The sequence below is a fragment of the Aegilops tauschii genome, chromosome 1 (genome assembly GCF_002575655.3).
Source record: "Aegilops tauschii subsp. strangulata cultivar AL8/78 chromosome 1, Aet v6.0, whole genome shotgun sequence".
NCBI classification, from domain to species: Eukaryota; Viridiplantae; Streptophyta; class Magnoliopsida; order Poales; family Poaceae; genus Aegilops; species Aegilops tauschii.
In genome coordinates this window covers 432,643,183-432,715,271 of record NC_053035.3, presented here as the reverse complement: position 1 = coordinate 432,715,271, position 72,089 = coordinate 432,643,183, and positions in this window count along the sequence as shown.

Here is a 72,089-nt window from a genome sequence, read left to right as displayed (position 1 = left end):
GTTCCCTTTCTTTACCGTGTTTCCTAGCAACAAAGTCACTCTTATCATAACGTTGATTCTTTGATTGTGGGTTATCAAGATCAACAGCAGGTTGAATTTCTATATCGTTGTCATTGCTAGGTTGAGCATCAACATGAACATCATCATTAACATTTTCACTAGGTTCATATTCATTACCAGATTGTGTTTCAGCATCAGAAATAGAAATATCATTTGGATTCTCAGGTGTTTCAACAATAGGTTCACTAGAAGCATGCAAAGTCCTATCATTTTTCTTTTTCTTCTTATTAAAAGGACTAGGTGCATCAATATTATTTCTCTGAGAGTCCTGCTCAATTCTCTTAGGATGGCCTTCAGGATACAAAGGTTCCTGAGTCATTTTACCAGTTCTAGTAGCCACTCTAACAACATAGTCATTATTCTTATTATTTAATTCATTGAGCAAAACATTCTGAGCTTTAAGTACTTGTTCTACTTGAGTGGTAACCATAGAAGCATGTTTACTAATGAGTTTAAGTTCACCTTTAACATTAGCCATATAATTACTCAAGTGTTCAAGCATATTTGAATTGTATTTGAATTGTCTACCAAAATAAGCATTGAAGTTTTCTTGCTTAACCATAAAGTTATCAAACTCATCCAAGCATTGGCTAGCAATTTTAGTAGGAGGGATTTCAGCTTTATCATATCTATAGAGAGAATTTACCTTTACTACCTGTGTCGGGTTATCAAGACCATGTCTTTCTTCAATAGGTGATGGATTAAGATCATATGTTTCTTCAACAGGCGGTAAATTAAGACCATGTATTTCTTCAATAGGAGGTAAATTCTTAACGTCTTCAGCTTTAATACCTTTTTCTTTCATAGATTTCTTTGCCTCTTGCATATCTTCAGGACTGAGAAATAGAACACCTCTTTTCTTCGGAGTTGGTTTAGGAATAGGCTCAGGAATTGGCTCAGGAAGTGTCCAATTATTCTCGTTGGTCAACATATTATTCAATAGAATTTCAGCTTCATCCGGTGTTCTTTCCCTGAAAACAGAACCAGCACAAGTATCCAGGTGGTCTCTGGAAGCATCGGTTAGTGCATTATAAAAGATATCAAGTATTTCATTTTTCTTAAGAGGATGATTAGGCAAAGCATTAAGTAATTGGAGAAGCCTCCCCCAAGCTTGTGGGAGACTCTCTTCTTCAATTTGCACAAAATTATATATTTCCCTTAAAGCAGCTTGTTTCTTATGAGCAGGGAAATATTTAGCAGAGAAGTAATAAATCATATCCTGGGGACTATGCACACAACCAGGATCAAGAGAATTAAACCATATCTTAGCATCACCCTTTAATGAGAACGGAAATATTTTAAGGATATAAAAGTAGCGAGTTCTCTCATCATTAGTGAACAGGGTGGCTATATCATTCAATTTAGTAAGATGTGCCACAACAGTTTCAGATTCATAGCCATAGAAAGGATCAGACTCAACCAAAGTAATTATATCAGGATCAACAGAGAATTCATAATCCTTATCAGTAACACAGATAGGTGAAGCAGCAAAAGCATGGTCAGGTTTCATTCTAGCATTAAGAGATTGCTGCTTCAATTTAGCTCATAACTTCTTAAGATCATATCTATCTTTGCAAGCAAAAAATAGCTTTAGCAATTTCTTCATCCATAGCATAGCCCTCAGGCACAACAGGTAATTCATATTTATTAGGGGTAGAGTCTTCATCATCACTATCATTGATATTATCAGTTTCAATAATTTCATTCTCTCTTGCCCTAGCAAGTTGTTCATCAAGAAATTCACCAAGTGGCACAGTAGTATCAAGCATAGAAGTAGTTTCATCATAAGTATCATGCATAGCAGAAGTGGCATCATCAATAACATGCGACATATCAGAACGAATAGCAGAAGCAGGTTTAGGTGTCGCAAGCTTACTCAAAACAGAAGGTGAATCAAGTGCAGATCTAGATGGCAGTTCCTTACCTCCCCTCGTAGTTGAGGGATAAATTGTTGTTTTAGCGTATTTCAAGTTCTTCATAGTGACCAGCAGATATAAATCCCAAGTGACTCAAAGAATAGAGCTATGCTCCCCGGCAATGGCACTAGAAAATAGTCTTGATAACCCACAAGTATAGGGGATCGCAACAGTTTTCAAGGGTAGAGTATTCAACCCAAATTTATTGATTCGACACAAGGGGAGCCAAAGAATATTCTCAAGTATTAGCAACTGAGTTGTCAATTCAGCCACACCTGGATAACTTAATATCTTCAGTAAAGTATTTAGTAGCAAAGTAGTATGATAGTAGTGGTAACGGTAACAAACGTAACAGTAGCAAAAGTAATATAGGGTGACACAGAACTAGCTCCAATTCATCAATATAATGTAGGCATGTATTCCGAATATAGTCATACGTGCTTATGGAAAAGAACTTGCATGACATCTTTTGTCCTACCCTCACGTGGCAGCGGGGTCCTAGCGGAAACTAAGGGATATTAAGGCCTCCTTTTAATAGAGTACCGGACCAAAGCATTAACACATAGTGAATACATGAACTCCTGAAACTATGGTCATCACAGGGAGTGGTCCCAATTATTGTCACTTCAGGGTTGCCGGATCATAACACATAGTAGGTGACTATAGACTTGCAAGATAGGATCAAGAACTCACATATATTCATGAAAACATAATAGGTTCAGATCTGAAATCATGGCACTCGGGCCCTAGTGACAAGCATTAAGCATAGCAAAGCCATAGCAACATCAATCTCAGAACATAGTGGATACTAGGGATCAAACCCTAACAAAACTAACTCGATTACATGATAGATCTCATCCAACCCATCACCGTCCAGCAAGCCTACAATGGAATTACTCACGCACGGCAGTGAGCATCACGAAATTGGTGATGGAGGATGGTTGATGATGACGACGGCGATGGATTCCCCTCTCCGGAGCCCCGAACGGACTCCAGATCAGCCCTCCCGAGAGGTTTTAGGGCTTGGCGGCGGCTCCGTATCGTAAAACGCGATGAATCCTTCTCTCTAATTTTTTTCTCCCCGAACACGAATATATGGAGTTGGAGTTGAGGTCGGTGGATAGACAGGTGCATTGGATAGTAATGGATAGTAGGGAAGAAAACAGGGCATGAAATAATTAACATTTATGTTGTCTAAGCAAACAGAATAGAAGGACATAATTTCACATATATGATGACTAATTAAACAGGATAGCATGACACAATTTCACATGTATGATGGCTAACTAAACAGGATAGAATGACATACTTCAAAATATGATGACTATGTAAACAGGATGACATGATATAACTATACGATGTGTCTATTAAAGTGGTTGGCATGCCATAAATCATAAACATGCCGTCGATGGAAACATGATGGCATGATATAATTCACGGATAGAATGACATAATTTAAAATATGGTGACTATGTAAACAGGATGAGATGATCTAACTATATTATGTCTTTAGAAAATGGGTTGGCATGCTATAATTCAGATACATGCTGTCTATGTAAACATCATGGCATGACATAATTCAAATATATGATTTATATACTAAGGAAGTGAGCAGAGGGCAATCGCATATATGATGTGTCATCTAAGGAGATGGCATTCAATATTGTGTATATGATGTAAAAACTAAGCATTGCAATACAACATATGCATTACATGAGTAATATAACCCTGCCAAGTTTGAGCATACACCTCAGGGGGATAATAGGACTGGTCATCTGCCTCTGAATCCTCCTCTGAAGAGCTATCTGTAACCAGCAAGATATCTGCTTCGGCAGGTAGCATTGTCTGCTCTGAAGACCTTGTTTTCACTCCAGATTTCTCCATCACCAATTCAAATGGCTGATGCACAGGAAGAGCACTTGAATATACAAACATTGTCGACAAAAGCAATGAGAAATACAAAAAAAAGGACGGCTTGATATAATTCACATATATGACGCTTGCCTAAACAGCATGGCATTGCATAATTCACATACATAATGCCTTGCAACAAGATAACATTGCATAATTCACATATATAATGTCCTGCAACAAGATGGCATTGCATAATTCACATATATGGTAATTAGACACTAAACAGGTGGCATTCACACAAAGCATGTCTAAACTAAGCAATTGACATAGCAATGCAAGATACCATACGCACGATATGAGCAACATAACCCTGCCAAGTTAGGGCATGCACCTCGGGGGGGGGGGAATATGACTGGTCATCTGTCTCTGAATCCTCCTCTAAGGAGCTATCGGTAACCAGCAAGACATGCGCTTCGTCATATAGCATTGTCTGCTCTGAAGACCTTGTTTCCACTCCAGATTTTTCCATGACCGTGCCGAATGGCTGATGCACAGGAAGAGTAATTGAATGTACTAAAATTGTTGACAAATTTAAAACATAATAAAAAATGATGGCATGATATAATTCACATATAAGATGACTGGCTAACCAGGGTGGCATTGCAAAATTCACATATATGATGCCTGGCTAGACAAGATGGCATTGCATGATTCACATATACGATAAAGAAACTAAACAGATGGCATTGACACAAAGCATGTCTAAACTAAGCAGATGACATCTTTAATGTATACAGTAAGCAATGCAAGGTACCATATGCATGATATTACCAACATCAGCATGCCAAGTTAGAGCGAAGACCTCATGGGGTAAATAGGAGTGGTCTTCTCCTTCTGAATCCCCCTCAGAACAGTTATCTTCCTCTTGATTACGATCCGAAATGGGTGGAGGGGGGCTGCCTTTGCGCCCACCATGGAACGACGTCTGCATGAAATTTTATTGCCATGCAAGGCTCGTCTCGTTTGCTCTACATGATCAGTTCCATTGTGTACAATAACTGGCATGCATAGGAATAAAAGATAGTGAGATTATGTAAGGAGTGCATGCACAAATCCAGAGTGATGGTAGCAAACTGTGGATAGACCCAAAACCAATGATAGCAGGCAGATAATAGCTTTAGTTAAAAAATACAGATAATGGCTCCTTTAATGTTTGTTTGCACCCAACATGAAACTCATAGTAGACACCGGAGATTAACCAGATAGTAGACAGATAGTACTGATTGCTGCCCCAATATGTACCCCACAACCATTTAAAAACTCAAGTTTTAGTATTAGTTTGGACCTGACTCGGAGTCTAATAGGTGAACACGACGATAATGTAGCATGTCATCATATTAAGCGACGCATAACGTAAGCAGACACTGAAGAGTGCGACCTCTCTTGCGGACCCGTGTAGTCCTCAAGGTCATCTGCTCAGTTGATGATGGTAATGCAGTTGCCGTGGCTGCCGGCGGCGGGGAAGAAGATCTGAGGCGGCGAAAGACAGTCTGGAGAGCGGATCCCTGCTGTGGTGAACCCTTCCGTCGTTGGAGCAGCTGAGCTGGGGTGGAACACAGCGCCGCAGGAGCAGGACAAACCACACAAGGTTTTCTTTGACACATATCTGTAACAGAAGTAATTGAGTAAGGGCTTGTTTGAATTTGAGGATTCTAACAATGCAGGGATAGGAAATAGATAGGAATGCACATGCAAAACAGAGAAATTAAAAACACAGGATTTTTGCCAATCTGGGTGTTTGATTCACAACAATTGGAAGATCACAGGATGCAAAAAAGCATGGTGAGATTAAGTCAAACCAGAAGAAAATGTACGGTTATAATTCTATTATGCTACTACCTCTTAGTCTTGTGCTTGATGAATGGGAATATGAAAAGGAGGAGAAGTGGAAATTAGAATTCCTACGGTTTTTCTTTCAAAGAGACACTAAAGGAACAAATCCTACAGTTTTCCTTTGCTCCATTCCTTTGCACCAAATTCATGAAAAGTAGTACCATAAGAAACTTTCCAATTCTGATGTTTTTCATTCACTTTTCCTTTCAAGCACTGGCGATTCTAGTAGGCAGGCCTGAGCAAGGAAAATCCTACACTAAAAAAATGTTTTTGTGCTACTTCTATTACTTTGGACCCAGGCCACTGCCATACTAGCTCAACTCCCAGGCCCATCGACAAATGCACAGCTCAAACGCGCAGAGATAAATAATGATGGCATTCAAGAGAGTCCATCACGGATAGCTAAGTTGCCTGGTACCTCACTGCTTGTCATATAGTAGGATAAAATAATCGTATTTCCCAGTACTGCGAGTGCTCAGTGGACAATATATATAACATGTAGAGTAAAAAAGAGATGCAACAAGTGTAGAACGTCTTTGGCGAAGCCATGTCGATCTCAGCGTGATTGGGTTGGCCGGTGAGGATGCTCCGGCTGACTTGGCTGTCGGAGGAGGGGAAGAAGATCTTGGGCATCTGGAGATGGAGCCCGAGGTACTGCTCCGCTGTGATGGAGGGTTTCGTCGTTGGAGCAGCTCCAGTGAGTTGTACGACGCCGAGGCTGAAGCAGGACAAGAGAGACAACGAACAACGTTAACCTGAGTGGAATTCTAATAGCATCTCCAATACATGACATAAAATACATAACCACAAAGTGCTAGATGTAAAATACATCAGCCGCTCATCTCTGAACTTAACTGTCGAAACTGAATTTAACTGTCGAAACTGAACTTAACTGTCGAAACTGAACTTAACTGTCGAAACTGAATTTTGCTGTCGAAACTGAATTTTGCTGTCGAAACTGAATGCACTAGCAAGGTGAGGCTACACGTCGGTCGACTAACTTTTCATCTCTGGTCAGTCGATTTTGCAGCCATTGGATACGAAATCAAGGGCCTGCGGTTGATCTTCAACCTCCACCCCCCTGAGCCGCCAGCCACCACCAACCAAACAGCAGCCCCCCGCCGCCCGCGGCCGGCGGTGCGCCGCCCCGCCCGCCCCAAAAACACTCCCCACCACCGGTCCGCCGCCGCCCCGGCCATCCCTCTAGGCCCCCGCCCCGTGCCGAGCTTTTTCTCCGGCGATCCCCACGCCACCACCCCGCCAACGCCCCGCCACCGCCGGTGACCACCGCCCCCATCCTGAACCCTAAGATAGATAGTGGGGTACCTCTCCGGCGAGGCCCCCTCCCCGCTGCGGCTGGTTCTTCCTTCACCCCGGCGAGCCCCCCCCCCCTGAAAATCGACTGACCCAAAAGTCGATTCAGTCGACTAAAGTGTAGCTAAATCGGAGCAGCATCGCAAGCAAGAGCAAGAGCGAGAGCAGCAGCGCGAGCAAGAGCAATAGCAAGAGCAGACCAGGCAGGGGACCGAGAGCAAGAGCAGAGCAGCAGCACGAGCAAGAGCTAAAGCAGCAGCAGCTCCTACTGATGTGGACATCGCCGCCGAGGGAGCGAAGCCGTGGAGGAAGTGGCCGGCGACGCCGCCATGGATGGAGCCGCGCCGTGTCGGCTCGGGACCGAACGCCGGCAGCACCGTGAGATCGAATCAAGAAGAAAATGCGGCGATTAGTGTACAACCTCTTTGGTGGCGCCGATTAGGCCACATCTTCATCCGAGGAAACGGTGATGATGATGCTCTTCCGGTGGTGCAGGTGAAGACGGCGGTGTGGGAATGGAGGTGGCGCGAAAGACGAGGGGAACATCAGCGCAGCTCCTTGGAGGTGGAGGACGGGGTTGCTGAACCGGCGGGACGATGAGATCGACGACGGATCCTCACCCGGTACGGTGGATGAGGGACGTCGAGGTGTTGTTGTGGATGACGTCGTCGGGGAAGAGGCTCCGGCTGGGTGCCGGACGGAGCAGGGTGTGGGGTTTCGTCGCAGGTTTTCGCGGCCTCGATGTACGAATGGGTGGGCGGATGGGATGGCAGTGGGGAACCATGGCTTAGAGACGCGCTTGTCCGAACTGTGGGGTAAGTTACGAAAGTACCCCCACCAATTTGAGGCGGTTCTTTTGGTTCAGGGGTACCACGGGCATTTCGCCTGTCGGGATTTCACAGGAGGTGGGAGTTTTCGCGCGCGTTGTAATTTCGGAATAGCAAGGCGCGGGTTGAGATGGAGGGAGTTGTCGGAGCACAACGAGACAAAGATATATCTTAAATATTTCGGGCTAACAAGGCGCGGGTTGAAGAGGCGGGAGTTTCGCAGCACGATAGATAGAGACGCTAGCTTCAATTTTCGGCATAACAAGGCGCGGCTTGAAATTTCGGAAGAACAAGCTTAACTTGTACCCAAAAAAAGACAATTTGCACCTCAACACGCACAACACACACACAAACACCATTTAGACTAGAGTAAGGTACACGTGCATTGCACGCATGAGATTTGGCAACCAAATTATGAATAAATACCACATTATAGCATGCAAGCTTTGAGTCATATATGCATGATGTAGATGTTCGTTTAATTCTTCTAGTTCATTTCATTCAAAATCATCTAGTTTTTATAAGAAAGCTAATCTATTTTAAGATTCATGGAATTGTGCGTCGTAAGACATAAATTAAAAACAAATAATGGCAAATCATGTAGAAAAACATTTGGGCAATTCTGATACGGAAGATTCTAGAACAAATAAGAAGTGCTTGTGTTTTGATGTTTGTGCATTATGCTTAAGTTCAACCATGGAGTCTTCTAGATTATACATGTGGCGAAATCTGGTGGAATCTAGATGATATCCAACGGCTAGTAGTGCTCAAATTTGCCATCTTTGGACCATCGGATTCGCCTCATCCAACGACCATCTTTCAAAGTTAAAGTTACCCGCACACAATATAAAAAATATATAAAATATAATATATATATAGGGGTATAGATATAGATATGTGATGCGAAAGCCGCCCATCATCTCCAATTAGAATAGTGTGTCCATGCACGGATGCGACGTGGCCAAATGATGTCTGCCATCGGTATCTCAAATTCAAATCAGTCTGACCTTGTTCAATGTGTATACATTACAACATGCTCGTTTCCAAACCACACCGCGTAGATCTCCGTTATATTCATGCATGCATGGGTTTCAAACATCAGGATCTCTTATTCAAATATTTGAATTCAAATTTACATTGATTATGACCTCACCTATTCTTTTACACCCACACAGTAGTCTTCTCTTTATAATTGTACCACTAACTTTCTCTCGTGCATGCATGCACACACACTACCAGTCGGCATTATCCATCGCACGCATGCAATCTTTTTCTTCAGGTCGGTCTCCCATGAAGGCACACACCCACACACATCCCCCTCTCCATCATATTAGGCATTCTTTATCTCTCACGCGTGCATGCGCAACGATCGATGTTCCTCTATGTATGTGTGTATATAGCTAGGTCTTTCATAGTTTTCCACACAAACCGATCAATCGATATATCCAGTGAGGTCTCACCCTCTTTCCCACGTCCACATCGATCAATCTATACCTCTCTATATAGGATTAACATATATAGCTAATACACCCACATTAATTATATATCCAACGTCCCCCTCTCATCATCCATGCCTTCCGCTTCATCTCTCAGACGCGTGCACAATGGCGAAGACAGGGGCAGTAAGGGCCCTGCCCCCCTCCCCCCCTAACATCACTATATATCGAGGCTAATATAAATGTGATCATTAGACAATTGCTGCTAAAAATGGTTTAAGTTCATGAATTGACCCTCCTCGTAAAGGATTAGCAATGCTTGGATCCCTAGCTCATTTATTTTTCATGGCTCCGCCACTGCGCGCAACAGCGCACGTGTTCGCCCCCTCTCTCTAAATATCGATCTCGCACTTGTGCATTCCTTCATAGTCTCCCTCCACTCGGCCCCTCGCACCATCTTCTAGCCCCCCACCGGATTTTGCCACATGTACAGTCTAACAGACTCCATGGTTGAACTTAAGCATAATGCACAAACCTCAAAACAACAGTGGTTCTCTTTTGTTCTAGAATCTTCTGTATCATAACTGCCCACATTTCTTTTCTAGTTGAATTGCCATTATTTGTTTTTAATTTATGCTTTACAACCAACAATTCCATGAATCATAAAATAGATTAAGGGCTTCTTTGATTCAAAGGATTCTCAAAGGAATTTTGGAGGATTCTAATCATTAGGAATTTTTCCTATCTTGGTTGTTTGATTCATAGGATTGTAAACCATAGGAATTTTTCCATATGATTCATTTGCACTAGATTTCATAGGAAACATCCCATCCACTCAAACCTCTTTGAAAGAATTCTGCGTTTTTTCTATGCACAATCAAACACTCGTACAATCCTGTAGGATTCAAGACGACATTCCACTATAATCCCATGTTTTTCCTATTCCCGCGTTCTTAGCTTTTTTATAAAAACTAATTGATTTTGAATGAGATGAACTATAAGAATTAAACGAAGGGCTACATCAGGCATATATGACTCACAGCTTACATGCTATAGTGTGATATTTATTCATAATTTGGTTGCAAAATCTGATGCGTGCAATGCACGTGTACCTTACTAGTACTTCGAGTATGTGCAAAACACATAAATTAGAATACCAATGGCACGCTACACAGTGTCTCTCTTACAGTTCATGAAGCCACGTGGCACATGTGGAGGCATTGTCGCGACCTCCTTGCGTGGATTGATCACAGTGACGTGCTGCTGGTTCCAGAAGAATGTACTCGTCCTCCCTGAGCCATACTGGCGGTACATGCACGAAGCGAAGATGTGCACGCACGCCACGCACGCACTCATTCCCTCACACGCACACGCGGGTACACGGGCGGACGCAATTTTGTACCAAGATCCACCCCATGTGATAATTTGACGCGTGTAAAGTCGTTCACTTCATTGATGGTCAATTAATACAGCGCATGCAAATTGAGTGGACGTGAGGGCGGAAGAAAGACATTATTACTCCACTGCGCGCATGCGAGTAGTTAAATCGTGGGTTGCTAGTAGTACTTCCATTGGTCTCCTTCGTATTTTGTGCCAATTTTTTACTGTAACATAATATTTACGCATTTGAGCAGTGTAGTACTTGAAATTTATGTTCCGCTAAACTCATCGGGAGCCGTTTCGGGCCTCGAAACCAAAACCATCAATTAATCTTTACCTTGTTCCCATCACATTCAAAAGCCTGCTCACACCTACTAGTACGTACCAAACCTGAATGTGTTCCCACTATGCAGGTATTAGTACTAGTGCTAGTACTTAGGTTATAAAAAGGGGAACTACCTAACCAAAAATTACTCTACCTTTCCTCCTCATAAGTGCTTCTTCTTCGTCCGTCGTTGCCATGGCCGGTGAGCAGAGCTCTAGGTCGAGAACTACTCGTAACAAGGGAGCGGCAACCAAGGCTGCAGAAAAAAAGAGAGAGGGCTCGCCGCCACACAGAGACCTCAAAAGATCTCTCACGGGCAGGCGATGGCTCCCAGGAGCGCCCTAGCCGCGGAGGCGAACATGCCGAGCCGGCGGAGCTGGAGTTGTTATCCCTCAACGGCATGCCCAATCAGCTCAATAAGCAGAAGGAGTTCATCCAAGGCTTGATGGAGTTGCTGAAGGAGAGCCTCGATGACATGCCTGCTGAGCTCAATCAGCAGGGGGAGTTGACCGCCGGCTTGGTGATGCTGCTGAAGAAGAGCATTGCCTCGGAGAAGAAGGCAACCGGCGAAATCCTATGACTTCAGGAGGACAAGGCGAAGCTCTGCGACGAGAATGACCTGTTGAAGGAGAAGAACGCCGGCTGGAAGAAGCTGCATGAGAATAGTAGTTCCTCGATGAAGATGCTACAGGCCCTCGTCATGGAACAGAAGGAGGAGTTGGCGAAGCTCCGCATCAAGCACCCGGCTGCTGTCAAGGTACGTAATGCGGGCATGGAACAGATGATGAAGGCTCGCGTCGAGAAATCCCGCGTCATGGACAGAATGAAGAAGATGGCGGAGGAGACGCGCAAGGAGATGGAGGTCGTGGAGGCGATGAAGAAGCAGTTACGACTCCGCGGCAAATTAGATCATTTGGGGTGATAATCTTCCTTCTTCTTTTGCTCCTGTGTTTCATCTTTTGCTTCGGGTGTTTCGCCGCATGTGTCACGTTCTCTGCGAGGCATGAATAGAACAATGGTTTTTTTAGGGAAAGAATAGAACAATGCTAACAATGAGATGACTAGCAAATTAGATCATTTTTTATCGCCATATGGCACTGGGCTGCCGTGTTTCGTGCTCCTCCGTCGCAGTACTACTCCAGTGGAAAACTTGAGTATACCGCACGGTTCTTTGCTCCTCCTCGATCAGGTCGTCGGCGCATTTATACGAGCAGTCAAATCACAAGGCCCCGCCTTCCAGCAGTAATGAGCCGTCAAATCACAAAGGCCCTCGCCTCTCGTGAAACCGACCAAGCTAGACCGCCCCGCCCTCTAGCCTTTTAAAAAATGTATACTTTTGTACAGCAGTAGTATCGATGGATTGCGCCATGGAGCAAAACTTGAAATTAAAAAAAAGGTGGTACATATAGAGAGCGCTCGTCACCAAATTATGCATATAATACTATTAAAAAGGCTAGTCACAATAATGGTGTCCAGCACAACCCACCCCTCAAATAAAACTAAGAGGGTGCTTGGATACGTTTTAGTCCCATGACTAAAAGTAGTGGGACTAAAACATGCTAGCCTCACCCATGCTTGGATCCAAATACTAAAAAGGCTAAAATCAAGTTAATGAGCATTTATTATCCTCCAAACCCTCCAATCCATAACTCGCCTGTGTTAAAGGAGAGGAGTTAAATGCGTAGAGAGAGGACTAATCGTTCTTATATTATGGGACACAGGGAGTACTAGTATTTATTGCTTTGCCAAGGAGTGACCTCTTCCAATGAAATGGTGTTGCTAAGTTTGCTTCATTTAATTAGCTATAGACTCAAAATTGTCTTTTCACCTAGGTACACGCGCTTAGTACCGTTTCTTCCTTGGGTCACCAAACTAGTCTCTCTCTTCTTGATTAACTTGCCACATCAGACTTTATGCCTATGTGGCAAGCTTAAGCACCTATAGGAGCAAGTAAAAGTAAGTACAATAGTGCACTTTACATGGCATTTTTGCATATGTGGAGGAAAGAGAGGCAAGGAAAAGTGGAGAAGTGGGCTCTCATGCAAGATCCAGCCTCTACTACATGGTGGAGCATTGGGAGAGGCACCTGTATGGAGGTGGTCAGGAATCGGGAGACTCACGCCGGTCATAGCGCCGCAGTTAAAATGATAATGGCAAGTCAAATCACGGGGCCCCACCTGTCCAGCAGTAACTCGCTGTCAAATCACACAACCCTACATTTGCAGCAGCCTACTCCCTCATCTTCTCGCGTCTTTGTCGAACCGACTAGGCGGAACTGCCCCGCTGCCTACCGCGCAGGAAAACCCCGCCCTCGACTTTTAAATAGTATACAGTATACTAATTTTGTATCCACGGACTGCGCCCGCGTCATGGAGCAAAGCGTCTAGAAAATGGCGGTACACATGTATGAAGTATACAGCACGATTGTCGCGTTCGCGTCGCACCCCAGACGGTCGGTCGGTCTGGCACGCTGCTCTCCGAATGGAACGCGCGTCATATTGCGTTTGCACACACATGTGGGATGGCAATTGAGAACCGACCATAGGCACACTCCCCGGCCCCGCAAGTCGGGTGACTTAATAGAAGAGGGAGACGAGCGATAGTACTAGAGAAGTGTTGTACTACATTGGTGCCTGGATGATCCGTGCAAGACACGGAAGATCAGTTCGTCCATGCATGTGACCAGACTCCAGCAGACACGCCTGGATTGGCTATCGTGTACATATCGTGCAGGCTGTGTTGTACATGGCTGTAGTTGTGGTGAGAAATCTGAAAAAAGGTTTCTTGTCATCTCGCAAAATTAGGTGTCATGTGCTTCGGATCACTATGAGGGTTAAACAGCGACAACTGAGTTGGGCTAGTCATTGGGGGCACATGCACGAACAGTGACTACTCGGCTGCCATCTAGGACAAGCCGGCTATGTTAATTAGGACATCTATCGACGGACCCCTTTACTACGAGTTTATCTTTAATTTGAGCTTTGTTCCTCGTCTAGTTTGTCCGTGGGGATTCATGTTGTCTCCTTTGGGCAGTGAGGTTATGATTTCTTGTCATGTGGCATTTTTTTGTGTTATATGTTATAATCCGGCGCTTCAGATCAAAATGACGACAACTGGGCCTCCGGGCCACGTGCATGAAGACTTCTCGACAGTCATTGACGAGGTCAAGCCGGCTTCGGTAGACAAAAGAAAACTAGTACTACTCCACTATATATGCAGGAGCCTCCGCGCTTGCTTGCTAGTGTTGCTCTCTTCACACTGTCTCGGCCTCTCCAGATCTAAACACGACAGCGGTGGCCACACTCTCTCTCTCTACTCACCGCTGGTCACAGATCCAGCCGGATCCTCTCCGCCAGGGAAGGTGAGAAGGTGCAACGTTCATGCGGTCGTCCTTCGCGACGGCTCTTACCCACTGCTGGGCGCGTACCGATTAGCCTGCCTTACCGTTCTCTCCCAAGCACCGCTGGCGAGGGAGGGCCTCCGACCCCTTCTTCATCGCTGCCGTAGTGTGGGCAGATCCGGCCTCCCGCCGCCCACCTAGCGACATCCCGTCGACCATCAGGTATAACTTCCTTCGAAACTGGCCTTGCTCTACTTCCCGAGCTCCTGAAGTCGCTGCATTTGTATCTTTTACTATTTCTCAGGCCCCCTCGTAGATAGGATCGATCGGCTGTTCGAAAACCACCTAATTTTTTTACGTTTAAGAGGTAAAACTAGTTCATGCACTCGAATCTAGTACTACTTGGTTCAAACAAGGAAGAAAGGGGTGGGGTGGGGGAGGATTTGCTACCTGAATCTAGGACTTGATCGAAAGAGGCAATAATGGGGGCGAAAAGTAGCAGAGACTGGCTATCCAACTGGTATCTAGGTCTAATAGGGAAATAAAGGGAAACGCAGTACAAACTCAATATAAACCCGATCTATTGGTTGAAAAAGGAAAGAAAGTGGGGACTGGGGGACAAGTCAACAGAGTAAGTCCAGCACTAGATTTGCTAGCCTCACACAGTATAAGGTGGCTATACCGAACAAAAATGGGACCAACCCAGATATCCTGTTCTGATGTTTGTTGCCCCGAGCCACTCTTATATAATGCCACTGGTAAAATGTAGCAGTCGCACTGTTAAAAGTAAGGACACGTTAAACCAATGTTGTTTTCAATGTAATGCCTCCAGTAATATGAATCAATGGCACTTCTTTACATGTCCTGCTAAAATTTCGCATTAAGATAAGTTGGTTCTTTTCGTTAGAAATGCAACTGTCCTAGTCCGCCTACTCTCCCGTGCCCAAAGTAATGTCGTATTTAACGGTTGTCATAGTTAATCTTAATGCCCACACTAATATCTAGCAATGCCAGTGCTTTAGAAATTGCTACTGTCCTTGTAGGATTGCCATTCAGATAAGGAACATGCTTCTTTTCATTTGATGCATGTTTCATCACTTGTTAGTCACCCTCCTTTCCACCTTTTTTGTGCAAACAGAGATATACATTTCACGCTCGATCTCAGTTGAACTGCACAAATGATATCCAAATTATAGTTGAGCATTCTAGGAGCTTCACAACCAACCTTGATGTTGCTCAATTTTATTGCAACTAATGAAGAAGAAGCTCTGTGGGTTTCGTTTTCTGATGGAAATGGAACCGGGGCTGGAGCCCTTTTCTTCAAAAAATTTGAAGAAGAAGCTGCTAGCTCACGGGACATTGCTTCATTTTAGGTGAACTGCACCAAAAGGTCCCATGAATTGAATCATCCATGTTGGTGACTGAAAGAGCCAGCTTCAGCATCCCAGTCTAAGCACCCCCGGCCTCCATCCTTGCGATGCACGGTACACCTCATTTGCCACCTGCTTGACCCTAGTGTCACTGATAAAATGAAGTAAAAATACAGTTAAAATAGAGCGAGTGTCATCTCTATCATTTCATTTCCAATGTAGATAAAGAAAGTGCTTCTCTTTGTTAATGTATGTTTCATCAACTAGTCCCATTGTTAATGTTTAAGCGTTTCTGCAAACTGGGGTGCTTAATTTTAGTTGATATGTACAAAAATAGAGATTTGAATGTCTCAAGGCGCCTCCTTGTACTACCGCTGTACATTGATGTTCATCACTGGCAGAAGGTGTATCTAGGAGACTTGGGACGATGTCCAGTATGAGGCGTACCGTATGAGGCGTCGCAGAGCCCATCTCGCCCTCGCAGCATGGCATACTATGATACTATCGCAATATTTTCTTCTATTTATTTTGTGTGTTTCATCAACTAGTGCCACTATAATGTAATCACGCTTTTTCATTATCTGTGCAAACAGGGTTATTCAGCTGCATTTGGTGGAACTGCACAAATGTACGTATGGAACCGGCATATATGCAGAGTGCGAGGTGTGCCAAGTAAAAATTACCGACACCAACCATGTTGCATGCACGCATTGGCATCCACCACCACCAGTGGGATGTGTGGCGCTCTCTGTGGACGGATCTTTCTCGGCAGCAAATCATCTAACCAAATACTAGTAGCTTATATTGGCAGTTTTCTAGGGAGTACTCTTTTCTGAAAGAAGCACCAATCTATTTTTGTTTATTTGTACACTATGTCACAACTTTGACCCAAAGGTCCAGAGCTATTTTAGGGTGATTGGCGTAGTACTCGGAGACTGATTGTAAGCATGATTTTCATTAGATGTCACACTGATTGTAAGCATGAGCAGGTGGAAGATTAGGTTAGTGCGAAGCTTACCTTAAACCCTACCGCCGCCGTTGAAACGAGGCGAGCGTCGAGGGAACCGTGGAGAACGGCGGGGAAGTGACGTCGCACCATCCGGCCTCCTCTTGCGGTGGGAGAACGAATACTCCTGTGGCTCTGGCTGGCTCTGCACCCTCACGAAGGGCACACCATACTCGATCGATTCGTTATCCTCTGGGTGCTCGACCTTCGACCTGTACGCCCACCACCTCCGCCTGATTGTCGCCTCGGGCGAATCTGTCTGCTTCATCACCCAGAGGAAATACTTGATGAACTCGGAGGACTGCGGCGTGACTGCCACCGAGGAGTACATGTACATCGCCGCCCTCATCGCCGCCGTCTCGCTCTTTTGCATACATTGCCACATGGCCCGCACCGTCCTCGAAATCTCCCACTCATTGTCAAACCAACTAAGGATCTCCTTCAACCTGGCTAACTTTGCCTGGTCACCGCCGGCGGTCTGTCTGATTCGCTGCTGCATCCTCTCCATAGATGTCCTTCTGAGTGGTCCGGTGCTAGCTTTGGAAGATGGGAGGAGAGACGGTGGTCTTGCAATAGAGAAGAGGGAGAGGCGAGACGGTGGTTTTGGAATGGAGAGGAGAGGAGGTGGTTTTGCAATGGAGAAGATCAGAAGAGGGAGAGGCGAGACGGTGGTTTTCGAATGGAGATGATGGAGAGGAGAGGAGGTGGTTTTGCAATGGTGAAGATCAGAAGAGGGAGAGGCGAGACGGTGGTTTTGGAATGGAGATGATGGAGAGGAGAGGAGGTGGTTTTGCAATGGAGAAGAGGGAGAGGAGCGTGCGGCAGCGAATTAGGATTGGACGAGAGGGCCGGCGCGCTGTGACTGGATCAAAATCAAAATCAATTTACCCTTCAATTAAGAAAGCGACCCCACATTAACTAGTCTCCCTTTTATTCTGGGTCATAATTGACCATGATTTTCGCACATAAAATATATGTTATACGTTGCAAAAGTAATATAATTTGAAAGTACATTCAGATACGAACCAAACGATACAATTTTTGGTGACATGCATTCACATTTTGCTTGTCAAATACAATACGTGGTCAAACTTTGACCCAAAATACGCAAAACAACAAAAAAATACTTCCAAGACCAGCGCCGCTCTTCCGCTCTTCTCCTCTTAAACCACCGCTGCTCCTCTCCTGTTCCAATCTAAATGCAGCGTCGCTCCTCTCCTCTTCCATTTCAAAACCACCGCCCCTCCTCTCCTGTTCCAGTCCAAAACCAGCGTCGCTCCTCTCCCGTTCTAATCCAAAACCAGCGCTGCTCCTCTCCTCTTCCATTCAAAAACCACCGCCGGCGAGTGAAGGTGTTGTGGAGAAGTAGATCGATGGAGGAGTACAACCGATACGTGAGGATCGCAGACGGCGACCCTGTGAAGCTAGCTAGGATGTTGGAGATACAGTCTTGGTTTGACAACAAGGACCAACTAGCGGCGACGGCGACATCCATGGCCAAATATCTGCAAGAGAGCGAAAAGGCGGCGATACTCCCGGAGGGAGTCGCGCCGGAGTACATAGAGCTGCTCCTCTGGGCCATGGAGCAAATAGATTCACCGAATCCGATCGTGAGGGAGCGGTGGTGGGAGTATCGATCCCAGATGGAGTATCCACCAGAGATTGAAGGATCGAGCATCTACAGGGTGCCGTTTGTGAGGGTGTCCTGCCAGAGCGAGCCGGTGGAGTCTTCATCGACCGAACCCAACTGCAAGAGGAGAAAAGCAGTTGGCCCGACGACGCTTCCCCGCCATCGTCTCCCTCGCCGTTCACATCGTCTCACGGGGCGGCTGTCTGCCGCCGAGGAATAGGAGGGGGCTGCCCCCCCCAGCCCAATAGTCAGGCAGGTTGTGAATTGTCAGGAGGAGCTTAGGGTTGTTAGTATTTGCAGGTTGTGAATTGTGTTTTGTGTTGTGTATTTTGATAGTACTTTCAGATATGAATGTCTTTTGAATTTCAGAATTGCAGTATTGAGCATATGAAGTATTTTATGAATTATAGAGATCAATTTTTAGCACTTAAAAAATGTAGTCTCATAGGAGTATAAAAGTGCGGACAATGTGATTCTCAGAGAAGAAACTGCAAGTTTCAGTTTCAGATAAGAAACTGCAAGTTCAGTTTCAGATAAGAAACTGCAACTTTCAGAGGCAGAGCATTTATATTAACACGGCCTTTTCAAAAAGGGTTAACATCATGTTGGAAGTTTTATTCATGGTCGAAAATGGAACTACCAGCCAGTTAACATCATGCTGATCAACATTCATGCATAGCACATCTTCATATGATGCACAGTCAAAATGCCCACACAATGTCGAGTGTGCGAAACACAGAGAAAACGAGGGGCGAAGTTTTGGCAAGTGTTGGACGTGGTTTTGGGCTACCCCGTCTAGGCTTTCATTTTTAACATGCGTAGCCCACGACCTCGGATGGGAGGTCCATAGGCCTGTTTGTATTTTCTTAGGGCCGTCATGTATCGACCGGCCTATGGACCTCCCATCCGAGGTTTTATTTCTGGCAGCCCAATTTATGTATTTTTTTGAAGAAAACGCAGAGGTCTGTTCTATTTTTCTATATAAGAATAGGAACGCCAGGTCCAACTTATGTTTCCCTTCTAACTATATTATATATATTTAAATTATTTTATATGTTATTATATATTATTTTTATTGTCATCATATATTTAACAGATACTTACATATGTAAGAAAACAATATCCCACATCTTATTAACTTATAAAAATAATTTCTTAACAAATAAAATCCTGGATTGTTTTGGCACGAAAATCCTAGTGATTGTGTACAAAAGCTTGGTAAGATTTAAGGACGAATGTAATAATATCACTTATTATTTAAATATATTTATAACAAAATGCTCGGTCCCTTTTTATTTTTTGATAACATTGCTGGCCCAACCCAACATTATAATTAGAATCAACCCAGAAAAATCGTGTATTTCGAGAAAGTGCAAATGGCCTGTAATTTTTAGGAAATAAAATAAATGGGCCGCATGGACGCTACATTATTTGTTCACCCAACCCAGCTAATGGCTGTAATTCAAAAAAGAAGATCAAATTGACTGTAAATTCTACCGCGCAAAAAAAAGACTGTGAATTCTGAAAAAATGGGTTGAATACGTGCCACATTTTTGGAGGCTGAAATGTGGGTCAATAGGTCGAAGCCAACGCAAGTCGTTGTCAATTTAGTCAACAAATGATTCTGACATGTTAGCCGTTGGATTTACATCCAACGACCGGCATCCATCTTCAATCTCTCGTCTTCTTCCTCCAGCGCCGCCGGGACCACCTCCCGCCTCCTGCTGCTAGCAGCTCTACTTAGCACGCTTCGCTATGAAGCGCTACTCCACCGTTGGCCAGGCCATCCCTCCACCCCTCCACACCTCCTATTCTTCTCCACCGACTGCCGAACCACACCGCACTAGAACCAGTTAACCCTCGTACACCTCTCCCTCTGCGACTCTACTCCCGCGTCTTCCCATCTCCGGCTCGTCGCTATCCGGGGCCTCGCCGTCGTCCACCACCTTGGATGCGCTCGGCGCGGCGTGGTCAACGTGGTCAACGAACGACACCATCGGAAGTAGACTGTGCGTGGAAAGGCTGACAGCTGGGTCCACGGCCGCACACAAGGAAATGCCTCCTTATTACACGCAAAATAATGATTCCTCCACCTGACATCTGGGACCCACCGGAAGGGCCTCTATATTTCGTGAAAATAACGTGCCCCCCGCTGACATGTCGGACCCACCAGCTATCTTCGCATGCAAGGAAGTGCCTCCTTATTACGCACAAAAAAATGAATACTCCCCCTGCCAGCTGGAACCCAGCATAGTGGGAGGCTGACTTGTGGGCCTACCAAGTTGACGGGGACGGAGGGCTTTGTCAACTTAGTCAATATGAACGATTCTAGCTCCTGTTACCGTACGATGTTCATCCACGTCCGTAGTGCTTCTTCAACCTCTGGTCTTCTTGCTCCAGCCGCCCAAACCAGCGCCGGTCGTGCCGCGTGCTCCTGCCTCCCGTGGCCGGTTGTGATGCGGCAGAGGCCTCACCGCCCCCTACTACTCCCACCGCTGGCCAGGCCATCCCTCTACTCACCCACACCCCCTGTTATTCTGCGGCGATAACAGCCTCACACCGCAGCCGAACCAGTGAACCCTCGTACTCCTCTTCGCATGGGCATCCACTGTTGCGTCTTCCCCGGCTCCGAGTCGTCCCCTTCCTAGTCCTCGCCGTCGTCCACCGCCGTGGTGCTCTCGGCACGGCGTGGTCAACGTGGTCAAGGAACGACTTCCATCGGACGTGGACTGTACGTGGAGAGGGTGACAGCTGGGTCCACGGCCGCAGCAAGGAAGTGCCTCCTTATTACGCACAAAATAATGATTCCTCCACCTGACAGCGGGAACCCACCAGACGGGCCACCGTATTTCACGAAAAAAACATTTCCCCCTGACTGCTGGGACCCACTAGCTACATCTTCGCACGCAAGAAAGTGCCTGACAGTCGGGACCCACCTGGTCGAAGCGTACGTAGCGTTGTCATTCTGGTCGCGAACGTGTATGTACATATATACTGGTGGATGTAGAGGCGCATATGTGTCATAGTAGAGGCGCGTACATGTCATACTAGAGGCGCGCACGTAGCATGTACACGTACGTACAGCGGCCAGGGTGCAAGAAAGAAAATACGGCCACGTATGTGTACATACGGGAGGGGTCTCGAACGCCTACTCGCCCATACGTACGGCCAGGGCTCGTGTACATGGCTGGGTCGGAACGGAGAAACAGCATCGTCGTCGTGTTCATGGGGAGGCAACGGAATGCGTTGTGTTCATCGGGAGGCAACGGAATGCGTCGTGTTCATCGGGAGGCAACAGAACGTGTGGGAGCCAACCGGCTGGGTTGGAACGGAATGCGTGGTCGTGTTCATCGGGAGGGCTTGGACGGAACAGGCGATGGAAATGAGGCCTGGCGTACCGCAAAACGGCGGAAACGGTCCTCCTACGTTCGGAACGGGGTCCTGTTGATCGGGAGGGGTGTGGCGTACTGCAAAACGGAGGAAACGGACCTCCTACGGTCGAAACGGGGGTCCTGTTGATCGGGAGGGGTGTGGCGTACCGCAAAACGGACGAAACGGACCTCCTACGGTCGAAACGGTGGTCCTGTTTATCGGGGGGTGTGGCGTACCGCAAAACGGAGGAAACGGACCTCCTACGGTCGGAACGGGGGTCCTGTTGATCGGGAGGGGTGTGGCGTACCGCAAAACGGACGAAATGGACCTCCTACGGTCGAAACGGGGGTCCTGTTCATCGGGAGGGGTGTGGCATACCGCAAAACGGGACTCCACGGGATACTGTTCATCTCCACCGTCGACCTCCTCCAGCCTCCACGAGCTCCTATTCATCCAGCCTCCACCGCGCGCTACTCCACCGGCTACTGTGCAACCACCCCTCAACGGGCACCCCTCCACCGTCTACTGTTCATCCAGCCCTCCACACCACGGGGTCCTGTTCAACCACCCCTCCATGGGCACCCCTCCACCGTCTACTGTTTATCCAGCCCTCCACCACACCACGGGGTCCTGTTCATCCAGAGGCAACGCCACCGCTCACTGTTCATCCAACACCCCCCCCCCCCCCCGCAACGCTCACTGCTCACCCAATCGATCGGCTTCAGTTAGCAGCAGCAGCGAAGGAATCGCTCGATCGGGTTCAGTTAACAGCCATCGATCGATCGCTCGTGTTCATTAACGCGTAGCCTGCAGTGCAATCGCTCGGGTTCAGTTAGAGCCCAACGCCTCGCTCGGGTTCAGTTAGAGCCAACGCCTCGCACACACGCGCGTACGTGTACGAGAGAAACGCGCATCGCTCGGCCTCGACCTCCCACCGTAACGGGGAACTCCCCAAAATTTTCCTCCCCCTCGCTTCTGCCACGGTTTTTTCCGTCATGGACGGCCCAAAGAATGTCATGCAGCTGCGTCTCCGGCCCGCCCAGGACGAAAAGCCCATTTTCTGTCATGATTTTTTGTCACAGAAGTAGGAGCCCACCACATCTATGATGATACCGGGTTTTGTCAAAATTATCGTCATAGAAGTGTCATATGTATGACAGAAAAAAATTTCGTTCGGCCCAAAATGTCATGGATGTGTCTTTTTTTGGTAGTGCGGCCTCGAGTAACTTGGCTAGCTCTTCTCCCATGGCTTGTCGCTTTGGCTCAGAGAAACGTCGGAGAGTCTGCTTGACGGGCTTGAACCCCTTTAGAATGTTAAGGCTATGTTCGGCCAGCCTGCGTGGGATTCCTGGCATGTCTGAAGGATGCCAGGTGAATATGTCCCAATTCTCGCGCAAGAACTCCCGTAGTGCGGCGTCTATTGTGGGGTTCAGCTGTGCCCCGATGGATGCTGTTTTTGTAGGGTTCGTTGGATGGACCTGGAATTTGACTATTTCATCTGTTGGTTTAAAGGAGGTGGACTTGGGTCTTTTGTCGAGTATCACATCCTCTCTGTCCACTATGGAGCGCAGCGCAGTTAGTTCTTTGGCCGCAAGGGCTTCGGATAACGCCTCGAGGGCTAGTGCGGCGGTTTTATTCTCGGCGCGGAGTGCTATGTCCGGATCACTAGCTAGAGTGATGCTTCCATTGGGCCCGGGCATTTTGAGCTTCATGTACACGTAATGGGGTATAGCTTGGAAGATCGTGAATGCCTCCCGCCCTAAAAGGGCGTGGTATCCGCTACTGAACGGGGCCACTTGGAATGTGATTTCTTCGGACCTATAATTCATCGGCGTGCCGAATACCACATCTAATGTGATTTTTTCCGCACATCGTGCCTCCCGACTAGGGATAATTCCTCTGAAGGTCGTGCTGCTTTGCTCAATGCGGCTCTTGTCTATTTCCATTTTGTTAAGGGTCTCCTCGTAGATGAGGTTTAATCCGCTGCCACCGTCCATGAGCACTTTAGTAAGCCGGAAGCCGTCCACAATTGGACTAAGGACCAAAGCGGCTGGTGCTCGGGCTGTTCGGAATTGAGGTTTGTCACTCGCATTGAAGGTTATAGCCGTGTCGTTACATGGGTTTATTGTTGCGATGTGGCAGGCTTCGGCAAGGCTGCGGAGTGCTCGCTTACGCCTATTATTTGGGGCGAAGGTCTCGAAGACTGTCAATACTGTATTGTTATTTTCCACGGGATGGTGCTCTGTGGTATTGTTGATGAGGAGATCCTCACCGCTCTTGGCCACCTGCCGGAGTATCCAACATGCTCTAAGGCTGTGTGTTGGCATTGTATCCGGTGTACTGTGAATTTTGCATGGCCCATTGAGCCATCCCTCCAATATAGTTCCACGCCCTGTGGTGGGCTTTGGTTTCTTTGTAATTGGATTGGGTGACTTACGAGAGTACACCCTTTTAGTTCGGACGGGGGGTCTAGTGAGAGCCGGGGGATCCCAGAATTTTGCTTGGGTTTTCCAGGCGCTTTCCATCGCACAGTACTTATGTACTATGGCCGCCAAGTCATTGAAGTGTGCTATGTCACGGCGACTTATGGCGTTGAGGATTCCCTTGTCCGTGCAATTTTTGCAAAAGAATGAAATTGCGTCTTACTCGCAATAGTCCTTGACCTTGTTCATTACAAGGAGGAATCTGGCCCAATAGTGATGTACTGTCTCTTGGGGCTCTTGTCTAATGTGGGAAAGATCACTTATGTTTGGGTGGGTGGGTAGATTTAGGTCCAAACCCTGACCCAATCTGAGACCCAGGGGCGGAGGAGTTTCCGAGTTTGGCAGCTCGGGCTCCAGGATGTTGCCCAATAGTTCTGGCCCAATGTCTGATTCTAAGTTCGGAGCTTGGTCCATGTCCTCCCGTATACGGGTATCCGGCTCGGAGAGCTCGGGAATCCGGACATAGTTTTTCCTCAAAATAGAGGAAGAATCGCTACATTGCTCCTCCACCACCGCTATCTGATGGGTGACCGGCGGAGAGTTAATCTCCCTTTGGTCGGGTTTAAGACCGATCCGATCATAGTCCGTAGCGACTCCCAGGGCGGCGATGCGATCCAAGAGCTCGTTCAAGGAAGAGAGCTCCATTGGATCCATCTGCTCGATGAATTCCGAGCCAACGTGGAGGCTGTTTTTGATGACCCGAGAAGTCATCGTCGGCGCGGCGGCCGAACGGGCGTTCATGACGAAGCCGCCTAGTCGGAGAGTTTGGCCTACAGCCAGGGCTCCCCCAGAGGTAATGTTGTCTTTGACAACAAGACGAGCCATCAAGCCTTATCGTGACGGCACAGTGGAACTCTCAATGAAAGCACCAATGTCGGTGTCAAAACCGGCGGATCTCGGGTAGGGGGTCCCGAACTGTGCATCTAAGGCGGATGGTAATAGGAGGCGGGGGACACGATGTTTACCCAGGTTCGGGCCCTCTCGATGGAGGTAATACCCTACTTCCTGCTTGATTGATCTTGATGATATGAGTATTACAAGAGTTGATCTACCACGAGATCGTAGAGGCTAAACCCTAGAAGCTAGCCTATGAATATGATTGTTCTTGTCCTACGGACTAAACCCTCCGGTTTATATAGATACCGGAGGGGGCTAGGGTTACACAGAGTCGGTTACAAGGGAGGAGATCTACATATCCGAACTGCCAAGCTTGCCTTCCACGCCAATGAGAGTCCCATCCGGACACGGGATGAAGTCTTCAATCTTGTATCCTCATAGTCCAAGAGTCCGGCCAAAGTACATAGTCCGGCTGTCCGAGGACCCCCTAATCCAGGACTCCCTCAGCTGTCACATATATTTTTCTTGATGTGCATCACATCAAGATTATGCCACAGATCCAAATCTTTCCAATACTCCAAGTCCCACAAAGTGGACCTGCGGGTAAACAATAATCTCTCTTCTGCCCTGCCACGCTTCCTTTTCCCGCTACCATTATCAGGATGGTTTCCTGGTGTAATATGCCTGACCTTCTCTAATTCCACTTGCAACTCATCGGCGGTGAGCCTCTTTGGCGCATCACGGTTTTCATGCTTTGCATTGAACACATGTCTTCGGTATTTTCTAGGATGCGGCTTGTCCTTGGCAAGGAAACGGCGGTGTCCAATGTAACAGATCTTGCTAAGTATTGCATATGATAGCAGATTCCTGTCACAGCAAACACATGCATTGTAACCATGTGTCGTTCGCCCTGACATAGTGCCCAAAGCCGGATAATCATGGATGCACCAAATTATAACAACACGCAGAAAGAAATCAGTTGGTGGGCTGCTATATAGGTCTTGAGTGAGAACACCCCTCCATAGCTGTTGAAGTTCCTCCACAAGAGGCTCCATGAACAAATCAAAATCCTTTCCAGGACTTTTTGGACCTAGGATGAGCAAGGCCATCATGTAGTCTGATTCTTTGGTGCAGACATTTGGAGGCATGTTGTAAGGGATAACAAGCACTTGCCACATGCTATATGTGGCGCTCTGGTGGCCAAATGGGTTAAATCCATCTAAAGCTAAGCCAAGTCTAATGTTTCTCGGGTCAGCAGCAAATGTTTTGTGCTTCTGATTGAAGCTTTTCCACTCACTACCATGAGATGGATGGCTCATTACATTCTGATCTCTGAAATCCTGGTTCCTAGAATGCCACAGTACATCCTCCCTTGTTTCAGCATCATGAAACAACCTCTGCAATCTTGGTGTAATTGGAAAATGTCTCAGAACATTATGAGGAATCCTCTTCACAGCATCGCCATCTTTCCATCTTGATGATTTGCATTTCGGGCATTCACTTAAGTTGGCATAATCCTTCCAGAACAGAACACAATTATTCTTACAAACATGGATCATATCATATCCAATTCCAACTACACGAAGGAAATTCTTCATTTTACTGTAGGTGTGTGGCAGCTCAGACGCATCTCGGAAAGCTTTGCGGAAAGCAGCCAACATCGCATCGAATGATTTGTTGGTCATCCGCTCAGATGTCTTAACCTAAAGAAAGGTGACCATAGCTGAGAATACTGACAGCTTATTTCCTGGGGTGACAGCCACGACATTGTTCCAACATGCGGGCCCACCATTTTTCTTCTGCAGGTGAAAGTTAACGGAATGCACGAGCATTTCGTAGCATTGTCTCAATGTTGGTCAAACTCACTGGCTCCGCCACCACCACCTCCTCCTCCTCCTCTTCCACCTGAGCATCAGGCAGATCAAGATGGTGATCTGCTGCTTCCACGTAGTCAATAACATTGACGTTCACAGCTTCACCATGATGAATGCACCTAGTATATGTGACCGACATCCCATACAAGTGTAGATAATTTTGCACAGTTGACTGGGCTCTTGTAACTGAATTCATACAACTGCTACACGAGCAGAGCACATCTGATTTCGGACCACCGTACTCAGCTCTGAAAAAGTTCATGACGTTTTCAACCCCCTCGACATATGCAGCGGAGAATCTTCGAGCAGAAGTTATCCAAGTCATGTCCTTCTGTTAGACATACAAATTAGTTCTTCTACTAGATATTACATGAGAAACATATATGTTTTTTTATGAAGTCCAGAAGAAAATACCTAGGTCGATGTCTAAAGCTATGGCAAGATATTTGGACGAGCAGATCTAAGTAATGAAATATATGTAAAGCTAATTCAGCAAACAGATTTGAGTGCTAAATTATGGCAGGCTCTTTCAGCAGTCAATGAGGCCGAGCACACAGCCATCGAACTATCGAAGGCCATCACAGCAACAAAGATCGAGTATAAAACGGTGTAGAGCTATTTCACCTAACAGATTGGCTACTAGACCATGGCAATCTACGTCACAATAAATATAGGGCAGGATATTTTAGCAACTAATCGGCCTTGGCATGCCATCTCAGCTAAGCAGATTGAGTGCAGAACAGGGCAAGGAAGCTTCTTAAGCAGAGCATATTGACTGTAAACTACTTCGGCAAACAGTGAGATTAACAGCGTCTATCAGCTAACATTCAGCGCTACACCGACATGCACGAGGCCTCAGTCTAGAATGCGCGTACCGTGGGAGAAGCTGACCGCCGTGTGTCTCCACACGAACGTCGCCAGTGGTGACGGCGCTGACCGCCGTGCGCCTCCACAAGAACGTCGCCAGCGGTGGCGGCGCGGCTAGAGGACGACAGTCTACGAGAGCGTACTGTGGGAGCGAGAGGATCGCCGTGCATCCCCTCGATGAACGACGGCGCCGACGTATCGGCGTGGCGGGGAGGGAGGCTTTGGCGGAGCAAATGGAGTGGAGGGGGACGGGGGGAGGGGTGTTTGGGGAATATTATTGGCTAGTTGGCCGAAGGGCGGTTGCTTCGCGCGATCCATCGAAAAAACTTGTTGCTTCGCGCGATCCATCGATACTACTACTAGTAATCCGGTAATCCCCACTAAAACGGCGCGGCCGGGTCTTTTCCCGCACGATATGCTGGGAGGTTGGCTTAGTTGGGTTTTTTAGGACGAGTAATGCTACACCTACGTAGTCCCAGTTATGTAATTAACATAATGTGAAATTTGTGAGCTGTTGATTGTAGATTGGGGGAGGGAGGGGCCCACCACCATGAAAATCAGGGGAGGAGAGAGAGAGGCAATTTACGTTAACCCTTTCGTAGGTTCCCGTAGATGTAGAAAAATATGAAATGCGTGAATGTGCATTTGCAGATAAGGCCTTCCCTCGTTCATCCTTTTCTCCCACAAGATCTTGATCTTCCGTGCAACGCACGGGCATCTTGCTAGTACTCCTACAATATACTATATTATTGTGAAAGTTCATATACACCGGCCGAGATTAATGCAAACACAGCCGATTTTCATTACATTTCGAACTTTTATAGGATAGAAAAATAAAAGAAACCCGACCCTAAACCTATTCTACGGCGGCGACCGATGTCCTCCATCTGTGATCTGCATGTACGGGGGCGGGGTTCAAGACCCGTGAAGTGAAGGTGCGGTCTCCAGCGAGGAAAAGTAGAACACGGGAGACGGACCGGCCAGTTGGCACACCATGCCCTGTCGCCTCCCATGCCCTACTCATCCTCGGAGGAGTCCCCGACCTCGGCGGTGTCGGACGTTGGACGGGGGCAAGTAGGACGCGTGGCTGAGGTGCTCCCGTCGTCGGCCGCCAGCGTGGCCACCGCTTGTGCGGCGACTTGAGCAAGGGCGGTGACCTCGAGCTCCATCCCCGAAGACAAGCTCTCCCGCAGAGCGTTCGCGCTTGCGGTCATGGCGGATGTGGTGCCAGGTAGGAGGACGATGCGCTATGGTGTGGAGGTTAGCTAGGCGTTGCCGCTTTAAGTAGCGCATTCCGGTGAGGCCAAGCGGCCTGGTGCGTCATTAAGTCACCGGAGTTTGTTCCTCAGGCACCGAGCCTCTTAACGACGGCATACAGATGGACCGCATGAATGCGGGCAGCTGGCGCCGACTGGGAACGGACCGCGCGACGGCGCGAGGGACGAGGGTTTTTTGTGTGCCAGGGTAGTCAGCTGCGGTCATGGCAACGTTGGAGATGCCCTTTGCTCACATGATATCGACGCATGTCATTGAAAAAGCAAGACGACCCGGCATGGTCTCAGGTCCTGAGGATGCAGTTGGCCGCGCTACACAACTCCCCGGACGCGTCCCGGCGCCCCGTGCATCCTCGACGAGCCAGGTGTTGGGGTGTGTTTGGATTGTGGCCAAAGTGCACCTTACCAAAATTTTGGTCATGACCCAAAGATTGGTCTTTGTTTGGATGGTTGCCATTTTTTTTAGGCTTTGTTCATGACCCAAAATTGATGGTTGCCATTTTTTTGGCATACCAATGAACTCTAGCCAACTCTAGTTCATTTTTCTTGCCGATGTCGGCCAAATCATGCGTAACCAAAACCTCAACCAAAATTTTGGCTACCCAATGCTTTGATGGGGCAACCTTGGGCACAAACCAAACATACTAGCTGTTGGTCGTGCCACAGGACTAACGCCACCCTCGGCACACTGAAACCGACCGTGTCTAGCGATGATGAGCATGTCGCTAACCGCGGTCGCCATGTCCAGAGGCGGTCCTGGAGCTGCGCCATGTTGTTGGCCCCCACGACCCACATGAACGGTTGCCGGTGGCGAGGAGGTCGTGGGCCAGCTCCTCCATTGGACTATTTTGCGCTACGTCGTCCCGACAGGTGTGCCCCACATGTCGGTTTCCCTGTTTTCCCGGCCATATTCAAGCGTCAGTGCTCCGCGTTGCGCATTAGGCCTTTCACTATGTAGGCCAAGCGAGACAACTTATTGTTTATTTGAGCCAGTCAAGTATAATCATGTGGCGTTTGCTTATTTCTCATTCATCTCCAACCCTCTTCTCCATCGATCATGTTGCCCTCCGGTCGAGTCCATCCTCCCGCATGCCTCATTTGAACATTCTACCGAGTATCATTCGCATGTGGGCCTAGACCATGCTTGTATTTCCAATGTTTATTTGTAATTTGTCTGACATTCATACAAACAAACGGTTCGTTTGAATTTCACTTTGCCTCCACTACGTGTCGCTTCGCGTCTTAGTTTTGGCATCCCATTCGGTTCATGCATGCCCCGACACATGTTGACGAGATCGATTGATGTTCAGAGATCAATTAAGTGTCGTGCAAGGAGATAAAGGTTTGGTCTGTTTCTATGGAGAAATGACCCGCGGGGGGGGGGGGGGGGGGGGGTCTATGTGGATCAGAGGGAGTATATTGTACGTTCATAAGCGAAACGAATGTATTGTACCCACCCTAGTCCTCTATCAATCGATCTCCGGACCCCGAGATGAAATCGAGAGAGAACGAGTGGGGGCATGTGTGATACCTAAGGCGGATTCAAAATTTTGTACCGGTGATCATAGCATCCGCAAATCATATATAAAGGGTATTCAATGTTCATTTCGTTTTTGAATGTACAATATACTCCCTCCTATCCTTTCTAGTTTACATATAAGTTTTATGTGTAGTCAAAGTATCTCTACTTTGATCAAAAAAAGTCTCAACATTCAACAACGCCCAATCAATATTGTTAGATTCGTACGTACTCCTAGATTTGTACTCGAGATGGTTTCCAATTTGTTTTCAACCACGTGAATGTGCTTGTTCTCGCGCATGCTCTTCCTACTAGGATTTTGCCACGTATAGCCAGTCCAATAGTAACTTTTTTTAAGATCCCTGTCCAATAGTACTAGTGGAGTACTGACAACATCTGTACTAGAGTATGCAGTGCTCATAGTTGTACTCCCTCCTTCCATTTATATAGGGCCTATGTGGAGGAGAGAGATGTGAAAAAGTAAGGGGAGTGAGCTCTCATGCAAGAGCCTAGCTATATATGCATTCCTAGTTAAATACGTACAATAAATATGAAGAAAGAGATGGAGAGGAGATGGAAAAAAGTACTAATACAATAGCCAACCTTATATTTTTTTTGTAGGAAATAGCCAACCTTATAGCCCACACTACTGTAGGAGTGCATAAATAGATGATGGCTATAGATGACATGGCAGTTCCTTATAGCCATCGACTGGCTATTTATTAACCATGCTCTAATGCGTTTTTCAAAACCGCATTTGAGTATTGACAAGATTAATAGTACATGAGATGTATAATGTGAAAATTATATCATTGGAAGCTCCTTTCACATACGTATCCCTGCCTTACCATCCCTTTCGGTCACTTACTGGCGGACCCCATGCTTGCTAGGCCCCGCATGTCAGTTACTCAATGGGTTCGGCCACGTCAGGGGATCCTCATCCGTAGTATACTCCCTCTGTTTTTATTTACTCCGCATAAAATGACGCGGGCGGAGGAGGGGGGAGGACGTTGGTTTGCTCTCAACTGTGGTCCCACAAGTGAGCAAAAATGCAAGACGAAGCGCGTTCCATTCGGTGAGCCACGTGGAGGGTCCAGCGTGCCGGGCTGCAACGCGAAGGTGACAAGAGCGATGTACAGTCAAAACCGATTGACCGGTCATCACCGGAACCACTATTCACACCAGAACCTTCGCTGCTCGGCCTACGCCAGCCACTGCCCTAAAACCACACCTAATCTCCAGCCCCTTCCCCCACCTTTTGATCCCCTAGCCCGCATCAAGCGTCCCCTAGTTCGCCGGAAAGCCATGGTGCGCCGCAAGATCACGTACTACAAGATGCTGATGCCGGAGCACCGCGCAGAAATCGCGGCGACGGTCGGCGCCAGAGACCTCCGTTCCCAAGCTCGCTTTGCAGCGGGCCAATCTCCGAGTTCTCTGGAGCCAAGCTACGAGGAGAAGGAAGCCTATCCAATGTTCATGGCGGAGGTCGCGGCGCAGAAGGCCCCCAATGGGTATGAGAAGATGGACGTTGACTTCGTGCCGGCGTCCGAGTCCCCCATGGTGCAGGCGGACCAGCGGTTCAACCTGGCGATACTAAAGGGGGGCCGGGAGGCAGAGGCTCAACTCGACGCGGAGCGCGCGCATGCCGCTGCCATCGAGGCTCTCCTGCAGGCGGAACCGGATGTCGTGGATGTGAACCGGGCGGCGAAGGCTCAACTTAAGGTGGAGCGCGCGGATGCCGCTGCCATCGAGGCCCTCCTGCAGGCGGAACCGGACGTCCTGGACTTGAACCGGGCGGCAGAGGCTCAACTCGACGCTGAGCGCGCGGATGCCGCTCTCATCGAGGCCCTCCTGCAAGCGGAACCGGACGTCCTGGACTTGAACCGGGCGGTGGAGGCTCGACTCGACGCGAAGCGCGTGGATGTCGCTACCATCGAGGCCCTCCTGCAGGCGGAACCGGGCGTCCTCGACTTGAATCGGGCGGTGCTCTCGTCCGTGCAGAGCGCCCGCACGCTCCGCGTGAATGAGTAGCTGGAGGCCGAGGACAACCACGGTGCGGAGACACACCTTGGCAGCTACGTCTGGTTCGCGCCGGCAGCCAAAGACGACGAGGCCGTCTCGTTCCGTGAACAGTGATAGTTTTTCTTTATGTTGTTGTTTTTATGGATCTTTTGCTGTGTAAAAATATATATTGTCGTGCAAGTAGCCTGGCTTGGGTCAGTCTACCATTTTAGGCGGTTGCATGAATATCCTACGTCTCATAACCCTTCTTCCTCACCTCTTCTTCTTCCCCAACAGACCACCGCACGGGCCGTACGGATACTCCCCAACATGCGGTTGGATAAACATACTCTATGAACGAAAATTATGTGTCAGCGGTAGGATGGCTGAGTTTGGTTTGTTCACATGCGACAGCACGTGTCAGTGAGGGTGCGATCCCTTGGTTGGGTTTGCGGCGTGCAGGACCGACTGTGCATGTGAGGGTGCGGTGCGACCGCGGCATGCAGGAGCGACCGTGTGAGGGTGCGGTGCGACCGCGACAGCCGTGCGCATGTGTACCTCCTTTTCATTTTGAAAACTTTAGGCAAGCTTGGAAAAAATGTGTGGCGAAGTATGGCAATGCAAGGCCTAGACCCAAACAGGATAAGTACGTAGTACTACGTACTAGGAGTACTAGTGTTACAAAAGAAAGGCGGGGTTTTCCTTCGCGGGATTAATCGATACAAATCCTAGTTTCACGTGTCAATTAATGCGTATTTTTCTCCAAAGCCCAAAGAGCTAACCATCTCACTCCTCATCGCTTGATTAATGCAGCACCATGTAAACCAACCTTCTCACTTCCGGATGCATGCAGGGGATTAATGTCCTTGGTTGCTAGTACGAGGCAAACCCCATCAATTTTGCCTCGATTAGTGTTAGTGTTCTTTTGCAAATTGTAATTTTGATATACTGGCCTTGTGTACAAAAAAATGAAGGTAGTAACTATATTTGACTTCCTTCCCCATTGCGGTGACGTCGACGATACCTCGAACGTTGTGGTTTGGCGAAGTGCGTTCGACGGAGAACACCATTGAGGGAGACCACGGTAAGTGCCACCTGCAAGCCGAGACAACCGCCTTATTCGCATCCAGGAAGTCCGTTGAACCAAAGGACACGTAAATGTACTAGTACTACTCGTACACAATAGCGTCGTCCATCCAGCTTAGTGCGGTGAGATGGTTTCTCGAAGAAGACGATGGAGAAGCGGAGTCAGTGAAGAGTGAAATGATGGTTGCTTCGTCCGTGCTTTGTGATTTGACGCCTTGCTGCTTTGTGATTTGTGATAGAAGGGACAGGGGAGTAGACTCTGTCCTCTATACTGTACATGCGTCCAAGCACGGGAGAAAGAGGAGAGACGTTGCATTTTTCTATTTCTTCAATCAATCAATCAGGGAGCTTCGGTTCCATTCTTTTGGCTTTGGCAACACCGTCCACAATGGTTCCCACGATGCCAAAAGCTATTTTCACATTTGGCTACACATTGTGGATGCCCTTAACCGTACCACTTGGTTTTGCTCCTATGTGCTATCTATACAAATCTCAATTATATTGACCTAAAAAATTATAGAATCAAGATAAGTGAAAAGGAGGTGATTTTGCCGCGCGGATGGCGGGGGAGGTTTCTTATTTTTAGAGGACGTTGTCCTGGCGGTTTGCTAACATGCGGTCCCACGTGTCAGTTTTACCAAGCCGATCCGCTTCCCACATGAGGCAGAAAAACGGCAGAAGCACCACATGGTTAACTTGAAGAAGATGAGGGAGAAGCGGATTCAGCAACGAGTGAAATGATGGTTGCTTCGTCCCTCCAACTTCTTTTGTTAGCATTATTACTTCGTCCCTCCAACTTAACTGCCGGAAAGGTGCACCTTTGTGATTTGACGCCTCATTGCTCATTACTACGCCGGCGCCATGACTGGGTGCTTCACCCCGGCTGCTCTGCATTGTATTCCGGTATGGCACGTGGACCCGGTAGCTTGATGCCCCACATGTCGGCGAAAGGGACTAGAAGATTTATGAAAGCGAGCGTTGCACTCTTACGACAAAGGAGTACACGACACGACAGCCCAGTGAATTGTCACTTGTACTGTATATAGTACTATAGTTTTTCTGTTTCGCACGATCCATCGATACAAACCCGATTAAACAGGAAAGGGCGGGATTTTTCCCGCGCGGTATATGATACTGGCCATAAATTTCAAAGGAAATTTTAATGTATGCAAACTGAATAATTAAGTAACAATATGATATCTAGTAAACTAAAAACACATATGATTTATTGTGTTAGAGTGCAGTAGTAGTGCTGTATTGCATAGTTGTTAGATGTAACATGCGAGAACGTGTAGAGATGTAGTTTTGGAGGGCCTACAAAGAGAAAAGCGCAATACGTTCACCGAACTTCAGAATAAGCTGATTACGGTCACTATATACGTTTTGCGGTGATTATACGGTCACTTGCTCACGCTTCAGCATCGGATTGCACTCTGTTGACCGGCCAAATAGTTTGCGTGGCACCATGTTGACTAGTTAAATTGACCATGTACCTTGTGGGTCCCACCTGTCAGTTCTCATAGGGAAAAGGTTAGATAAACACAAATTTACGCAGGTGCGACAAGACTCCACCCCGTGCGCGGGAATCACCTGGTTGTGTATGTGTCTGTCAGGGCCTGATGTGTGCGCATGCACGTGTAGGTTGAGCACTTGAGCGTGAGAGTGTGTGTTGGTCGTGTGGTGTACTGGTGTGTGCATGCATGCATGTGTGTGTGCGTGTGAGTGTTGCGTGCGTGCGTGGCTGCGTGTGTACATGTGAGTGTTGCGTGCGTGCGTGGGTGCATGTGTTCGTGTGAGTGTTGCGTGCATGCAGTTCGTGTGCATGCGCGTGTGTGTGTATAATCACCACACCAGCTCCTATGTGTTAAAACAGACGGCTCAGCATACCAATACAAGGCCACCTTGTCCGCTGTGCCCGCGGTCATGACTTCGAACCACCGTCTAATATTTTTTTGTCGTTTGTTTTCATTCTTACTAGCAAGATGCCCGTGCGTTGCACGTAACATCAAGATGCATTTGTATGACTAGTTTATCTTGTGAGAGAAAAGGATGAACGAGGGAAGGCCTTATTTGCAAATGTGGAGAGGTGTGTGGGTACATCTTAGGCAAAATTTTCATAGTTTCTTTCCTATCCGTCAGATATAAATCGGACGGCCTATATTGCAGGATGGCAGGCACACCATCATCACCAACTCTGTTTTTTATAAGAGTGTATTTTATCCCTACTCTTATAAAAAGCATAGTCGGTGATGATCGTGTGCCTGCCATCCTGCATTATAGGCTGTCCGATCTATATCTGATGGATAGGACGGAACCGAACAATTTTGCTAGTATTTTATAAGAGTGTAGATGTAGAGTAGATACAAGCCGACAGGTGGGCCCGATGGTAGTGAGATAATGTGATGCAACACTAGAGGTGCCACGTGGAGCATTTAACTGGCCAACTAGTCGTGTCTTGAGCAAATACAGAGTTGTACGGTGAGCCCGTGACTGTATAATAACCACAAAACGTAAATGGTGATCGTAATCAGTGGATTCTGAAGTCCAATGTACGTATCATGCTTTCGCTTCAAATACAATGATCGTCACTGTATATATCGCGAGAGAAAGATGAAACATGCGTGAATGTGTTGGGGGCTTACATTTAGAGGACCTCGAGATAGTTTGTGTGCGTACCTGAAAGGGGCGTAGAGGGGGGGTATGCGATGGAGAGAGAGATGCTCTTCGTTTCTCTTTATTATGACTACCTTTATATATAGTATAAAAATATACAAATTCACAATGCGGAATAAATATCATTGGTGGCACCATGCAATGCAAGCGTTCATACTCCTCCATATAACTTTGTAATGTTGTATATATGTAGAAATTCTAAAATATTTTTTTGGCCACACTCTATTCAAAAGGATGTATGCGAAATAAATGTGAAGAGAGGGCTTTTTAGATCAATGGGGTACATGATGTAACATGTGTGAATGTGTAGTTGATGCATTTGGTAGGGCCTAGAGAGGTATGTGTGTGTATTACGTATTCGAGAGAGGCATGGATAGAGGGGCCGACAGGGGGGCGTGGGAGAGATAGCACGAGAAATGAGAGTGGTCTAGAGAGAGAGACGAATATGATGTCACAGCGAGAGATTTCCTTCAGTGTGTATATGCAAGGGGGAGCGGATAGAGGCACCAGGAGAATATATTATTTGTGTGTGGTGTCTGTGTTGGTATGTGTGGGTGTGAGAAGATAACGAGACATGGGGGCAGAGGGTGTGTCACCGCGTGAGGTCCGGTGGGTCGAGGTGAGCCCCTTCGTTCGGTTCCGTCCCGTGCCACATTGGTCGGCCCGTGACGCATTTAGGGAGACCCATGGATGACTAGTCGTACAAGACAAAGATAGCATAATTGTGAAGGACTATATGTCCACTGACAAAGCCGCCTAGGATTTGTAACCCTGGGTTCTCGGACTAAGGTAACCCCTTTATCTCTGATATTACTATTCATCCAACCTAACTTTAAGGGGCATCCTACAGAATGCTCTGCTAGAATCATACTCGTCGATTAGGAAGAGAGGTGTGACAATGTGTGAGAGACAAGCCTAAAGATAATGTGCGTATAGGAGACACGTAGGCAGGTCTATGTATATAGAAAGGGTCGATGGGGACTGTGCGTGTGTATGCTTGCGAGAGGAAGAGTGCTTGTGATAAAGGTTAGTGAAAACAGTCGTAAATGGTTACGAGAGGGAGGGAGGGTTATATCGAGAGCATGTGTGCGAGAAAGACACCTCGGGAGAGAGTATGTGAGCATGTGTGAGAGACCACCGATGGAGAGTGAAACTACACGTACAAGACTGTTGTACACATTGATTAAAGATATAAATTGTATCCAAATATTAGGATAGGATCATGATATTTGCAATTCGCGTAAGGAACGGTCCTTGATCCATCAGTCATCTAGATTCTATCGAAATTGAGCATGTCTATGTTATTATTCGACACAATTGATCCACATAGTTAGTATTTTGAACTCCAGCCAATGCATCACTTTAGCAATCGAATATAAACGTGAGTATAGTTCATGTTGTGTGTGTAAAGCACATTATACATACGAAAGTTACACAATGAACATTATAAATAGCTACATATGAACTAGCATACATTTGAATTCAACTTAAGGTGGTTTTAAAAAATCGAATTCAACATGAAGTCCATTCAATTATTTGAATTTGATATCATGGATTTGTAAATCATACCTAAATTATGGGGGCACCAATCTTTGTTCTGATTTTGTACATAATAGCATATGTAGTCGTGTACAAAATAGATTCTAATTTAGCTCCTCCATTCCAAAATAATCTTAGTTATAGGATTTTCAAGTGTCAAAATTTCAAAAAGAATCGGATAATTTAATGAGGTTTTCAAACATACAAGGTCAAATTTAACGTTGTCTATTTAGGTCAATCCTCAAAGTTCAAGAGTACTCTAAACATGAATGCTTGTGTTTCAAAATTTCGAACGAAGCGCCAAAAGAGCCTCTACTCGCCCGAAACCGCATGAGACCAATGTTTGGTAGTACAAGGAAATTACTTTTCTAATAACTCCGACCCGTGAAACCTACCGGCCCGACATCCAAAGGTCTAAACCGGGGTAGGTTTGTAGCTTCATCTAGACGCCACGCAACCGCCTCCGAAAAACATTCATACACAATGGCCGCCTAAGCACACATGCGCGCGGCCGAAATCGCTCCCGCTCACTATTTGGGACACCTGGGATTACCATCCTACCCTCGACCCGCAGTAGGTCCGAAATTTAAGAGGGGGCAAAGTTTGTACTTTCCCAAATTTCAAACAAGCGCGCCCCATCTTCTGTTCAAAAAAGCCAAAAACAAGCGCGTCCCAGACCGAAACATGGTTCTCCCCCTCCCCCCCCCCCCCGCCCACCCGTCCAATTCCCCATTCATACTCCGTCGGCGCAAAAACTACCTCTCCACCAGCCGCGAAACCCCGGCGTCCTCCGTCCGCCACCCCATTCCACCCATTAACCGCCGCCCTCCTCCATCACGCCGGAGCCGATATCCCGACGTCGTCGTCCACCGCAACCTCAACCGCAACGCCCTCCACGGCTAGTAGTTGAAGCCGAGGCCGAACCGTCCATACCCGAGCCAGTTCAACCACGTCGTCCTTCGCCTCACCGCTGCCGCTCCAACTTCGCCACCCTCCACCGCACCGGAGCTGTTCCTGCTACGCCATCCTTCGCCGCCTCGGATCTGCTTCCCCTCCGCCGACATACGGCCACGGCAACACAGTCAACAATTTGGCCATGGGTTTGTCCAAGAATCCACGGTTCTCCAAAACATCGGTTCCCCCGGGAGAAAAAAGAAGATCGCCCCGACATATGGAGGAGACCACACTGGCAACCGATAAGGGTACTCCTCTTCCCTTATTCGTGCAAATCTTACGTGTCTGCTTGCACGGTATTCATCCCACAGAAGACACTAGTTGACCGCTTCTTCTTGATACTAGATGTTCCTAGAAACTCGCGATGCACAAGGTTTCTCCTCATATACTATTTCACCTTAGCTAGAGGTCCGTCGCCCCCCTGAATTTCAATTCCTGGTCAGTTGATTCCCAATTAACGGAAGCATTCCCCGGCGTAACAGGCGCTAGTCCACCTATTACGCCGGGGAAGCAACGCCTCGGTGTTTATCTTAGGGGCGTGTGGAGCCTAGAGCTACTGGCGCCCGATCTAGAGGTCGGCCGGGATTAAAGGGATGGCCTGGGGGCACTGCCAAGCACGGCGGTGGTGTGAGGTCGAGGGGAGGGCGGGGCGGCGGAGGCAGGGGTCTGGGCCGGTGGTCGCTGGCGGTTCGAGAAAGATCGTCAACAGTGACTGGCGAGAGGTAGACGAAGGCCATCTGCCCGTTCCTTATAGATCGGACGGTTCATTAAAAAATCGACTGACCTATTTATTTTCAGTCGACTGTTATCTTGACATGACCACATGTGGTGGTGTGCTGGAGGAGTACCTGCATTTCCTGTGCTCATATATTAGAAAATCATACGGAGTAGAATCTAATTTTGTTTTCCATGCAATGTTGTAGAGCTATCATATGTCTCCTGTCATTTATTTTTCAGCCACCTGCTATCTGCTACTGTTACAGTGCACTAGTTCTGCACACACTTCACCCATACTCTCACTATTGTGTTTGTATGCAAGGGTATTTCAGACTCTGCTGCTATGAGAGAAGCAAAAAAAGAAAAGATAGAAGTCGCTCTAGCGTCGTACGCGGATAGGCCAGACAAATTTCAGCCTTATAATAGGTGCAGTGTCAGCAGATGAGATGGTAAATGTAGCCCTGGAGTTGATGACCTCACTTGCAATGAACCACCATCCCAGGTGCTTGCTTTAACTTCACGGTGTCATATGTGGTTGCATGTTCCATATGGTGTCTAGCTTGTATTCGAAAGGCCGAAGTCAGTCTTTATTAAGATAAGGAAAGATATTTTTTACATGAACCACCATCCTGTGAGCACCAGAAGACAAATAGCTAGTCAGGGCACTGGCCGAGCCAGTGACAAGCCCAGCAAAGAGAGGCATCACATGGAAGCCAACTAAAAAGCCGCGATGGTGGCGAAGCAGCCCGCCTCCCACAAGGCTCTCAGGTCCTAGATGATCATGCTTACCACTCCAGCCGGATGTCTAGCTTGTATTGCTTCTAATTTGGTTAAATTGCATCTGCTTAGCTTACACATTATACCTTTGAATGACATGCCTTTCTGTTAATGTTCTTGTGTATCCCTCATCAATCACTTATGATGAGGCAGTTAGGCAAGCGGAATACTCCTCATTTAAAGAATGCAGCGTCAGCCTCCCGACATGATTCTCAAGAAACAGCAAGGCTAGATGAAGATAGTGAATGTAGCTCTGTAGTTGATTACCACATTTCCCCTACACTAGCATCGCAGGTGCTTGCTCTAACTTGGCAGCGTGATATGTGGTTGCATGTTGCATATGGTGTCTAGATTGTAATTCTTCCAATCTGGTTAAACTACATGTGCTATTCTGCTTAGCTTATACATTATACCTGTTAATGTGACATGTCTTCCTGTATTTAGTACATAGTACATCTGTCTATTAAGCATGTCCTCACATAAAACTATTGTTTTTTTGTATCCCGCATAAATCAATATGACGAGACACCTTCAGTATATGCAGTGTGATATTAGTTGCATCTTTGATATGATTTATAGCATGCGCTGCTTCTAATTTGTTGAAATGCCATTTATGATGGGCTACTTTTAACTTGGCAGAGTCATATTGGTTGCATCTTTCACGTGGTGTCTAGCTTGCATTGCTTCTTATTTGGTGAAATGGTTTCTACTTAGTTTACACAAACAATTGTGAATATGCCATGCCGTCCTGTTTTTCGTATTATTCCATCCTGGAATCATGTGTTTGCCTTACATCAAAGTAGTGATTGTCAGTATCATGCACGAATGAGTTCTGAAGAGTGAATTTTATTGCTTTTTCTTGTCGGTTTTACTTGACAATTCAAAATCAATAAAGCGGAAGGAAGTTAGCAAGGCAGCGGATGAAGGTGCTCCTTCCAAATGGAGGGCCTCTACATATTCTACTCCTCCATCCCCCCAAGATGATTTCCAAGACAACACATGCATAGACACTCAACGTAGCTGTGTTGGTGATGAGCACGTCTCCCCTAGTGCACCATCACAGGTGCTCCTCTAACTTGGCACTATTATATGTGGTTGCATGTTATGTATGATGTCTAGCTTGTATTGCTTCTAATTTTGTTGAATTGCATCTTCTTACTTTACACATTATACTTGTGACTAAGACACGTGTTCCTGTTTCTAGAACATACAATATTTGTCTATCACACCATGTTCTTACATCAAAGTACATTTGTTCTAAAGAACTAAATTGTTATTCGTTTTTCCTGTCGGCTTGACTTAACATGGCACAGAGAAAGAGGAAGCAAGACAGAACGACAGGGAAAGGGAAGCGGAACAATCCTGCAGATTCTGCTGGTACTGATGGTGCAATAGAAGGTCAAAGTCCAGCGGAAAATTGTACCGACAGGGTATCCCATGCTACACGAGCTGCAGAACAAGCCAAACAGAAACAAATAGCTGCTACCAAACAAGCAGAGACAACCCTAGTTGTTGCAACACCTTCCACAGTACCACCAGCTGCACGATTTACTCGTTCATCAACTCAGCTAGCAGCACGTTCCCAAGCTCCCTTGCCACCTGACACTACTTCCGAAGCACTCTTGACACAAGATGAGTTGGCAAGATCAGATGAACTTTGTGAGCTTCAACAGCAAGAAGGTAGGTGCTAGAGTCAAGTTGCAGTTGCATGCTTCTTTATATGTAGTCTCACAGTTTGATGTACACTAACACTTCCTATGTTTGTTGTTGGACTAGCACCTAGGCGCAAGAGGAAACAAACATCAGGGATAATGCTCGATAGGTTAACTAAATCTAGAGGAGGAAGAATGGAGATCCGTTTTGAGGCAGGTTTAAAAAGGCCACGTGATGCTACAGAGTCAGCCAAGTTAGTATCAGAGGCAGCGGTTGCTGTTAGGTGTCATGTACGTATCCTCCCAACATGGATTCAGTACAGGAATGACAAAGACGAAACCCAGTTCAACACCTTCCTCGACCATTTATCTGTAAGTATGGTTATGTATGGAAGCTAGTAATATCGTCTAGCTCTGTCCAATACTTTCTAGGTTGCTGATAATGAGACTCCCATAATTTTCAACAGATGAGGTTCAAATTGGATAGCCAAGATGATGCAACCAGACAAGCTTGCACCCATGTTTTCAAGTCTGATCTGCGATAGTATCGGTATAACTTGAGGAAAACTCACTTTGAAGGCAAGGCTAACAGTGAACTTGCCCAAACATCTCCAGTGGAAAATATATCTGATGAAGACTGGAGAGGCCTCATTAAACACTGGTCCGATTCGAAGTATCAGGTACATTATATATATGTGATCAGATCACATGTTGAAGTCCTATTTACACATGTGCCACACAAATCTATCTTCTTGTAGGTGAACTGTTCAAAGAACAAGGCCAACCGTACGAAAGTGAAATTCCAACAGACGATAGGATCTCGTAGCTATATTGCACATTGCGAGGCTCTTGTAATTAGCTGTTGTTTCACTCTTTTTGTTGTACCATATTATCTGATCTATATTGACTTGTTCCAAATGCAGAGGAAAGCCCGCAAGGACCAAAAAGTACTTGAACCAAATGCTGTGGAAATCTTCAAGGACTGTCACACCAGCAAGAAGAAGGGCATGACTACACCAGTCAAAGCCGCTGTTGTAAGTCCTTAATCCTCATGCCTTTTAACTACTACTTACTCTGACTTGTGCCTTGAACTGCATGGTTTGCAACCAATGTCTATTACTCTTTTCTATTTTATTAACAATTGTCTTAGCGTATCATTGCACCTTACAAAGTTTAAAAGAGAGGAGTGATGTTCCTTTGATCCTGACCTGTAATCTAGTTTTGTGCTAGACTTGCCCACACAACGTTACAATTGCCTGTTTGTCTGTTCTCAGTTGTTTTGTGATCTGAATGATGTCATACTATGGTACATGGTCATATGTTTGGAACCTGGTTTTATTATGTACTTTGCAATAAAATACAACTATTATTTTGCATGGGTTCACCAGAATAAGTTCTGTATATAGACCAAAGCTATTTTGTTTGGTTTTGCTGCCTCCTTAATATCTTCTGTTCTGGTACTACTAATGTAAAACCACAACTTTTCAGCGAGCTATGGAAAAATTGGTGGAACCGCCATCTTCTGAAGGTGGCGAGGCAACTATAACCACAATGTCAGCTCTTGCTGCAGTGGGTCAGTACATGTCCACTAACAGTGCCAAAAGCACATTCCTGTGTAATACTGGGTTGGTTGTTAAGGCAATCTCGTCCAAACTGCCTCATGATCAAGATATGCAAGCTCAAAACAATGTTGTATCTGTGCTCCAGACACAAGTCCATTCCCTAACAGAGACCCTTTGTGAAACAAGGAGAGACATTGTTCGATGTTGTCAAGATATGCATGGTTTTGAAACCAGACTATCAGACATTTGCTATGTTGTTCAGGAGCCTAGGAGAACTGAAGGCCAAGGTTATGGTGCTCCATCGGACAATACAGCATGAAAACGTAACAGTCAGGTCAAATGAGCTAAGCTTCTGAACTTCTGGTGGTGCATTTATCTGCTAGACTGTTAACTTTTATGCCAACCTTCCTTTTGTTTTATAGTTGTAATTTGTTTTGGTGCGATACAAAATTTGTTCTTAACGTGCAGCCACCGGCTGAAGAAAACAGCAAGCCATTTTTGTATAGTGTAGGGTGTTCCCTATATTTGCACTGGTGGCAAACTTTGATGCCCACCGGCTGTAGTTTACATGGGCCTCCTACGGGCCGTAGAAACAATGGGCCTTCTACGTGGCGTAGAAACAATGGGCCTTATACGGGCCGTAGACACAATGGGCCTTCGATGGGCCGTATCATCAATGGGCCTTCTACGGGCTTATGATCGGTTGGCCAAACATGGGCCAATAACAGACCACATTATGGCCGTAAATGGGCTAGAGTTAAAATCGTCCGTTCATGGGCCGACCATAACGGGTCGTCGTTAATCGGCCGTATTTTGCTGACGCTATCAAAACGGCCCAACGTATTAACGGGCCACAAATGGGCCGACTGTAACCATGGGCGGAATTTGGCCCACAAGCAGAAAATGACAGTAACGGGCAGTAAGTAAACGAATGTGGAAATGAGCCCAAGAATAAATTGGCCCTGAAAAGGCCGAAAGATAACATGGGCTGGAAACGGCCCAACTGAATAATGGGCCATTAATGGGTATAAAGTGATACACTGTTCATTACGGGCCAGTTTCACCACGGGCCGTTAATGGGTATAAAGTGATACATTTTTCATTACGGGCCAGTTTTACCACAGGCCGTTAATGGGCCGAGAGTAATAAGGCCGAAAGACGTCATGGGCCATACATGGGCCGGAAGTTAAAACGGGCAGGAATTATATTGGACGGCCCAGATGACGCTACTGGGCCTAATTCGGTTAGGCTGTAAACGGGCCCTGGGTTAGCGGGCTGTAAATGGGCTATATGCGAATAGGCCGTTAACAGGTTTGCCATGGGCCGGCCCGCCACCTTTTGACCAAGTCAAACGGGCCGGCCTTTTCACAGGAATGGGCCTCTGTTGGGCCGTGCCACGTGTCGACGTATCATAGGCGCTTTGTGTCCAATGAGTGGATGACATCTGTCCCAACGGTGAGCTGACACGTGTTTCCTCCAGCCAATGATGATTTTACACGTGGAAAATCCCCATTGGTCGGGGTTGTTAACGGGTTATTGGATCCCAAACCGGACCGGATAGCTTAACGGCGTTCCGTTATGGTGGATGCCACGTGTCAGTCACCCTTGACGAAAGCACTTCTGTGATGCGCGATTTATCGTCATGGAAGTGGACACTTCCGTGATGATAATTTTGGTAATGTCATGGAACACTTCTACGACAGCACAGGTATGACTATCTTGATTCTATCATAAAAATGTCATGGATGAACATGCATGACAAAAAAATGCGACCTACTGTGACAAACACGTATCATCACGGAAGTGTATTTTTTTGTAGTGTGGACAGCGGTCAAGAACATCCTGAAAAGGACTATGGACATGTTTCTCGTTTATGGAGGTGACAAAGAGCTTGTCGTAAATGGTTACGTCGATGCTAGCTTTGACACTAATCTGGATGACTCTAAGTCGCAAACCGGATACATATTTATATTGAATGGTGGAGCTGTCAGTTGGTGCAGTTCCAAGTAGAGCGGGATGGCGGGATCTACGTGTGAAGCGGAGTACATAGTTGCTTTGGAAGCAGCAAATGAAGGAGTCTGGATGAAGGAGTTCATATCTGATCTAGGTGTAATACCTAGTGCATCGGGTCCAATGAAAATATTTTGTGACAATACTGGAGAAATTGCCTTAGCGAAGGAATCCAGATTTCACAAGAGAACCAAACACATCAAGAGACGCTTCAACTCCATTCGCGATCAAGTCAAGGAGGGAGACATAGAGATTTGCAAAATACATACGGATCTGAATGTTGCAGACCCGTTGACTAAGCCTCTTTCACGAGCAAAACATGATCAGCACTAAGACTCCATCGGTGTTAGAATCATTACAATGTAATCTAGATTATTGACTCTAGTGCAAGTGGGAGACTGAAGCAAATATGCCCTAGAGGCAATAATAAAGTTGTTATTTATATTTCCTTATATCATGATAAATATTTATTATTCATGCTAGAATTGTATTAACCGGAAACTTGATACATGGGCGAATACATAGACAAAACAAAGTGTCCCTAGTATGCATCTACTTGACTAGCTCGTTAATCAAAGATGGTTAAGTTTCCTGACCATAGACATGTGTTGTCATTTGATGAATGGGATCACATCATTAGGAGAATGATTTGATGGACAAGACCCATCCGTTAGCTTAGCATAATGATCGTTAAGTTTTATTGCTATTGCTTTCTTCATGACTTATACATGTTCCTCTGACTATGAGATTATGCCACTCCCGAATACCGGAGGAACACCTTGTGTGCTATCAAACGTCACAATGTAACTGGGTGATTATAAAGATGCTCTACAGGTGTCTCCGAAGGTGTTTGCTGGGTTGCCATAGATCGAGATTAGGATTTGTCACTCCGAGTATCGAAGAGGTATCTCTGGGCCCTCTCGGTAATGCACATCGTGATAAGCCTTGCAAGCAATGTGACTAATGAGTTAGTTACAGGACGATTCATTACGGAACGAGTAAAGAGACTTGCCGCTAACAAGATTGAACTAGGTATGAGGATACCGACGATCGAATCACGGGCAAGTAACATACCAATGACAAAGGGAATAACGTATGTTATCATTGCGATTTGACCGATAAAGATCTTCGTAGAATATGTAGGAACCAATATGAGCATCGAGGTTCCACTATTGGTTATTGACCGGAGATGTGTCTCGGTCATGTCTACATAGTTCTCGAACCCGTAGGGTCCGCACGCTTAACGTTCGATGATGATTTGTATTATGAGTTATGTGTTTTGGTGACCGAAGATTATTCGGATTCCCGGATGAGATCACGGACATGACGAGGAGTCTCTAAATGGTCGAGAGGTAAAGATTGATATGTTGGACGATAGTATTTGGACACCGGAATGGTTTCGGATATTTATCGGAGTACCGAGGGGTTACCGGAACCCCCCGGGGAAAGTAATGGGCCTACACGGGCCATAGGGGAGAGGGGAGGCAGCCCACAAGGGTTGGTCGCGCCCCCGTGTAAGTGCATCTAGTGCCACCCCTAGTTGGTTTTGGAGTATTGATGACAAACCTGGTTGAGGGACTAATGTGTTTGTGAGAATTCCAGGATAACACAGGTAGTGGTCCCTCATGTTGGGGAACGTAGCAATAATTCAAAATTTTCTTACGTGTCACCAAGATCAATCTAGGAGATTCTAGCATCGAGAGAGAGGGAGTGCATCTTCATACCCTTGAAGATCGCTAAGTGGAAGCGTTACAAGAACACGGTTGATGGAGTTGTACTCGCGGCGATTCAAATCGCGGAAGATCCGATCTAGCGCCGAACGGACGGCGCCTCCGGGTTCAACACACGTACATCCCGGCGACGTATCCTCCTTCTTGATCCAGCAAGGGGAGAGGAGAAGTTGAGGGAGAACTCCAGCAGCACGACGGCACGGTGGCAATGGAGCTCGTGATTCTCCGGCAGAGCTTCGCTAAGCATTACGGAGGAGGAGGAGGAGTTGGAGGAGGAGAGGGCTGCGCCAGGCCAGGGGGTTTGGGTGCCCTCTCTCTCCCTCACTATATATAGGGGGAAGGGGGTGGAGGAGGCGCCCTAGGGGAGGGGCGGCGGCCACAGGGGAAACCCTAGATGGGTTTGGGCGCCCCCACCCCTGGGAAACTTGCCCCCCAAGCCGGGAGGGGCGGCTTCCCTAGGGGTGGCGCCCCACCTCTCCTGCTTACGTGAGAGGGGTTGGCAGGGCTGCACAGCCCCTTAGTGGGCTGGTTTGCCCCTTCCCCTTGGCCCATAAGGCCCCCCAATGCTTGTCGGGGCCTCCGAAACCCCTTTCGGACATGCTGGCCATAGCCTGGTACCCCCGGAACAATTCCGGACTCCAATACCCTTTGTCCAATATACCGATCTTCACCTCCAGACCATTCTGGAGCTCCTCTTCATGTCCGGGATCTCATCCGGGACTCCGAACAACCTTCGGTAACTACATACTATTTCCCATAACAACTCTAGCGTCACCGAACCTTAAGTGTGTAGACCCTACGGGTTCAGGAACCATGCAGACATGATCGAGACGCTCTCCGGCCAATAACCAACAGCGGGATCTGGATACTCATGTTGGCTTCCACATGTTCCACGATGATCTCATCAGATGAACCATGATGTCGGGGATTCAATCAATCCCGTATACAACTCCCTTTGTCTATCGGTATGTTACTTGCCCAAGATTCGATCGTCGGTATCCCTATACCTTGTTCAATCTCGTTACCGGCAAGTCTCTTTACTCGTTCTGTAACGCATGATCCCATGGCTAACTCATTAGTCACATTGGGCTCATTATGATGATGCATTACCGAGTGGGCCCAGAGACACCTCTCCGTCATACGGAGTGACAAATCCCAGTCTCGATTCGTGCCAACCCAACAGACACTTTCGGAGATACCTGTAGTGCACCTTTATAGCCACCCAGTTACGTTGTTACGTTTGGTACACCCAAAGCATTCCTACGGTATCCGGGAGTTGCACAATCTCATGGTCTAAGGAAACGATACTTGACATTAGAAAAGCTCTTAGCAAACGAACTACACGATCTTGTGCTATGCTTAGGATTGGGTCTTGTCCATCACATCATTCTCCTAATGATGTGATCCCGTTATCAATAACATCCAATGTCCATGGTCAGGAAACCATAACCATCTATTGATCAACGAGCTAGTCAACTAGAGGCTTACTAGGGACATGTTGTGGTCTATGTATTCACACATGTATCACGGTTTCCAGTTAATACAATTATAGCATGAACAATAGACAATTATCATGAACAAGGAAATACAATAATAACCATTTTATTATTGCCTCTAGGGCATATTTGCAACTGTCTCCCACTTGCACTAGAGTCAATAATCTAGTTCACGTCACTATGTGATTGTAATGAATCCAACACCCATGGGGTTTGTTCATATCTCGCTTGTGAGAGAGGTTATTAGTCAACGGGTCTGAACCTTTCAGATCCGTGTGTGCTTTACAAATCTCTATGTCATCTTGTAGATGCAGCTACCACGTGCTACTTGGAGCTATTCCAAATAACTACTCTACTATACGAATCCAGTTTACTACTCAGAGTCATCCGGATTAGTGTCAATGTTTGCATCGACGTAACCCTTTACGACGAACTCTTTTACCACCTCCATAATCGAGAAAATTCCTTAGTCCACTAGTTACTAAGGATAAGTTCGACCGCTGTCATGTGATCCATTCCTGGATCACTCTTGTACCCCTTGACTGACTCATGGCAAGGCACACTTCAGGTGCAGTACACAGCATAGCATACTGTTGAGCCTACGTCTAAAGCATAGGGGACAACCTTCGTCCTTTCTCTCTCTGCCGCCGTGGTCATGTTTTGAGTCTTACTCAATACTCACACCTTGTAACACAGCCAAGAACTCCTTCTTTGCTGATCTATTTTGAACTCCTTCAAAATCTTGTCACAATATGTATTCATTTGAAAGTACTATTAAGCGTTTTTGATCTATCCTTACAGATCTTGATGCTCAATGTTCAAGTAGCTTAATCCAGGTTTTCCATTGAAATAACCCTGTATCATTTCTGATCGACAATATGTTAACAACATATACTCATCAAAAATTCTATAGTGCTCCCACTCACTTCTTTGGAAATACAAGTTTCTCATAAACTTTGTATAAGCCCAAAATCTTTGATCATCTCATCAAAGCGTACATCCAACTCCGAGATGCTTACTCCAGTCCTTAGAAGGATTGCTGGAGCTTTGCATACTCGTTAGCATCTTTCAGGATTGATAAAACCTTCTGGTTGTATCACATACAACCTTTCCTCAAGAAAATCGTCGAGGAAACAATGTTTTGACATCCTATCTGCAAGATTTCATAAATAATGCAGTAATTGCTAATATAATTCCAACAGACTCTTAGCATCGCTATGAGTGAGAAAGTCTCATCGCAGTCAACTCCTTGAACTTGTCGGAAAACATCTTAACGACAAGTCGAGCTTTCTTAATGGTGACACTTACCATCATTGTCCGTCTTCCTTTTAAAATCCATCTGCACCCAACAGCCTTACGACCATCAAGTAGTTCTTCCAAAGTCTATACTTTGTTTTTATACATGGATCCTCTCTCGGATTTTATGGCCTCGAGCCATTAGTTGGAATCCGGGCCCACCATCGCTTCTTCATAGCTCGTAGGTTCATTGTTGTCTAGCAACATGACTTCCAAGATAGTATTACGTACCACTCTGAAGTAGTACGCATCCTTGTCGACCTACGAGGTTTGGTAGTGACTTGATCCGAAGTTTCATGATCACTATCATAAGCTTCCACTTCAGTTGGTGTAGGTGCCACGGGAACAACTTCCTGTGCCCTGCTACACACTAGTTAAAGTGACGGTTCAATAAACTCATCAAGTCTCCACCATCCTCCCACTCAATTCTTTCGAGAGAAACTTTTCCTCGAGAAAGGACCCGTTTCTAGAAACAATCACTTTTGCTTCCAGATCTGAAATAGGAGGTATACCCAACTGTTTTGGGTATTCTATGAAGATGCATTTATCCGCTTTGGGTTCGAGCTTATCAGCCTGAAACTTTTTCACATAAGCGTCGCAGCCCCAAACTTTTAATAAACGACAGCTTAGGTTTCTCTAAACCATATTTCATGTGGTGTCATCTCAATGGAATTACGTGGTGCCCTATTAAAGTGAATGCGGTTGTCTCTAATGCCTAACCCATAAACGATAGTGGTAATTCGATAAGAGACATCATGGTATGCACCATATCCAATAGGGTGCATTTATGATGTTCGGACACACCATCACACTATGGTGTTCCAGGCGGTATTAGTTGTGAAACAATTTCCACAATGTCTTAATTGTGTACCAAACTTGTAACTCAGATATTCATCTCTGTGATCATATCATAGACATCTTATCCTCTTGTCACGACGATCTTCTACTTCACTCTGAAATTACTTTAGACTTGTATTTCATCAAGTAAATATACTTAGAATCTACTCAAATCATCTGTGAAGTAAGAGCATAATGATATTGACTGCGTGCCTCAGCACTCATTGGATTGCACACATCAAATGTATTACTTCCAACAAGTTGCTCTTTTGTTCCATCTCACTGAAAACGAGGCCTTTCAGTCATCTTGCCCATGTGGTATGATTTGCATGTCTCAAGTGATTCAAAATAAAGTGAGTCCAAACGATCCATCTGCATGGAGTTTCTTCATGCATATATACCAATAGACATGGTTCGCATGTCTCAATCTTTTCAAAAATGAGTGAGTCCAAAGATCCATCTACATGGAGCTTCTTCATGTGTTTTATACCAATATGACTCAAATGGCAGTGCCACAAGTATGTGGTACTATCATTACTATATTATATCTTTTGGCATGATCATGTGCATCACTACGATCGAGATTCAATAAACCATTCATTTTAGGTGCAAGACCATTGAAGGTATTATTCAAATAAACAGATTAACCATTATTCTCCTTAAATGAATAACCATATTGCGATAAACATAATCCAATCATGTCTATGCTCAATGCAAACACCAAATAACAATTATTTAGGTTTAACACCAATCTCGATGGTAGAGGGAGCATGCGATGCTTGATCACATCAACCTTGGAAACACTTCCAACACATATCGTCATCTCACCCTTAGTTAGTCTCCATTTATTCCGTAGCTTTTCATTTCGAGTTACCAACACTTAGCAACCGAACCGGTATCCAATACCTGGTGCTACTAGGAGTACTAGTAAAGTACACATTAATATAATGTATATCCAATATACTTCTGTCGACCTTACCAGCCTTCTCATCTACCAAGTATCTAGGGTAGTTCTGCTTCAGTGACCGTTCCCCTCATTACAGAAGCACTTAGTCTCGGGTTTGGGTTCTACCTTGGGTTTCTTCACTAGAGCAGCAACTGATTTGCCGTTTCATGAAGTATCCCTTCTTGCCCTTGCCCTTCTTGAAACTAGTGGTTTTACTAACCATCAACAATTGATGCTCCTACTTGATTTCTACTTTCGCGGTGTCAAACATCGCGAATAGCTCAAGGATCATCATATCTATCCCTGATATGTTATATTTCATCACGAAGCTCTAGTAGCTTGGTGGCAGTGACTTTGGAGAACCATCACTATCTCATCTGGAAGACAACTCCCACTCGATTCAAGCGATTGTAGTACTCAGACAATCCGAGCACATGCTCAACGATTGAGCTTTTCTCCCTTAGTTTGCAGGCTTAAGAAACTTGTCGGAGGTCTCACAACTCTTGACGTGGGCACGAGCCTAAAATCCCAATTTCAGCTCTTGGAACATCTCATATGTTCCGCGACGTTTCAAAATGTCTTCGGTGCCTCAATTCTAAACCGTTTAACATTACGCACTGAACTATCACGTAGTCATCAAAACGTGTATGTCAGATGTTCGCAACATCCACAAACGACGCTCGAGGTTCAGCACACCGAGCGGTGCATTAAGGACATAAGCCTTCTGTGCAGCAATGAGGATAATCCTCAGTTTACGGACCCAGTCCGCATAATTTCTACTATCAACTTTCAACTAAATTTTCTCTAGGAACATATCTTAAACAGTAGAACCAAAGCATAAGCTATGACATAATTTGCAAAGACCTTTTGACTATGTTCATGATAATTAAGTTCATCTGATTATTTAATGAACTCCCACTTAGATAGACATCCCTCTAGTCATCTAAGTGATACATGATTTGAATCGACTAGACCGTGTCCGATCATCACGTGAGACGGACTAGTCATCAACGGTGAACATCTCCATGTTGATCGTATCTACTATACGACTCATGTTCGACCTTTCGGTCTCTTGTGTTCCGAGGCCATGTCTGTACATGCTAGGCTCGTCAAGTCAACCTAAGTGTTTCGCATGTGTAAATCTGGCTTACACCCGTTGTATGCGAACGTTAGAATCTATCACACCCGATCATCACGTGGTGCTTCGAAACAACGAACCTTCGCAACGGTGCACAGTTAGGGGGAACACATCTCTTGAAATTTTAGTGAGGGATCATCTTATTTATGCTACCGTTGTTCTAAGCAAATAAGATGTAAACATGACAAACATCACATGCAAATCATAAAGTGACATGATATGGCCAATATCATATTGCGCCTTTGATCTCCATCTTCGAGGCGCGACTTGATCACCTTTGTCACCGGCATGACACCATGATCTCCATCATCGTGTCTTCATGAAGTTGTCTCACCAACTATTACTTCTACTACTATGGCTAACAGTTAGCAATAAAGTAAAGTAATTACATGGCGTTTTTCATTGACACGCAGGTCATACAATAAATTAAGACAACTCCTATGGCTCCTGCCGGTTGTCATACTCATCGACATGCAAGTCGTGATTCCTATTACAAGAACATGATCAATCTCATACATCACATATATATAATTCATCACATCCTTTTGGCCATATCACATCACATAGCATACCCTGCAAAAACAAGTTAGACGTCCTCTAATTGTTGTTGCATGTTTTACGTGGCTGCTATGGGTTTCTAGCAAGAACGTTTCTTACCTACGCAAAAGCCACAACGGTGATATGCCAATTGTTATTTACCCTTCATAAGGACCCTCTTCATCGAATCCGATCCGACTAAAGTGGGAGAGACAGACACCCGCTAGCCAGCTTATGCATCAAGTGCATGTCAGTCGGTGGAACCTGTCTCACGTAAGAGTACGTGTAAGGTCGGTCCGGGCCGCTTCATCCCACAATGCCGCCGAATCAAGATAAGACTAGTAACGGTAAGCAAATTGAACAAATCATCGCCCACAACTACTTTGTGTTCTACTCGTGCATAGAATCTACGCATAGACCTAGCTCATGATGCCACTGTAGGGGAACGTAGCAATAATTCAAAATTTTCCTACGTGTCACCAAGATCAATCTAGGAGATTCTAGCAACGAGAGAGAGGGAGTGCATCTTCATACCCTTGAAGATCGCTAAGCGGAAGCGTTACAAGAACACGGTTGATGGAGTCGTACTCGCGGCGATTCAAATCGCGAAAGATCCGATCTAGCGCCAAACGGACGGCGCCTCCGCGTTCAACACACGTACAGCCCGGGGACGTCTCCTCCTTCTTGATCCAACAAGGGGAGAGGAGAAGTTGAGGGAGAACTCCAGCAGCACGACGGCACAGTCGCAATGGAGCTCGTGGTTCTCCGGCAGAGCTTCGCTAAGCATTACGGAGGAGGAGGAGGAGTTGATGGAGGAGAGGGCTGCGCCAGGCCAGGGGGTTTGGGTGCCCTCTCTCTCCCTCACTATATATAGGGGGAAGGGAGGGTGGAGGAGGTGCCCTAGGGTTCCCTAGGGGAGGGGCGCGGCCACAGGGGAAACCCTAGATGGGTTTGGGCGCCCCCACCCCTGGGAAACTTGCCCCCCAAGCCGGGAGGGGCGGCTGCCCTAGGGGTGGCGCCCCCACCTCTCCTGGTTACATGAGAGGGGTTGGGAGGGCCGCACAGCCCCTTAGTGGGCTGGTTTTCCCCTTCCCCTTGGCCCATAAGGCCCCCCAACGCATGCCGGGGCCTCCGAAACCCCTTTCGGACATGCTGGCCATAGCCTGGTACCCCCGAAACAATTCCGGACTCCAATACCCTTCGTCCAATATACCCATCTTCACCTCTGGACCATTCCGGAGCTCCTCGTCATGTCCGGGATCTCATCCGGGACTCTGAACAACCTTCGGTAACTACATACTATTTCCCATAACAACTCTAGCGTCACCGAACCTTAAGTGTGTAGACCCTACGGGTTCGGGAACCATGCAGACATGACCGAGACGTTCTCCGGCCAATAAACAACAGCGGGATCTGGATACCCATGTTGGCTCCCACATGTTCCACGATGATCTCATCGGATGAACCACGATGTCGGGGATTCAATCAATCCCGTATACAACTCCCTTTGTCTATCGGTATGTTACTTGCCCGAGATTCGATCGTCGGTATCCCTATACCTTGTTCAATCTCGTTACCGGCAAGTCTCTTTACTCGTTCCGTAACGCATGATCCCATGGCTAACTCATTAGTCACATTGGGCTCATTATGATGATGCATTACCGAGTGGGCCCAGAGACACCTCTCCGTCATACGAAGTGACAAATCCCAGTCTTGATTCGTGCCAACCCAACAGACACTTTCGGAGATACCTGTAGTGCACCTTTATAGCCACCCAGTTACGTTGTGATGTTTGGTACACCCAAAGCATTCCTACGGTATCCGGGAGTTGCACAATCTCATGGTCTAAGGAAACGATACTTGACATTAGAAAAGCTCTTAGCAAACGAACTACACGATCTTGTGCTATGCTTAGGATTGGGTCTTGTCCATCACATCATTCTCCTAATGATGTGATCCCGTTATCTATGACATCCAATGTCCATGGTCAGGAAACCATAACCATCTATTGATCAACGAGCTAGTCAACTAGAGGCTTACTAGGGACATGTTGTGGTCTATGTATTCACACATGTATTACGGTTTCCAGTTAATACAATTATAGCATGAACAATAGACAATTATCATGAACAAGGAAATACAATATTAACCATTTTATTATTGCCTCTAGGGCATATTTGCAACACCTCATTGATTAGGTTTACCTACCGGAGATGACCCCTAAAAATGTATGAAGACATTGAAGACAATGGTGGTATGTGAAGATAGTCACATCGAAGTTTATGACTCGAGAAGACATTCACGTGAAGACTAGGGAGTGCGAAGACATACTTGTTTCGTACGTTCCTTTTATTCTTTGTTGAGTCATAGGAACCACCATACTGTTAAGTGGGGTCCAAGTGAACAAAGTCAGAGTGACTGAAGTGATGCTCAACCAAATCCTATGTCTTCGAGCTAAGACAAATAGAGAAAATCTTATCTAGAGCTGGATGAGTCAGCTTTACTTGTAGCCCAAGTCAAGCTGCCGCGTGTGTTTGAAATCTGACCGTTGGAACACATGTCAGTTCCTCAGTGACCCAGGGTCATTTCGAACAAATCAGGTTGGGTTGCCTAGCGGCTATAAATAGCCCATCCCCTACACCATAAATTGGTGGCTGCTCGGAGTTAGTGCACGACTTTTGTCGTTTAAGAGCAACCCACCTCCGAAGCATTTGAGAGAGAGAAATCCTTGCGAGGACAAAGGCCAAAACACCCAGAGCCCAAAGAGTGTCTGGCATCACTAAATTCTTTCTGTCCGCGTGATCTGAAGACTTGTTACACTTGAGGACTGTGAATCCTCCAGCCGGTTAGGCGTCGCGTTCTGAGCATCAAAGAGTCATTGTGGATTGCCGGTGAACGAAGTCTGTGAAGGTTTGGAAGTCTACCTTGAAGACTTAACAAAGTGATTGGGCGAGGACTGGGTGTCCTTAGCTCAAGGGGAATAAGGTGAAGACGCGGTCTTCTGAGTTGAATCTCAGCCTCCCTAACTAGACGTACAGTTGTCACTGCAACTGGAACTGGTCCAACAAATCCTTGTCCTCACCAAGCGACTGGTTCTATCGTCTCCCTCTCTTTACTTACAGTTTGTCTTCGTGAAGTCATTGCCTGCTTGCATTATCTGTTTGACTTCACTGTGTGACTACTATTGTTGTTTGGCTTCATACTATCTTCCATCCTGATCATTACTACCTAGCTGCTATTAGTCTTCGTGCTTTCACTTCATTGAATACTTGACTATGGCTTGCCTAGTGTAGTCTACCTTCCGCTGCATGTTAATAGGCTCAATTCTATTGTTTGTCTTCGAAACTCCCATGTTTTGAAGACTTTCATAAAAATCGCCTATTCACCCCCCTCTAGTCGATAACTAGCACTTCCAATTGGTATCAGAGCAAGGTACTCCCTTGTTCTGTGTGATTCGGTTTAACCACATGGAGTTTTAGCTATGTCGACTATAGGAATAATCAAAGTCTCCGCTGCGTGCCCCGTCTTCGATGGCACTGATTACCCCTACTGGAAGAATAAGATGCGAATGCATCTTGAAGCCATTGATGTCGACCTATGGTATGTTGTCAAGAACGGCGTTCCCAAGACTGATGAAGGTGTCACCCCTGCTGATGTCAAGAAGTTCGTTCAACTGGATTCTACTGCCAAGAACATCATCTGTGGTCATCTGACCAAAGGACAGTATGGTCGTGTGAGTGCTCTGGAAACGTCGAAGCTGGTCTGGGACTGGCTCTCCAAGGTCAATGAAGGCGTCTCAACCCAGAGAGATTAAAGGATCAGTGTCCTTCGCAACCTCTTCAACCGCTTCAAGAGAAACGACAATGAGAATGTCCAGCTCACGTTTGATCGCCTCACTGACATCACAAATGAGCTTCATGCTCTCGGCGCCACTGAGATCACCAAGCATGAAATCGTCAAGACACTCCTGACATCACTTGACAGCTCGTTTGACACCCTAGCCCTGATGATTCAAGAACGCCCTGACTTCAAGACACTCGATCCGTCTGACATACTTGAGAGGCTCAACACACATGAGTTTCAGCTATCTGAGAAAAGAGACATCTATGGTCCCAACTATGGCCGAACTCGCGCTTTGAAGGCAAAGGCTGTTTCCTCATCTGAAGAAGAATCTGACTGCAGTTCTGGTGATCCTGAAGACATTGGAAAGGAGATTGCTATGTGATAACCCACAAGTATAGGGGATCAATTGTAGCCTCTTTCGATAAGTAAGAGTGTCGAACCCAACGAGGAGCTAAAGGTAGAACAAATATTCCCTCAAGTTCTATCGAGCACCGATACAACTCTACGCACGCTTGACGTTTGCTTTACCTAGAACGAGTATGAAACTAGAAGTACTTTGTAGGTGTTGTTGGATAGGTTTGCAATAATATAAAGAGAGCGTAAATAAAAGCTAGGGGCTGTTTAGATGAAGACACAACTAAATTAGTTTTAGTCGAGAGATTTTTGTCACGAGAAAGTTATTTGTCCCTAGGCAATCGATAACTAGACCGGTAATCATTATTGCAATTTTATTTGAGGGAGAGGCATAAGCTAACATACTTTCTCTACTTGGATCCTATGCACTTATGATTGGAACTCTAGCAAGCATCCGCAACTACTAAAGATTCATTAAGGTAAAACCCAACCATAGCATTAAAGTATCAAGTCCTCTTTATCCCATACGCAAACAACCTACTTACTCGGGTCTGTGCTTCTGTCACTCACGCCACCCACCATAAGCAAATCATGAACATATTGCAAACCCTACAGCGGGGATCCCTCACGCTTGCGCGACACGAAGAGCACCATAGGACAGCACCAATAATAAAACATGCAACTCAAACCAATCTTGATCATCAAATAACCCATAGGACAAAATAGATCTACTCAAACATCATAGGATAGCCATACATCATTGGGAAATAATATATAGCGTTGAGCACCATGTTTAAGTAGAGATTACAGCGGGTAAGAGAGAGGTTACACCGCTGCATAGAGGGGGGAAGAGTTGGTGATGACGGTGGTGAAGTTGTTGGTGAAGATTGCGGTGATGATGATGGCCACGGCAGCGTTCCGGAAGATTGGATCTGTCTCTCTGTCTCTCTCTGTTTCTGTGTTCTCGTCTGCTGCCCTTTCACCGTTTCTTTTATATCCGGAGATCCGTAACTCCGATTGGGTTGAATCTTCCGCCCAGATTTTTCTCATAAAATTAGCTTTCTTGCGGCAAAAGAAGAGCGTCAACCGCCTTATGGGTGCCCCACGAGGGGGGCAGGCGCGCCCCCTGCCTCGTGGCCACCTCGGGCACCGTCTCGCGTTGATTCTTCTTCTGGAATTTTCCAAATATTCCAAACATATTCTCCGTCCGTTTTTATTCCGTTTGGATTCCGTTTGATATGGGGTTTCTGTGAAACATAAAACATGCAACAAACAGGAACTGGCACTGGGCACTGGATCAATATGTTAGTCCCAAAAATAATATAAAAAGTTGCCAAAAAGTATATGAAAGTTGTAGAATATTGGCATGGAGCAATCAAAAATTATAGATACGACGGAGACGTATCAGCATCCCCAAGCTTAATTCCTGCTCGTCCTCGAGTAGGTAAATGATACAAAGATAATTTTTGATGTGGAATGCTACCTAGCATAATCTTGATCCCATGTCTAATCATGGCATGAATATTAAGACACGAGTGATTCAAAGCAATAGTCTATCATTTGACATAAAAACAATAATACTTCAAGCCTACTAATAAAGCAATCATGTCTTTTCAAAATAACATGGCCAAAGAAAGTTATCCCTACAAAATCATATAGTCTGGCTATGCTCCATCTTCACCACACAAAATATTCACATCATGCACAACCCCGATGACAAGCCAAGCAATTGCTTCATACTTTTGATGTTCTCAAACCTTTTCAACTTTCACGCAATACATGAGCATGAGCCATGGACATAGCACTATAGGTGGAATAGAATAATATGACGGGGGTTATGTGGAGAAGACAAAAAGGAGAAGATAGTCTCACATCAACTAGGCATATCAACGGGCTATGGAGATGCCCATCAATAGATATCAATGTGAGTGAGTAGGGATTGCCATGCAATGGATGCACTAAGAGCTATAAGTGTATGAAAGCTCAGACTAAAAACTAAGTGGGTGTGCATCCAACTTGCTTGCTCATGAAGACCTCGGGCGTTTGAGGAAGCCCATCATCGGAATATACAAGCCAAGTTCTATAATGAAAATTCCCACTAGTATATGAAAGTGATAACTCAAGAGACTATCTATATGAAGAACATGGTGCTACTCTGAAGCACAAGTGTGGTAAAAGGATAGTAACATTGCCCCTTCTCTCTTTTTTTCTTTTTTTCTCTCTTTTTTTGGGCCTTCTCTTTTTTTGGCCTTTCTCTTTTTTTATTTTTTTTATTTTTTTCGTCCGGAGTCTCATTCCGACTTGTGGGGGAATCATAGTCTCCATCATCCTTTCCTCACTGGGGAAATGCTATAATAATGATGATCATCACACTTTTATTTACTTACAACTCAATATTACAACTCGATACTAAAACAAATATATGACTCTATATGAATGCCTCCGGCAGTGTACCGGGATGTGCAATGATCTAGCGTAGCAATGACATCAAAAAACGGACAAGCCTGAAAATATCATGCTAGCTATCTTACGATCATGCAAAGCAATATGACAATGAATGCTCAAGTCATGTATATGATGATGATGGAAGTTGCATGGCAATATATCTCGGAATGGCTATGGAAATGCCATGATAGGTAGGTATGGTGGCTGTTTTGAGGAAGATATAATAAGGCTTATGTGTGACAGAGCGTATCGTATCACGGGATTTGGATGCACCGGCGAAGTTTGCGCCAACTCTCGAGGTGAGAAAGGGCAATGCATGGTACCGAAGAGGCTAGCAATGATGGAAGGGTGAGAGTGCGTATAATCCATGGACTCAACATTAGTCATAAAGAACTCACATACTTATTGCAAAAATCTATTAGTCATCGAAACAAAGTACTACGTGCATGCTCTTAGGGGGATAGATTGGTAGGAAAAGACCATCGCTCGTCCCCGACCGCCACTCATAAAGAAGACAAGCAATAAATACCTCATGCTCCAACTTTGTTACATAACGGTTCACCATACGTGCATGCTACGGGAATCACAAACCTCAACACAAGTATTTCTACAATCCACAACTACCCACTAGCATGACTCTAATATCACCATCTTTATATCGCAAAACTATTGCAAGGAATCAAACATATCATATTCAGTGATCTACAAGTTTTATGTAGGATTTTATGACTAACCATGTGAATGACCAATTCCTGTCAACTCTCTAAATAGATATAAGTGAAGCAAGAGAGTTTAATTATTTCTTCAAAATATATGCCCAAGCTCTAACAAGTATAAGTGAAGAAAAAGAGCATTCTACAAATGGCGGTTTTCTATGTAAAGAGAAATAGGCAATCCAAACTTCAAATGATATAAATGAAGCACATGAAGCATTCTATAAAGCCATAAGATATAAGTGAAGTGCATAGAGCATTATATAAATCAACCAAGGACTATCTCATACCAGCATGGTGCATAAAACAAAAATGAAAACTAAATGCAAAAGACGCTCCAAGATCTGCACATATCACATGAATGAAACGAATCCAAAAACATACCGATACTTGTTGAAGAAAGATGGGATGCCTTCCGGGGCATCCCCAAGCTTAGACGCTTGAGTCTCCTTGAATATTTACATGGGGTGCCTTGGGAACCCCCAATCTTGAGCTCTTGCCTCTCTTCCTTCTCCTCACATCGGGACCTTCTCGATCATCGAACACTTCATCCACACAAAACTTCAACAGAAAACTCGGTAAGATCCGTTAGTATAATAAAGCAAATCACTACTATAAGTACTGTTGCAAACAATTCATTTTTTGTTTTGGAATTGTATCTACTGTAGTATAACTTTTTCATGGCTTAATACACTGATATAAATTGATAGTTTCATCAAAACAAGCAAACTATGCATCAAAAACAGAATCTGTCTAAAGCAGAACAGTCTGTAATAATCTGAACATTCACCATACTTATGGTACTTGAAAAATTCTGCAAAAATTAGGAAAAATAAAAAATTTGTATAGAAAGACAGTTCAAAAAGAATCAGAACCATTCGACATTCCAGTAGAAAAATTAAAATCGTGCACTACGGCCAAAGTTTCTGTCCCGCACCGTACAAACCAACAAGCATTGTAAACATCCTAAAGGCAAACCTTGGCACATTATTTTTATTTTTAAACTTTATAAAAGCACAAAACATAAATAAATGACTCTCTAAAACTTCCGGGTTGTCTCCCTGACAGCGCTTTCTTTAAAGCCATTAAGCTAGGCATATAGTGCTCAAGTAGTGAATCCACCCGGATCCCAAGGTATATCAAAGCCAATTTTAATTAGCTATGATTTGTAATTTAGTAGTGAGCACAAAGCAACATATATCAAGAAAAGACGAAGTCTAACTCTCTTCCTATGCATCGGCATGTCATAAAAGAACAAGTCATGCACACAAAGTAAAGGCCAATGCATAGTATAAACAGTTTCTTGCAATTTTATCATGTTGGAAACATAGAGAGGTGGAGATATAGTTCCTCTCTCATAATAATTGCAAGTAGGAGCAGCAAGCACATGCATATTATATTCATCAAAATCATCATGTGCAACGGTAAAAGGCAACCCATCAATATAATCCTTAATAAGGGCAAACTTCTCCGATATAGTGTAGTCGGGAGAATTCAAAAAGATAATAGGACCATCATGCGTGGGTGCAATAGCAACAATTTCATTTTTAACATAAGGAACTACAGCAAGTTCATCTCCATAAGCATAATTCATATTGGCATCTTGGCCACAAGCATCAAGTTCATCAAAAAGGGATATTTCAAGAGAATCAACGGGATCATAACAATCATCATAGCATTCATCCTTCGGTAAGCAAGAAGGGAAATTAAACAATGTATGAGTTGAAGAGTTACTCTCATTAGAAGGTGGGCACGGGTAGCTAATCCGCTCTTCCTCCTTTTGTTCTTCGCTCTCCTCATCATCTTTTTCATCCAATGAGCTCACAGTTTCCTCAATTTCTTCTTCCATAGACTCCTGCAAAATATTAGTCTCTTCTTGGGCAGCGGAGACTTTCCCAATAAATGCATCAATATCGGCATTGTATTCATAATTCTCATAGCAATATTTAAGGATAGCTAAATTTTCAGGTCTATAAACAGCATCATAAAGATTTTCAAACTCTTTGAACATAGATTCAATTTCATAAGCACCCATAAAAGCAACAAATTCTTCTATTTGTTCCACATCATAGTAATCATATATAACTCTAGCATAAGAAGCCAAGGTTTCATTATCATTAAATTTGCATGAAAAGGGAAGGTGTGGAGCCTTCATCCTAGAGCAACAAGTATAATCATATCTCAAGCATACTTGCCGAGCATACCACTTCAACATATAAATTTGATCCCATAATAGTTTCCCTTTTTGAGTCAAGCGATAATCCCTAAAGTATTCACGTTGATCTAAAGTGTCTCCCATTACCAGATTGAATGGGGTTTTCTCAGGATTATCAAAGTAGTACATAATATCTGTCACATAACGAGCATCGAGGGTTTTAGGAGGTTCCCCATCTCCATGAGTAGCAAGTAAACCTAATTGTTTTGGTATTTCGTGTTCCATATCCATAACTAAAGATAGAGAACAACTAAGAACAGCAAATAAAATTACTTAGTGATAAAGCAAACAAGCACACACGAGAATATTCACCCCACGCTATTGCTCCCCGGCAACGGCGCCAGAAAAAGGTCTTGATAACCCACAAGTATAGGGAATCAATTGTAGCCTCTTTCGATAAGTAAGAGTGTCGAACCCAACGAGGAGCTAAAGGTAGAACAAATATTCCCTCAAGTTCTATCGAGCACCGATACAACTCTACGCACGCTTGACGTTTGCTTTACCTAGAACGAGTATGAAACTAGAAGTACTTTGTAGGTGTTGTTGGATAGGTTTGCAATAATATAAAGAGAGCGTAAATAAAAGCTAGGGGCTGTTTAGATGAAGACACAACTAAATTAGTTTTAGTCGAGAGATTTTTGTCACGAGAAAGTTATTTGTCCCTAGGCAATCGATAACTAGACCGGTAATCATTATTGCAATTTTATTTGAGGGAGAGGCATAAGCTAACATACTTTCTCTACTTGGATCATATGCACTTATGATTGGAACTCTAGCAAGCATCCGCAACTACTAAAGATTCATTAAGGTAAAACCCAATCATAGCATTAAAGTATCAAGTCCTCTTTATCCCATACGCAAACAACCTACTTACTCGGGTCTGTGCTTCTGTCACTCACGCCACCCACGATAAGCAAATCATGAACATATTGCAAACCCTACAGCGGGGATCCCTCACGCTTGCGCGACACGGAGAGCACCATAGGACAGCACCAATAACAAAACATGCAACTCAAACCAATCTTGGTCATCAAATAACCCATAGGACAAAATAGATCTACTCAAACATCATAGGATAGCCATACATCATTGGGAAATAATATATAGCGTTGAGCACCATGTTTAAGTAGAGATTACAGCGGGTAAGAGATAGGTTACACCGCTGCATAGAGGGGGGAAGAGTTGGTGATGATGGTGGTGAAGTTGTTGGTGAAGATTGCGGTGATGATGATGGCCACGGCAGCGTTCCGGCGCCACCGGAAGAGAAGGGGAGAGGGGTCCCCTTCGTCTTATTCTTCCTTGACCTCCTCCCTAGATGGGAGAAGGGTTTCCCCTCTGGTCCTTGCACTACAAAAAAAGACACATCCATGACATTTTGGGCCGAACGAAAAAATTTTCTGTCATACATATGACACTTCTATGAGGATAATAGTGACAAAACCCGGTATCATCATAGATGTGATGGGCTCCTACTTCTATGACAAAAAATCATGACAGAAAATGGGCTTTTCGTCCTGGGCGGGCCGGAGGCGCAGCTGCATGACATTCTTTGGGCCGTCCATGACGGAAAAAACCATGGTAGAAGCGAGGGCGAGGAAAATTTCGGGGAGTTCCCGGTTACGGTGGGAGGTCGGGGGCCGAGCGATGCGCGTTTCTCTCGTACACGTATGCGCATGTGTGCAAGGCATTGGCTCTAACTGAACCCGAGCTAGGCGTTGGGCTCTAACTGAACCCGAGTGACTGCACTGCAGGCTACGCGTTACTGAACCCGAGCGATCGATCGATGGCTGTTAACTTAACCTGATCGAGCGATTCCTTCGCTACTGCTGCTAGCTGAAGCCAATTGATGCTGCCTCTGGATGAACAGTGAGTGTTGCTGGGGGGTTTGGATGAACAGTTCCTGGTGGGGGTGGATGAACAGGACCCCGTGGTGTTGCCTCTGGATGAACTGGACCCCGATTGATCGAGCCGGTTGGAGCTGGATGAACAGGACCCCGTGGAGGGCAGGATGAACAGGACCACCCCATGGAGGGCAGAATGAACAATAGACGGTGGAGGGCTGGATGAATAGTAGCCCGTAGAGGGGTGGTTGAACAGGAGCCCGTGGAGAGGGCTGGTTGAACAGTAGCCGGTGGAGTAGCGTGTGGTGGAGGCTGGATGAACAGGACGCCGTGGATGAACAGTCGCAGGTGGAGGCTGGAGGAGGTCGACGGTGGATGAACAGTAGCCCGTGGAGGCGGGAGGGGGTCGACGGTGGAGATGAACAGTGTCCCGTGGAGTCCCGTTTTCGGTACGCCACACCCCTCCCGATGAACAGGACCCCGTTTCGACCGTAGTGCTCCAACACAAGTCCGTTTCCTCCATTTTGCGGTACGCCACACCCCTCCCGATCAACAGGACCCCCGTTTCAACCGTAGGAGGTCCGTTTCCTCCATTTTGCGGTACGCCAGACCCCTCCCGATGAACAGGATCCTGTTTCAAATGTGGCCGGTCGAACACAAGGACGTTTCCTCCATTCTACGGTATGCCAGGCCTCGTTTCCATCAGCTGTTCCGTCCAAGCCCTCCCGATGAACACGACGACGCATTCCGTTCCGACCCAGCCGGTTGGCTCCCCATGAACACGATGACGACGTTGTTTCTCCGTTCCGACCCAGCCATGTACACGAGCCCTGGCCGTACGTATGCGCGAGTAGGCGTTCGAGACCCTGCCCATATGTACGTACGTGACCGTATTTTCTTTCTTGCACACTGGCCGTTGTACGTACGTGTACATGCTACGTGCGCACCTCTACTACGACACGTGTGCGCCTCTACATCGACCAGTATGTACGTACACGTTCGCGACCAGAATGACAATGCTACGTATGCTTCGACCAGGTGGGTCCCGACTGTCGGGCACTTCCTTGCCTGCGAAGTTGTAGCTGGTGGGTCCCAGTAGTCAGGGGGCGAATCGTTTTTCTTTTTGCCCGGACGCATTTCCTTGCGTGCGAAGATGTAGCTGGTGGGTCCCAGCAGTCAGGGGGAAATGCTTTTTTTGCAAAATACAGTGGCCCGTCCGGTGGGTCCCAGCTATCAGGTGGAGGAATCATTATTTTCCGCGTAATAAGGAGGCACTTCCTTGCTGCGGCTGTGGACCCAGCTGTCAGCCTCTCCACGCACAGTCCACGTCCGATGGAAGTCGTTCCTTGACCACGTTGACCACGCCACGCAGAGAGCACCAGGGTGGTGGACGACGGCGAGGCCTAGGAAGGGGACGACGGGGAGCCGGGGAAGACGCGGCAGTGGAAGCCCGCGCGGAGAGGAGTACGAGGGTTCACTGGTTCGGCTGCGGTGTGAGGTTGCCGTCGCCGCAGGGCCTGGCCAGCGGTGGGAATAGTAGGGGGCAGTGAGGCCTCCGCGGCAGCACAGCCGGACACGGGAGGCCGGAGCATGCGGCACGACCGGCGCTGCTTTGGGCGGCTGGAGCAAGAAGATCAGAGGTTGAAGAAGCACTACGGTCGTTGGATGGACATCGTACGGTCACTTGAGCTAGAATCGTTCATATTGACTAAAGTTGACAAAGGCCCCCGTCCCAGTCAACTTAGTAGGCCCACAAGTCAGCCTCCCACCATGGTGGGTCCCAGCTAGCAGGGGGAGTATTCATTTTTTTGTGCGTAATAAGGAGGCACTTCCTTGCGTGCGAAGATATAGCTGGTGGGTCCGAGCTGTCAGCGGCGGTAACGTTTTTTTCGTGAAATACAGAGGCCCTTTCGGTGCGTCCCTAATGTCAGGTGGAGGAATCATTATTTTGCGCGTAATAAGGAGGCATTTCCTTGCGTGCGGCCGTGGACCCAGCTATCGGCCTCTCCACGTACAGTCCACTTAAGATGCATGTCGGTCGTTGACCACGTTGACCAGGCCACGCCGAGAGCACCAGGGCGATGGACGATGGCGAGGCCTAGGAAGGGAACGACACGGAGGCAGGGAAGACTCGGCAGTTCTTTCCCACGCGGAGGGGAGTACGACTGTACGAGGGTTTACTGGTTTGTCTGCCGTCGCCGGAGAATAACAGCAGGTGTGGGTGAGTAGAGGGATGGCTAGGCCAGCGATGGGAGTACGGTGGGGCGGTGAGGCCTACGCGGCAGCAGAGCCGGCCGCGGGGAGGAGGGAGCAGGTAGTCCCGCCGGCGCTTGTTTGAGCGACTGGAGCAGGAAGAGCAGAGATTGAAGAAGCACAACGGCCGTTGGATGGCCATCCAACAGTCACTGCTTGTGCGTCAACCTTTTTTTAGGAAAGCCTCAAATCTGTGGAAAACAGCATACAGCCCATCTGCCATTATTTCTAATAATTTACAGCTCATTTGCTAATTATTAAGTTTTTTTGGAGCACATATTATTTTTATTAGCATTACAGCCCATATTGTGGCCACGGTTAAAAAATTATACGAAATGTTGCATATTTCGGTGCGGTCCGAACTATTTTTAATCCCGAAATTTCGACTCACATTCAAATTGATTTTAAAAATAAATGTATATCAATATAAAATCCAACAAATTCTCCACGCATAAAAATTAATGTAATTTAAAATCTCGAAATGAGAAAAAAAGATATTTGAAACTAATTGCCGGTTTGATGTGTTTTAAAAATGTACAGCCCATTTCTCATTACTCATGGGCCATTTTCTCGGCCAGCCGAATGAAAGCTCTCCTCGCCTTGAAAGATTTGCAGCCCAACAGGCCTGACAAAGCGACTTACTTGGCAAATCACAAAAAAACTGGGCTGTGGCCGTGGACCCAGCTGTCAGCCTCTCCACGTATAGTACTCTTCCGATGGAAGTCCTTCCTTGACCATGTTGACCACGCCGCGCGGAGAACACCACGGCAGTGGACGACGGCGAGGCCTAGGAAGGGGACGACGCGGAGCCGGGGAAGACGCGGCAGTGGAAGCTCGCGCGGAGAGGAGTACGACGGTTCACTGGTTTGGCTGCGGTGTGAGGCTGCCGTCGCCGCAGGGCCTGGCCAGCGGTGGGAATAGTAGGGGGCGGTGAGGCCTCCGCGGCAGCACAGCCGGCCACGGGAGGCAGGAGCATGCGGCACGACCGGCGCTGCTTTTGGCGGCTGGAGCAAGAAGACCAGAGGTTGAAGAAGCACTACGGCCGTTGGATGGACATCGTACGGTCACTGGAGCTAGAATCGTTCATATTGACTAAAGTTGACAAAGGCCCCCGTCCCAGTCAACTTAGTAGGCCCACAAGTCAGCCTCCCACCATGGTGGGTCCCAGCTAGCAGGGGGTATTCATTTTTTTTGTGCGTAATAAGGAGGCACTTCCTTGCGTGCGAAGATATAGCTGGTGGGTCTGAGCTGTCAGCAGCGGTAACGTTTTTTCGTGACATACAGAGGCCCTTTCGGTGGGTCCCTGATATCAGGTGGAGGAATCATTATTTTGCGCGTAATAAGCAGGCATTTCCTTGCGTGCGGCCGTTGACCCAGCTGTCGGCCTCTCCACGTACAGTCCACTTCAGATGCATGTCGGTCGTTGACCAAGTTGACCAGGCCGCGCTGAGAGCACCAGGGCGGTGGACGACGGCGAGGCCTAGGAAGGGAACGACACGGAGGCAGGGAAGACTCCGCAGTTGTTTCCCACGCGGAGGGGAGTACGACTGTACGAGGGTTTACTGGTTCGTCTGCCGTCGCCGGAGAATAACAGCAGGTGTGGGTGAGTAGAGGGATGGCTAGGAAAGCGATGGGAGTACGGTGGGGCGGTGAGGCCTGCGCGGCAGCAGAGCTGGCCGCGGGGAGGAGGGAGCAGGCAGTCCCGCCGGCGCTTGTTTGAGCGGCTGGAGCAGGAAGAGCAGAGATTGAAGAAGCACGACGGCCGTTGGATGGCCATCCAACAGTCACTGCTTGTGCGTCAACCTTTTTTTAGGAAAGCCTCAAATCTGTGGAAAACAGCATACAGCCCATCTGCCATTATTTCTAATAATTTACAGCCCATTTGCTAATTATTAAGGTTTTTTTGGAGCACATATTATTTTTGTTAGCATTACAGCCCATATTGTGGCCACGGTTAAAAAATTATACGAAATTTTGCATATTTCGGTGCGGTCCGAACTGTTTTTAATCCCGAAATTTCGACTCACATTCAAACTGATTTTAAAAATAAATGTATATCAATATAAAATCCAACAAATTCTCCACGCATAAAAATTAATGTAATTTAAAATCTCAAAATGAAAAAAAAAGATATTGGAAACTAATTGCCGGTTTGATGTGTTTTAAAAATGTACATCCCATTTCTCATTACTGATGGGCCATTTTCTCGGTCAGCCAAATGAAAGCTCTCCTCGTCTTGAAAGATTTGCAGCCCAACAGGCCTGACAAAGCGACTTACTTGGCAAATCACAAAAAAACTGGGTTCTGGCCGTGGACCCAGCTGTCAGCCTCTCCACGTACAGTACTCTTCCGATGGAAGTCGTTCCTTGACCATGTTGACCATGCCGCGCGGAGAGCACCACGGCGGTGGACGACGGCGAGGCCTAGGAAGGGGATGACGCGGAGCCGGGGAAGACGCGGCAGTGGAAGCCCGCGCGGAGAGGAGTACGAGGGTTCACTGGTTCGGCTGCGGTGTGAGGCTGCCGTCGCCGCAGGGCCTGGCCAGCGGTGGGAATAGTAGGGGCGGTGAGGCCTCTGCGGCAGCACAGCAGGCCACGGGAGGCAGGAGCATGCGGCACGATCGGCGCTGCTTTGGGCGGCTGGAGCAAGAAGACCAGAGGTTGAAGAAGCACTACGACCGTTGGATGGACATCGTACGGTCACTGGAGCTAGAATTGTTCATATTGACTAAGTTGACAAAGCCCTTCGTCCCCATCAACTTAGTAGGCCCACAAGTCAGCCTCCCACCAAGGTGGGTCCCAGCTAGCCGGGGGAGTATTCATTTTTTTGGGCATAATAAGGAGGCACTTCCGGTGGGTCCGAGCTGACAGCGGGGGGAAGGTTTTTTTCGTGAAATACGGTGGCCCGTCAGGTGGGTCCCAGCAGTCAGGGGGCAAACGTTTTTTCACAAAATACGGTGGCCCGTCCAGTGGGTCCCTGCGGTCAGTTGGAGGAATCATTATTTTCCGTGTAATAAGGAGGCACTTACTTGCTGCGGCCGTGGACCCAGCTGAGACTCTCCACGTACAGTATACTTTCGATGGAAGTCGTTCCTTGACCACGTTGACCTCGCCACGTTCCGTTGCATGCATGCGTCCATGGGCGTGGTACGTCCCCACTGTCAGCCTCTCACGTCCAGTCATCTTCCGATGACTCTCGGTTGTTGACCACGTTGACCACACCGTGCCGAGCGCACCCAGACTGGAACGACCCGGAGATGGGGAAGACGGGGCAGTGGAGTCGTAGATGGTGAGGAGTGGGAAACTTCACTAGTTCAGGTGCGCGGTAGCACAGCCGCGGTGCCGCCCACGGGAGACAGGAGCAAGAACAGAGGTTGAAGAAGGAGCATGGCTGTTGGATTAACATCCAACGGTCCAGCTGCTAGAATCATTTGTTGATTAAGTTGACAAAGCCGTGTGTACACGTCCGCTTAGTAGGCCCACAAGTCAGTCACCAAATCTGACGGGTCCTAGCTGTCAACGGGATGAATAATTTTTTTGCAAAATAAGGAGGCACTTCCTTCCGTGCGATGATACAGCCGGTGGGTCCCAGCTGTCAGGTGGAGGAAACATTTTTTTCAGCTTAATAAGGAGGAACTTTCCTTGCGTGCGACCATGGACCTCGTGGGTCCCAGCCGTCAGGCTCTCCATGTACAGTCCTCTTCCGATGACTCTCGTTTGTTGACCACGCCGCACCGAACGCAGCGAGGCGGTGGACAACGGCGAGGCCCCGGACGGGAACGACTCGGAGATGGGAAAACGCGGCAGTGGAGTCACAGATTGAGAGGAGGAGAAGGGTTATAACTGGTTCTGTTGCGGCGTGGGGCTGTAGTCTGTGGAGAATAACAGGAGGTGTCGAGGGGTGGAGGGATAGCCTGGCCGGCGGTAGGGTAGCGCTTCGCAGCGATGCGTGCTAAGCAGAGCCGCTAGCCGCCGGAGGCCGGACCAGGCGGTCCCGGCGACGCTGGAGGAAGAAGACGAGAGATTGAAGGTGCATGCCGGCCGTTGGATATAAATCCAATGGCTATGGATGACACAATCATTTGTTGACCAAGTTGACAATGCCCTGCGTAGGCTTCGACCTATTGGCCCACATGTCAGCCTGCAAAAATGTGGCATATATTTAACCCATGTTTTCTAGAATGTACAGTCCATTTGCTGGGCTGGGTGAACAAATAATTTCGCGTTAATCAGGCCCATTTATATTTTCTAAGAAAACCCAGCCCATTTGCACTTCCTTGAAATACACATATTAGGTGGGCTCGTTATATATATAATGTTATGTTAGAAGGAGCAATTAATATCAAAGAATAAACCGGAGAGGCACATTTTATATATATATAATTAAGAAATTAGCGAGTTATTGCTCAAAAGAAAAAAGAGCGCGTTATTATCAAATTGGTCCTTAAAATCTTCGCAAGCTTTTGTACGCAATCACCGGGATTTTCCTTGCCTGTGAGTCAAAAACAACCAGGATTTTCCTTGCCAACTTCTGTTAAACATTTACTTTTAGGGACAATTCCATTTATCCCCCTAACTTGAGCCACCACCTGGCATTTGCCCCTAATTTTCAGGTATGCTCAAAAATACCCCTCTTCTGTCGAGTCACCTTACAGAAATGCCCTTGCCGTCCAGTCAAAGGGGTTTGACCGTCTGGTGAATAGTAACATGGGGAACAGTAAATTCGGAAAAATAGCAAAAAAATAAAAAAATCTGAAATTTTGTGGGATCGAAGATACTTAAGGGCGCAAGGTGTGTGCAAATTTTTGTGTTGTTTGGACATTCCAGGAACTCGTGGGAAAGGAAAAAATTTAAATCTATACGCTGTGAACAGTAAATTAAAAAATAGCAAGAAATTT